Consider the following 70,441-nt stretch of genomic DNA (forward strand, 5'->3'; position numbering starts at 1 on the left):
TTTAAACAAGCTTTTCCTGAATGACCAGCTTTGTTTTGATACAAAATTGATTTTAAATATTCGTATTTATTTATGTTTTGATCCCCAACCCACTCCCGCCTTCAGTGTTCACCACTTGGGAAACATTTTTTAGAAGTAGAGTAGGTTATAAATTTTGTTAATATATTTATTTGAAGCATTTTTATCCCATGTCAAAGTAAAACAAAAAAAACCCTTTGGCGGCCCTTTTTTTGGTTGTTTACTTGTTCAGTCGCTTCCAACTCTTCGTGACTTCATGGACCAGCCCACGCTAGAGCTTCCTGTCGGCCATCGCCACCCCCAGCTCCCCCAAGGTCAAGTCTGTCACCTCCAGAATGTCATCCATCCATCTTGCCCTTGGTCGGCCCCTCTTCCTTTGGCCTTCCACTTCTCCTAGCATCAGCATCTTCTCCAGGGTGTCCCATCTTCTCATTATGTGGCCCAAGTACTTCAGTTTTGCCTTTTATATCATCCCCTCAAGCGAGCAGTCTTGCTGTATTTCCTGGAGTATGGGCTGGTTCCCCTTCATGGATCACTGCCTTGTTGTGGCGAAGGGGCTTGCATAACTCAGTGAAGCCATAAGCTATGCCATGCGGGGCCACCCAAGACGGACAGGTCATGGTGGAGAGTCCTGACAAAATGTGGTCCACTGGAGAAGGAAATGGCAACCCACTCCAGTATTCCTGCCAAGAAAAACCCATGGAACGTATCACAAGGCTAAAAGAGATGACGCCGGAAGATGAGCCCCTCAGGTCGGAAGGTGTCCAATATGCTACTGGGGAAGAGCAGAGGGAATTTCCAAGTAGCGCCAGAAAGAGTGAAGCGGCTGGGCCAAAGCCGAAAGGACACTCAGCTGTGGATGTGTCTGGCGGTGAAAAGAAAATCCGATGCTGTAAAGAACAATATTGTTTAGGAACCTGGAATGTCAGATCAATGAATCAAGGTAAGCTGGAGGTGGTCAAACATGAGATGGCAAGATTGAACATCGACATCTTGGGAATCAGCGAACTAAAATGGACAGGCATGGGCGAATTTAATTCAGGTGACCATCGTATCTACTATTGTGGGCAAGAGTCCCTTAGAAGAAATGGAGTAGCACTCGTAGTCAACAAAAGGGTGGGAAAAGCAGTACTGGGGCACAATCTCAAAAACGATAGAATGATCTCAGTACGAATCCAAGGCAAACCATTCAACATCACAGTAATTCAAGTCTATGCCCCAACCATTAAGGCTGCAATCCTATCCGCACTTAATAGGAGAAAGTTCTATTGAACTCAATGGGGCTTACTCCTGAGTAGACATGTATAGGATCACAATCCTAGTACTTTTGTTTATTAGATAACAGCATTTTTACCCAGCTCGTCAGCCAGAACGGCTCCCAGATGGCATACTCATGTATTTTACTTAAACTGCTTATACACCGCTTGATAGCATAAGGTCTCTAAGTGGTTAACATAAAAATTAAATAAAATACAATATGAAAATAATAAATACGTGAATAATAAGACAGTGCCTGCCCCGACGCTTACAATATTAGGGTGGAAGACAGGATAAGCCCTACTTAGAGTAGACCCATCGAAATGAATGGGGCTTAGTCAGGATTAGCGTAAGCCCCATTAATTTCGATGGGTCTACTGTAAGTAGGACTTACGTTGGGCTTTACCCTGAAAGACAGGATAAGCCCTACTTAGAGTAGACCCATCGAAATTAATGGGGCTTAGTCAGGATTAGCGCAAGCCCCATTAATTTCGATGGGTCTACTCTGAGTAGGACTTACGTTGGGCTTTACCCTGAAAGACAGGATAAGCCCTACTTAGAGTAGACCCATTGAAATGAATGGGGCTTAGTCAGGATTAGCGCAAGCCCCATTAATTTCGATGGGTCTACTCTGAGTAGGACTTACGTTGGGCTTTACCCTGAAAGACAGGATAAGCCCTACTTAGAGTAGACCCATTGAAATGAATGGGGCTTAGTCAGGATTAGCGTAAACCCCATTAATTTCGATGGGTCTACTCTGCGTAGGACTTACGTTGGGCTTTACCCTGAAAGGTCCTGGGGGGGGGGGGGGGGAAATAGGGAGAAGCAAAAGCCGGCGATGAAAATTAAATGACAGTAAAAATCTGAAGCAGAGGCGGGAGCTCAAATGACCTCGGAAGTGCGCTCCTTGTCGCTCCCTCTATTTTGGTTATACGTTTATGGACAGCTGCTGGTAACGAAAAGGAAATACCTGAAGGAGGGGGGACGGGGTCTAATGAACCCGGAAGTCTGCTTCCGTAGTTCTCTCTACAGGATGTACGTCTATGGCGAGGGGGAGCGGAGAGAGTCAGGCGTGGGCGTGGCCTGTTGCTGGGGCAGCGCGCGAGCCGGCCGGCCGGCCGGCGGCGTGTGCGTGCCGTGCGTCGCGGGTTTCCCGGCGTGCCCCGCGCGCCCCAGCCCCCTCCCTCTCCTACCCGGCCGCCCTGTGAAGACGCCAAGATGGCGGCCAGCAACTACTACGGGTTCGCCGCCGGGCCGCAATACAGGTACTGGGGGGGCGGAGTGGGGGGCGGAGCCGCCCTGTGGCGGTGCTGAGGGCAGGCGCCAGGCCCTCGTCGCCACGGCCCTGCCCGCGCCGGGGAAGCTCCCGCAGCCTTCCGGAGCCGCCCCTTCCTCGGCCGCCCTTCACAACAGCCCTGTCAGGTGGGCCGGTCTTGTCAACTGCTGGATGGAGCGGCTCTTTTTTTCTCTGGGGGCGGCTGCTGAGGGGATAGATCGGCCTCCCCCAGCGTGTTGCCCTCTTGCCGTGTCAGACTACAACTCCCAGCATCCCCCGGGGGGATGCTGGGAATTGTAGTCTGACACAGCTGGGGGACCCCGGGGTAGGTCAGCCGCTCTAGCCAATAGGGTGCCCTCCAAATGTAATGCAGTACAGGGCCTTTTATCCCCCAGGCAACTGTGCAGGTGCATTGGGCTAAAGCTATCACACTGGGTGGGGGATGCTGGGAGTTGTAGTCTGACACAGCTGGGGGACCCCGGGGTAGGTCAGCCGCTCTAGCCAATAGGGTGCCCTCCAAATGTAATGCAGTACAGGGCCTTTTATCCCCCAGGCAACTGTGCAGGTGCATTGGGCTAAAGCTATCACACTGGGTGGGGGATGCTGGGAGTTGTAGTCTGACACAGCTGGGGGACCCCGGGGTAGGTCAGCCGCTCTAGCCAATAGGGTGCCCTCCAAATGTAATGCAATACAGGGCCTTTTATCCCCCAGGCAACTGTGCAGGTGCATTGGGCTAAAGCTATCACACTGGGTGGGGGATGCTGGGAGTTGTAGTCTGACACAGCTGGGGGACCCCGGGGTAGGTCAGCCGCTCTAGCCAATAGGGTGCCCTCCAAATGTAATGCAGTACAGGGCCTTTTATCCCCCAGGCAACTGTGCAGGTGCATTGGGCTAAAGCTATCACACTGGGTGGGGGATGCTGGGAGTTGTAGTCTGACACAGCTGGGGGACCCCGGGGTAGGTCAGCCGCTCTAGCCAATAGGGTGCCCTCCAAATGTAATGCAGTACAGGGCCTTTTATCCCCCAGGCAACTCTGCAGGTGCATTGGGCTAAAGCTATCACACTGGGTGGGGGATGCTGGGAGTTGTAGTCTGACACAGCTAGGGGACCCCGGGGTAGGTCAGCCGCTCTAGCCAATAGGGTGCCCTCCAAATGTAATGCAGTACAGGGCCTTTTATCCCCCAGGCAACTGTGCAGGTGCATTGGGCTAAAGCTATCACACTGGGTGGGGGATGCTGAGAGTTGTAGTCTGACACAGCTGGGGGACCCCGGGGTAGGTCAGCCGCTCTAGCCAATAGGGTGCCCTCCAAATGTAATGCAGTACAGGGCCTTTTATCCCCCAGGCAACTGTGCAGGTGCATTGGGCTAAAGCTATCACACTGGGTGGGGGATGCTGGGAGTTGTAGTCTGACACAGCTGGGGGACCCCGGGGTAGGTCAGCCGCTCTAGCCAATAGGGTGCCCTCCAAATGTAATGCAGTACAGGGCCTTTTATCCCCCAGGCAACTGTGCAGGTGCATTGGGCTAAAGCTATCACACTGGGTGGGGGATGCTGGGAATTGTAGTCTGACACAGCTGGGGGACCCCGGGGTAGGTCAGCCGCTCTAGCCAATAGGGTGCCCTCCAAATGTAATGCAGTACAGGGCCTTTTATCCCCCAGGCAACTGTGCAGGTGCATTGGGCTAAAGCTATCACACTGGGTGGGGGATGCTGGGAGTTGTAGTCTGACACTCCTTGAGGGCCCCAGGATAGATCATTGGCTCAACCGATTGGGTGCCCTCCAAATGTGATGGACTACGGGTCTCATCATCTCTCAGTCAGCATGATGGGAGCTGTAGTCCAGTGCACCTGGAGAGCTGCCTGGTGGATGATGGAAGCTGTAGTCTGTTAGGTTTGAAGGGCACCCCATTGTCTAGAGCCGTTGCTCTAAACTGGGGCCCTGCAGGTGAGAGCTGGGCTAGCACTGGAAGAATTCAGCAAGCGTGTCCGCTTCAACCATTCTCACAACAGCCCTGCCAAGTAGGTTGGAGTTACGAATGTCATGTTATCCCATCCCTCCCTGTTTCCCTTCCCCAGACATGAGGAAGGGAGAGAGAGGACAAATAGTCATCTGTAGGCCATTTGCCTGTTTTATCTCAGTTCTCCTCACAACAGCCCTATGAGGTAGGCTGGGAATATAATTGTCAAGTGGAGAGCCAGCATGATGTAGCAGTTAGAGTGTTGGACTGGGTTCAAGTCCCCACTTGGCCATGAAACTCACTGGGTGACTTTGGACCAGGCACTGACTCAGCCTAACCTACCTCACAAGGTTGTTGTGAGGATAACACGGAGAGGAGAATCGTGTATGCCTCGTTGTGGGAAAAGGTGGGATATAAATGTAATAATAATAATAAAAATATTCTTCTGCCCCTCTCTGTCCTGAGTATGGCAGGTGCAGCAGGGGAAAGTGGGGCTGAGAGAACAAATAATCATCTCTATATCATTTCAAAATACTTGTGGCCTCAGCCCTCCTTTACCACAGTCCTGCCAGGCAGGCCAATTTTATAGTGATTATTTTTTCTCCGCTCCAGTATGACAGATAGGGAAGTTGCCGGGCCAGGGGTGGGGGTAGGGACACACAAACACTTGAATAGTCTGTTTCGGACTGCTTGACGTGTACTATTTCAGCTGTCTTTGCAACAACCCTGTGAGGTAGGCTGGTATCATAATGATAGTTCCCTCCCCGTATTGGAAGTGTGACCGACCAAATACTCATCTCTAGCCTATGTCAAGTGCTGAAAATGCTTTGTGATCGTTATTTCAGTGCTCCTAATAACAGCCCTGCCAGGTAGTCCAGCGTTATACTGATCATTCTCCCCTCTCCCCATATGGCAGGGGGCAGATGGATACTCGTCTGTAGCCCAGTTCAAGCATTCAGAGAGATTTGCACTCATTCTCGCAGCCATCCTTACAACTGTCTTGCCGGGTAGGACGGTAGTATAAATATCATCTCCCCCCCCCCCCCCGTTAACTGGAATTGTGAGGGGAGCTTAGAGAACAGGTAATCATCTGTAGCTCATTTAAAGTTTTTTAATTACTTGGCATACATTATTTCATCAATCTGTGCAGCAGCCTTGTGAGGTAGGCCAGTATTATAGTTAACACCCCCCTCCAATATGGCAGGATTGGAGGGGGGGAGCTCAGAGAATAAATTATGTTTGTTGTCTAGCCCATTTCATAATCCTTCATATTCATTATTTCAACAATCCTTACAGAAATCCTTCAAGATAAGGCAGTATTATAATTGCCCGCCAGATTGTATTTTATTTAAATTTTATTTTGCAACTTCTGCTCTGCTTTTCTTTATGAATACATTCCAAGTGGCTGGAAGTAGAAGGGAACTGTGCGTGTTGGAAACCTGGGCCTGAGAAAACAGAGAATCATATTTGTTTATTTCTTTTAATTTCATTTTGCCAAGCGCTCAAAGCATGTCACCATCTCAGCCCTCCTTCCAAATGCCCTGCGAGGCTGAGCTGTAATCCTTGTGCTAGTTAATGAATAATTATAATGATACGAAGAGAGGTCCCTGCCCGGAGGAGTTTACAATCTAGAAATCAGCACAAGAGAGATGACAGAGAAACAGGAGGGAAATGGAGGTGGAATAAATGGGGGAAGAATATGATATCCTTTCACTTGCGTGTAACGTTGCATTATTGCAGTTATTCCCTGCTTTGCCGATGGGGAGAGAGTGGATATTATACATAATGTATTTCAGGGGTTCGAAGGGCTTTGTATGTGTTACCTTATAATCCTTACTGTAATGCTTTGAGATAGGCCAGGAAAGGTGTCATAGCTCATTGGGAGAACCCTTGCTTGGCATGCAGACCATCCCAGGTTTGGTCCCTGACGTCTCTAGGCAGGACCGGGAAGGGCCCCTGTCTGAAACTCCAGGCAGCTGCTGTAAGTCAAGGCAGACAATTCTGAGCTAGATGGACAACTGGTCAGACTTGCTGTAAGGCAACTTCCTGGGTTCATAGTTAAAGCATTCTTATTCAAGACCAAGAGGGAGGGCTGTAGTTTTGTGGCAAAGCACCTGCTTTTCATGCTGAATGTCCGAGGTTCAATGTCCAGCATTTCCAGGTAGGGTTGGGAAAGACCCCATCTGATACCCTGGAGAGCAGGTGCAAGTCAGTGTAAGCAATACCAAGCCAGATGGACCAATGGTTACATTTGATAGAAGGCAGCTTCTGATGTTCATTTTTAATTTATTTGTGGGAGTTTGGGGCCAGCAGTTTCCCAGGTCACAGTCTTTATCACTACAGGAAAACTAATCATATATGGCATACTGCCAATTGCTTTGCCGACATTAAGCCAGCCCTGCTTACAATACCTCTGCAAGGTAGTCTGGGATTAGAATGGTTGTTGTCAGGGCGGAAACTGAGCCCATAGAGCCCCAGAGCAGTTCTGATTCCGAGGAGGAACAGCCATCCATGGGAGAGGGGCCAGCTCATCCCTCACGGGGACAGCAGCTGGCAGAGATTCCTCCTGCCGGCATTCCTGAGGTAGATAGTGATCCTAGCAGCGAGAAAGTGCGGGAACGAGGCTTGGCTTGCTAGATGCTCGACGCAGACGCAGGGAGCAACGAGCGATGGAGGGCGCGGAAAGGAGGCGTAGCGCCTGTTTGGTGCACAAGCAACGGCCGCCTCCCGTGGACCCAAGGGAAAGAGGGAGGATCTCTCCCTAGCCCATAAGTTTTGGGTCTTCAAGTGACTCTCTTTCAAACGGGGATCAACTGCCTATTCGAAGCTTAGGCCACTCTGCTGTACCTTGCTTTAGTCGCTGGTGATTAGCATCTGAAAGAGTCATTAAGTTGTAAAAGGATTAAAGCTTTGAAAAGAATCCTTTCTCTGTGTCTTGAGTTGGCTATTAGAGTTTACTGAAAGAGGCCGCCAGGGAGCTCCTTGACAGTTGTCCCCTATATTGGTTTCCAACCAGCCAGCCAGGCCCTATTCCAGGACACACCATTCCGGGTTTTCCCCATCAACAGAAAGCAAGATGTGGACTGAACATGCCCAGCCATGACTGCGCTGTTTTGGTAGCTTACTGTTGTTGCTCCCTCAGGTTTCCCCATCCCCTCCTCAAGTTTTTTGTACTTCTGCACACCTTGGAGTTTGCCTGAGCATGCAGATACTTCCTGCTTGTTCCTCAGTGGCCCCGTTTTGCATGCCATCTTGTCGACATGCACCACCGGAGTTCACTATTAGAGGGAATGCTAACAGCTTCAATGGGCAAGCTCTGTTTAGAAGAGGCCTTTCCCACTCCCTGTCTACCCAAAACAGAGATGCCTTCAATGGGGCTGCTTCTTATGCAGATGTACTTAATTAACACCTATGATTGCTTTAATTGGGTGGCAGCCTTATAAGGTGAGGTGCTGAGGCATAACACTTTGGTTTCTGGTGTGACACCCTTTCCCCTTAATCCTAGTTGTGTGAGGACTGTTGCCAGTGGAAATAAGCTTGACATAACAGCAGAAGAAACTTCCATCTTACTTGCATACTGTGTGCTAGGGCTGAAAACCAGTTCTGGGGCTACGTCCTGTCCATAATGAAGGCCAGCTTGTCTCCCTCCCTCATCTCTGCCTCTAGTTAATTGCATCCACTCTATCTGGGATGCGCTGTTCTTTACATCAAGCCCTTCTTCAGTTTCTAGTTTCAGAATATTTCTGACAGTCAGTACCAGTTCCAGGTTTTGGGGGGCTCTTGGGTGAGACACCCTTCATGGGCCCTCCGGTGTGTGTGCTTTTCAGACTTCTGTGGTGCAGTTTGCTAGACAACAACAGAAGCTGCTTTCAAAACTGCATCCAGTATTGAAGAAAATGTAGCAAAGAAAAGCGTAAAGCATTATTGGAGGAGAAACAGCTTGCAAACATTTGAGCACGTTAGGCAAATGTGTACAGAAATGCGTGTACTAGGAGAAATGCATATGGATTTTGGGGCAGAACGTGGGGTGGGGGCTTAAAGAAAAAAGTTGCAAAGTGAGGGAGAAATGAGATTGAACAAACTTAACACTGGAAGAAGGAGAAACTGGGAGAAATGGACAGATTCATCTCTCCTTAGAAATAACTGTGCACTTTCCTTTTGCAAGCGCTCCATGTTTTAGAGGACCCTTGGCAAGACACCCTCCGTGGGTGCTCTCCCTCAATGAGTCTCCCTTCTCACCGCCATTGTCATCAGCTGCTCTTGTTCCTCCTCTTTCTCATCAGGGCTACCTCTTGCTTGCTTGACAAGGAGAGAGTCAGGGAGCAAGCAGGCCGTGGTGTCTGCTGCTCCTTATCCTGCTGTAGATTGAGTCTTTGCTGTTTGTGAGCAAATACAGGGAGCAATGCAATAGAATGGTCAAGCTGGCAAGCAAAGGGTCAGGCACACAGGTTTCAGTCCAAGGAGGTTTAGGCTAAGGCAGGAGTGGTCACAATCCAGGCGGAGGTCAGGACACAGGCAGGCAACGAAATCAGGCAGCAGCAGGGGTAGTCGACGAGCAAGAGGTCAAACACAGTAAATCAGTTACATGGTCCCGAAGCAGGGTCGTTGGGCAGTCCAGAAGGTCAGCAAACAGAGCATCAGTCTCGGTGCGCTTCAGGGGGCACGGCGCATGGCAGAGGCTGGGTGGACCAATTGTTCCAACACTGGGTTTCCAGTGAAGGCTTTTAAGCCCAAAGCCAGCCAGAGCTCAGCTGCAGCAATCGGAGCTCCCTTGCCAGAGCCCACTGAGGAGGCCCTTTCTCCTGAGGAGACCTCTTCTGGAGGCGAGTGCCCCTTCGCACAGGAGCCCTGCCAGCCTGTCTCTTGAGGTGACAACACTCTTGGGGATCAGGATGGCTCTGCCATGGAGGCAGAGGCCCTTTCTCCTGTCGGGAATGACCCTGGGTCGGGAATGACCCTGTAGCCACCTCTCCCGAGGGCTCAGGCACCTGTGGATCTGGTGGCGGTCCCTGGTCTGGGGTGCCCTGCACTTCTGGGGGCCCCAGCTCCTCCTCTGAGGAGGACTCTTCAGTCAGGGAATGACACTCCTCTTCCTCACTACCATCTTTGCCTGGGCCAGAGGGAGAGAGACAGGTGAACAAGCAGGCCGCAATGGGGAAGAAGAGGTGCCAGCTCTAGAAGGGAGTCTCGTCAGTGAGCCCTGCTGGGGTGTGGGCCCTCAACAGGTGCTTGACCCTGCCTGCCTTTGACGCTGGCCTGCTGACAGTGTTACCTGCTGGAGTCTTATTGTTTCTGAATATCTTTTGGCCACCCTTAAAAAGAGTGTGGTGGTCTCCAGAGTAAGGCACACCATTCCATTGGTCATTTGCAGCCCTTGGTGGAGGTTATGTTTTTTCCGTGCCTATGGTAAAATAAACAGGACATTATTGCGGTGCAATTGTTGGGCTGTTATGTCCTCACCGTTCCCAGTGCATCTGTCCTCCTTCGTCCACGAAGGAGACCTGGCAGTGCACTGCCAAACCGAGGGCAGCCCGTTGTGCCAACATGAATTGGCTACTTTGTCCTCTGTTCTTCCCGGGCAAGAAAACACACACATGCGCGCACGCGCCTCTTGCCAAATTCAAATTAGCTTGTTTCTGAACAAAGGATGAACAATATTTGGGGTGGCTTCCCTTGCAGTTTTTAAGCTGGAAAACCTCCAACTCCAAGCCAGCCTGTCCATGTGCGATTTACTTTTATGTTGTTCCTGGTCATTTCAGCTCCTCATGGGAAAAAAAGAAGAAAAACTTAGGGTGCTTCCAGATGAGGCTTTTATCCAGCAATGGCCCTGCCTCATTCATTGGAATTTTATAGGACATTCAGAACAATCAGCCTGTTCTGGATAGGGTTGCACACTTCCTGAAGGAGGATGTTCATAGCTTGGGAGTTCTCCTGGAGCCACCATTCTCACTTGAGGCTCAGGTGGCCTCAGCATCACAGAATGCCTTCTACCAACTTCAGCTGATGGCCCAGCTACACCCCTTTCTGGACAGGAATAGCCTGGCTTTAGTAGTTTTTGGTGATCTTCAGGTAGGATTACTGCAATGCACTCCATGGGGGGGGGGGGTGCCCTTGAAGACTGCTTGGAAGCTGCGGCTTGTTCAAAATGCAGTGGTCAGATTAATCATGGGGACCAGAAGATCTGAGCATATAACACTGGTTCTGGCCCGCTTGCACTGGCTGCCTGTACATTTCTGGCCCAATTCAAGGTGCTGGTTTTGACCTATAAAGCCTTACAATGGCTGGGGACTAGAATACCTGACAGAGTGCCTCTCTGGGTATGAACTTACCCATACACTGTGAGGAACATCTGAGGGCCTCCTTCGAGGGAAGTTTGGAGGATGGCAGCGAGGGAGAGAGCTTTCTCAGTGGTCCCCCCCCTCCCAAAAAAAACTTACGGAATGCTCTCCCCAGTGAGCTCATCTTTGATGACTTTCCAGTGGCAAAGGCATATTTCTTCAGAGAGGCCTTTGGCCTGGTAAACCGGCTGTTGTGGCTGCTGTAAATATTGCAGTCTGGTCAACTGGCTCATTTTTTATTAGTTGCATTGACTTCACTGATGTTTGTTTTTATGTTTACTGTTTTGTATTTGACATTGTCTACTCCTTTTTCTTTTAATCCTTTTTCTATCTTCTTTTTCAGTGCCCAGCATGCTCCAGCTTACACCCACCCTCCCACAGCTGCAAGCTATGCTGTCCAGCAGACGCCAGGGGTGGACCATACTGTGGCACCCACCTATACTCCAGCTGTGCAGGCTGCCAGGCCGGTGGTTTCTGCAGCCTACGGTGGCTACCAGCCCCCCTCGACGCAAGACTATGGTTATGGGACACGGCAACCGGAGCCCGCCCCCCAACCTACTGTTGCTCAGAACTATCAGGTAGCTGACCGGGTTCCCTACATTGGTCACTTTTGTTTAAGGAAAGGTTGGGGATCCTCTTTAAGTCCGAGGGCTGAATTCAATTTCAGAGAAGCTCTTGGGGCCACATTCCAGTCTTAGGTGAGGAATTTCTTTGTATGTGCGTGTGTATTTAAAGATTTTTCGTTTTCTAAAGCAAGATTAAAGAAACCAACAGAAAGAAAATAATACTAATAATTTTTTAAAAGAAGCACATTGGATTTAAATCTACTTATTGACAGAGAGTAGTACATTTAACATATATGTATATTTTCCCCTTTTCCCCTACAAACCAAGATACAGGTGGAATCCATAGGCTGCTTGGAGTTTTTCTTTATAATTCTTCACCATAACAGATTAAATAGTCTGTTAAATCCACAGTCTGATGAAAGGCTTTGACAAATACTGCTGTGTATGTCCCTCATTAGCATATAGAATAAAATTGTGCCCTATTTTATAAAACTCACATGTTTTGACTTTGCCTTCAGTTAGTTACAGTTGGTATGTCAATTTTTCTGCTGTGGCTTGTTACCGCAGTTCCGTATACAAAAATTTCAATGTTAGAAGTTCTGCAGTTTCCCAGCTTTTAACTATGACTCTTCAGGCTACCATCAGCATGAACGTGATTAAGCCCTTAGATATCACTTGTGCATTTTGTTCTTCCTCTATTAATAGGGCCAACGCTGATGTGTGATGCTTGCCATTTCTGAGAATAGGATGTTCCAAAACTGTGACACAACAGGACATTTCCATCAGATATGGATATATAAACCTTGTGGATTACAGTTTCTTTAGGAGAGGAATGTCAACCTTTTAGAGAGCGTGTGTGCATGGGCAGGGGGAAACTACACAAATGCCTGGAAACCACCGAATGAACAGCAGTTGTGGGGAAAATATGGTGTAGCCATCTGAGGAACACAGGAGGGCCATATCCTTGAAGTTCCCCACCCTTGGTTTAGGGGCTCATGACCATAAGAGCTGTGCTGAATCAGAGCAAAGGCCTCTGTAGTCCAGCATTCTGGTTCCATAGTGGCCAACCGGATACCCCAATGGGAAGTTCACAAGCATGACATGAGTATAAATTACACCCCCTCTTATCCACCCCCACACCTCTTGTGTCCCCCAGCAACTGGTAGTGAGAGGCATACTGCCTCCAATACTGGAGGTAATACATCGCCATCATGAAGTAGTAGCCATTGATAGCTTTATTCTCCATGATTTTGTCTGATCCCCCGCTGTATTGATCTGGGGTCCTGATTCAGCCAGGTCCCAGTCAAATTAGATGCTTTTGGAGATGATGGAGATTCGTTTACCGAGATGAAACAAAACCACTTGTGCAAAAGGATGACAGTTTGTTGATAGAAAATAGATACAGAATAAATATGCAGAGAAAGCTCACAGCTCTCATCAGCCAATGAAGCCTTCCCAGCTGAAGTGTCTGTCTGGGCCCCCAAGACAGGCAAGAAGCTGCTCCCCCAGGACTGGCTAAAGTTCTCCAGGCTGTCAGCGCTGTTCCCCCTTTGAGCGAGACCAAAGAACAAAGCCTGCGGGTTGGATTTTATAGGTTTCTTCTCCCTCCAAGCTCAGGAGCTGATAGGGGGCTTCTCCTTCCCATGGGAAGCAAAACTTATCTCTTCATTCAGGAGCTGAAATCACCCAGCTGGGCAAAGCAGCTTCAAGGCGAAACTGTAAATTACTGGCCTGCATGAAAGGGCTTCTTAATTAACTTTAAAGCTGGTGGCTAGGCTAAACTACATAGGTCTCTAGGTAGCTACTAGCAGCATATAGGAATGCTCTGAAGTCCACCTTATTGCTCACCAACAAACTCACTACACCTTTTTAGAATCCTCCCAAGTTGGTGGCCATTAGTACATCTTGTAGCAGCGAGTTCCATAGTTTAGCTCTGTGCTGTGTATTTCCTTCTCTCTGTCCTGAATCTCCCACCAATCAGCTTCATGGGATGACCCTAGGTTCTCGTATTATGAGAGAAATATCACCTGTCTGCTTTCTCCAGGCTGCTGGAAATGCTTTTGAGGTCTTCATAGAGCAAGCAAAATTAGAACAGCATTTTTCTCTAGTTTTGACTCCTGAAATAGAAGTCAGGCATGCTAAATCAGGTTCCAGTCGATGTACAGCGATTAGGAAAATTTCCAGAAAACTGTAGCTATTGCCTTAACTGCCAGCACAAGCCTCTTTGGTCTGACAATGAAAACAAACCAGAGAGCTACAGATTCTGTGCAGACGTGTTCAAGGTCTCCTTCCTGTCCTCTGCTCATTCTGTGTTTTTGTTGCAGCAGGATGGCTACAGTTATGGCCGATCACCGACCACCAGCGGCTATGAAGCCAAACCGTATTACCAGGCAGTGGCCACGCCATCCCAGCATGTGGCCACGGAGTCGTACTACCACTCGAGTGAGTTATCGGGGAGTTCAAATGCGAAAGTAATTTATGGCATGTTCAGAGGCTGGCGGGAGCGTTTGGTAAGTGGAGTCACCAATAAAAGAGGAGGGGGGACGGGTTGAGGAAGGTTTGGGAACCTGAGCTGGCATGGTGATTGTTGTGTGTGTGTGCGTGTGCGTGTGTGAGTCTTGAATGAAGGGTGGGCAGAGGTTCAGGCTTGTAAGATGCCCTTTGGTTATTGCTGTAATCATGAGATCCACCAACCAGAGTCTGGGTCGAAAGACATACTCTTGAAATTAAAGAATTCCGAGACCAGGAGTTGGCTTTGAGTACCAGAACCAACGGAGCTCCTGGTTACACCAAGCTTTCTTCATTTCAACAGTATAATTTAGAGTGGTGGTGGTGAGGGCATTTTGTTGCTGCTATTATTGAAGAATTGGAAGTTGGAAATCCTGGTTGATACATTTTATTTACTCTTCCTCTTTACCGCTTGATACTTTAAGATCTCTAAGCTGTTTATATAAACAATATAAAAGCCAATGTAAAAATAATAAATACAAGAAAACATTTGAACAGGAAAAAGAGTAGAACAGAGCAGTCTCATAGTCTATTACAGTTCAGAGAAATCCTGGGTCAACACGTACACCTTCCGGAGGTGTTTAAAGCTCGCCACCATTTCTGCTTCTCAGACCACACGTAGGAGAGCGTTCCAGAAGGCAGGTGCCACTACCAAGAAGGCCTGCTCGTTGCCTGGCAATACACTGTTGGTCGTGGGACGAACAATAAAGCCTTAGAAGATTTCAGGGGTCGATTTGGTGTATAGAGGGAAAGACTGTCTTCTATGTATCCTGGTCCCAGTTTAGGGCTTTGAACATCAGCAGCAAAACCTTGAGCATGCTAGCTACTGCAGATCACTCAAATTTACCAGTAGTCACAGGTTTACCTTCTTCCCACCCCTGTGTTAAACTGCTGAGACCTCTCCTGTATACATATGTAGCAGCGGGACTTAGGTCTGGGTAGATCAGCCTTCCCCAGCCTCCCATAATTTCCAGCCAGGATGCTAACTGGGAATTATGGGAGTTGCAGTCCAAAACATCTGGAAGGCACCAGGTTGGGGTATGTAGAGGATTGCCCTGTAAGTCAGGAAAACAACTCCTGAGCCAGTGGACCTCAGCTGAAAGGCTTTTCAGCACCAAAGAATTACATTGCTTTTAAGTTGGTTCAAGTGTCAGAGACCCTCTCAAGAAAACTGCATAATTTTCTGAAACTGGCGAGAATTCTCCTAGAGGCCCTGCTCCAAACGGACTGGGCAGAGGTTCCTCGGTTTCAAGCCATAAGAATTAAAGTGTGTTTGACGCTGGTTTAGATATGCCATGACAGCCCCTCCTCTTGGGGCCGAGGACAGGTGAAGGCAGCCAAGCTGAGCTCTTCCTTTTAAGGAAAGGGTGCTGCAGGCACAACTTGCTAGGCTCCATTGAGCCTTGAGCAGCCCGCCTCCTGCCAGTGTTTACCAACGGTTCTCTGTCCTCTGTAGACTCCCAGAGCGGCTACAGCCAGCCTGCAGCAGCGTACAATCAGAGCCAGCCCCAGAGGCAAGTGACGCCTGTCAAGCCGGTGCAGGCCGTGAACGCTTCCTCGTCCAACTACAACACCTACCCAACCGCCACAACGGGCCAGCAGAATGTCCCAGCTCCTTCCATCCAGTCGTATGCCCCCTCCTCCTCCTATGCCGCTTCCTCGTACAACTCTTCTCCTGCTTCCTACTCTGGTAAGAGCTTCGTGGAGGCGTCTCTCCCCAGCCCCCTGCCTGCCTTTCCTTACTCCCTGTCCTGCTATGGCTGGTTCCAGCTCAGCTTAGGGCCAACTATGGGGCAGGTCTGATAGCAAGTCAGTGTATATGCAAAAGGATCAAACACCGTTTTATCAGTCCAGCAAGGGGGCAGTTCAGAGCAGGAGAAGGCAGCAAGCAGGCAAAGGTCAAGAGCAGAACATTACCAGTCAAACACGAATGCAGTCCAGAGTCTAGCAGGAGTCCAAGGTCAGCAGCACAGAGATCAGTCAGGAAGCAAGGCTTGAAGGCACTGGAGTTATTAGAAAGACATTGTTCCAGCAGCTAGCAAGTCCAGCTGAAAGCTCATTTAGCCAGAGCTTCCAAAGCCCCACCCAGGACTCTGCTGCATCACATCAGAGGCTTGTGTAAGAAGTCCTCCTCATGAGGAGTCAAGAGGAGTCTGTTAGTCACAAGGAGCCTTCCTTTGTAAACAGGCACTTCTCCTCACAGGGGTTCCTCTGGCCTACATCTGGAGATGCCACCACTCTTGGGGAGTTAGGGGGTCGCTCGGCCTCTGTCCCTGAGATGGAGTCCCCACCCCTCCCCCAAGGGCCAGGGCTCCTCCTGGTCTTCGGACATGGGCCATTCCGTGGTTGTCTCTGCGACGTCTGACTCCTCTTCTGAGGAGGATTCCTCTAGCGGGGGCATGATAGCCTGCTTTGCTCAGAAGAAAAATAGGATCAGTGGGAACGGCTTCCCTTTCTCTCTCTCCCTCTTCCCGCCTCCTGTCCCCAGGGTCAAACTATGCCAGCTACGATGCTGCTGTGTACACGGTGGCCAACGCTTCGTACTACCAGGCCCCTCAGCAGCCGCTCGTGCCCCAGCCGCCGCAGCTGCAGCCGCTGCCCCCCCAGCAGCAGCCGCCACAGCCCCCCCAGCAGCAGCCGAAGCCCATGGGGGGCTCCCTGTGGAGCGGCGGCAGGGCCAGCTCCATCATGGGCGGCGGCTACAACAAGAAGCCCCCGTTTCCCAGCAAGCCGCTGAAGCCCAAAGGCCCCCCGAAACAGCCCCAGCTTCACTATTGCGAGATCTGCAAGATCAGCTGCGCTGGTCCCCAGGTGAGCCTTTGCGCTTTATTTAATTGTTCGAAGCCATTATGCCCTGCTCTCCCTCCGGAAGGGCTCCCAGATCAGTTCAGAAACCAGTAAAAACAGGACGGTGCCTGCCCTCCAGCTTACGATCTAGAAAAGGCACAACACGAAAGGAAAAAGGGATGGAGAAGGCAAAGGAAAACAAAGATGATATAGAACTTATCATGAGTGACTGTAATGCAGATGTAATACTGTAATCTGGGAATGCTGGCTTTGAGTCTGTAAGGCCACAAAAGTTATCAACCGGCCAATATATACAGGAAGCTGACAAACTAAAAGACACAAAAAGATAAAGGGATTGGAGGGGGAAGCTGGGGGGAAATGGCCGGAAATCTTGGAAGGCCACTGCCAGTCAGTGTAGACCAGGTGTTGGACTGCAAGCCCCATCACTCTGACCATTGGCCATGCTGGCTGTGGCTGATGGGAACTGGAGTCCAACACCTGGAAGGCCACCAATTCCCCAGACACTACTGAGCTGGATGGACCAGTGGTCTCACTTGATATAAAGCAGCTTTCTGTGTTCCCACAGTGTCCCTTCCAAAGGCTGCTTTGCTAGATTTTCGGGTCCGAGTTCTCCCTGAGATGGTCAGCCTGGGCCATACCACTTCAGTCTGCAGGGTGTGGAGGCTTACAGGGTTCAAATGCTCCTCCACACAAACAAACAGAAATCCCCACAATCAGAAAACTAGCATCTCAGGGAGAAGGATTCTGACCTAACCTTTGTGAGATGCTAGTTTTCTACATTCAGGAGATTTTTCCCTACAGTGGAGCGAGCATTCTGCTCTGTGAGCTCCTGGTCCATGTGGTGGGATCGGTCTCCACTCTTACGTGCTCACACTTTAAGCCATGAAAGTATTCCAGGATTGATCCTGCCATCCCCCCCCCCCCCCCGCAGACTTACCGGGAGCACTTAGAAGGCCAAAAGCACAAGAAAAAGGAAGCCGCCCTGAAGACGGGGAGCCAGGCTGGCGGGAGCGGCCCTCGTGGGGTCCAGACCCAGCTGCACTGCGAGCTCTGCGATGTCTCTTGCACAGGGGCAGATGCCTATGTGGCCCACATCCGAGGAGCAAAGCACCAGAAGGTAGGGGATTACAGGGGGAGCCCAGAAAAAGCCATAGGGTCAGGCACCTGATTAGAGCATTGCTATAGAAACCAGCAGGCGGGAGTAGAACATGGAAGTCTGAAAGCGGTGGACCATGGCATCATTGTAGATGCTAATGAAAAAGCCCCAAGGCTTTGCCCCGCGAGCCCTGCCCGCACTACACCACCACTCCCAGTGGTCAGTCACCACCTCTCCGAAGGTTCAGAAGCCCCTGTTTTGGACACTGCCAAAAGAAATGGGGGCTTCAGAAATGGCAGATGCCTTCATCTTTTGCACATCCAGATCTGTTCCTGGGCCAAATCGCCGGGTCTGGCTGGCATCCAAGCACTTTCCTTCGGGGTGGCCCTGCCCTCCAGAGACTCCCGGATCCTGCCCCTCTTTAGCTGCCCCTCCTTTAGGGCCTGTCCCTGCTGCATCTTTCGCCCAAGGTGACTTTTCACATCTGTGTTCCAGGTTCTCAAGCTGCACACCAAGCTGGGCAAACCCATCCCGTCCGTCGAGCCCATGCTGGTCAGCGCCTCGTCAGGCCCTGCCAACGGCTCGGCCAGCAAGCAAGCACTCCATGCCTCGGCTGCGCCAGCCAAGCCGGCTGTCGGGGCAGCCAACAGCATCATTGGCACGAGCAAGGCGGCGCCTGCAAAGAAACCCCTTGCGGCAAAGCTCACCTTGGCAGGTACACCTTGCAGACCAAGGAGTGGGGGGAGGTTACAGCGGCTGGGATTGTTTAGCTTGGAAAATTGGCGAGGAAGGAGGGACGTGATAGAGGTGCACAAAACGATGCATGGCGTGGAGAAAGAGGAGAAGGACGAAAGTGGAGCATCTCTCCAATGAAGGAAGGTTATCACAGCTGGCTTTGTTTAGCTTGGAAAGAAGGAGGCTAAGGGGAGACTGGAGAAGAAAGAAAGGTTCCTCCTGTGCAAGCACCGAGTCATTGCTGACCCCTAGAGGGACGCCACTTGTGCTGGCGTTTTCATGGCAGACTATAACGGGGTGGTTTGCCATGGCCTTTCCCAGTCATGACTACCTTTCCCCCAGCAAGCTGGGTGCTCATTTTACCGACCTCGCAAGGATGGAAGGCTGAGTCAACCTGAGCCAGCTACCCGAGACGCGGCTTCCGCTGGGATCGAACTCAGGTCATGGGGAGAGGGGTACAAAATTATGCACGCTCTGGGGAATGTGGATAGGGAGACATTTTTCTCCCTCATAATTCTAGAACCCCAATGGGGCCATCCCATGAAGGAGATTGGTGGGAGACTCAGGACACATCAAAGGACTGTGTTCTTCACACAGCGCAGAGTTAAACTATGGAACTCGCTACCACAAGACGTAGCGATGGCCACCAATTTGGATGGCGTTAGAAGGGGGCTGGACAAATTCCTGGAGGATGAGGCTATCAATGGCTACAAGACCTGATGTCTCTATACTGCCTCCACTTTCCGAGGCAGTATGCCTATGTACACCAGTTTCTGGGAACGTGGGGAGGAGGGTGCTGTTGCACTCATGTCCTGCTTCCATGTGGGGAGCTGGTTGGCCACTGTATGAACAGAATGGTGTAAAAGATGGCCCTAGGTCTGATCCAGCAGGGCTCTTCTGATGTCCTTATGGCAAGCTGGCTCAGAGTCCTGGTGCCTGAAAGCCAGCTCAAACAGAGAGGTGTTCTGGTGCGGGTGGGTGAGGTGGTGGAGTCCAGAGAGGGGGCGAGTGGATGGACATAAATCTGGCTGCAGGTGGGAGACACCCTAGAATAGCCTTTCCTAACCTGGTGTCCTCCAGATGGTGTTGGACTACAGCATCCATCATCCCCAGCTATTATGGCCATGGATGGGGAAGGCTGCTATAGAATGTAGGGTTGGAGGGGAACTTGGAGGTCATCTAGTCAAACCTCCTGCTCACAGTCAGCATCTTCCAGCTGCAGCATCCCAGACAGATGGCCCTCTGGCCTCTGATTAAACACCTACAACACACCATCTGTAAAGGCCATTGGAATGCTTCTCTGGAGGTTTAGCTGAACTCTGCTTCCCTGCGTCGTCGTCGTCATCATCATCATTGCAAATATTTGCAATTTCCACCCATCCATTTGAGTCCTTCCCTCTAAAGCCACAAAGGCCAAATCTGTTCCATTTCTTAAATGCTCCCCCCCCATTAAAAAAAGAGACATTTCTGCAAGTCAAAATGATGAGGACAAAAGCAACCGCACATCAGGAAGAGAGGTTCTAGCCCACCTCTTTTCTAAGTGCTAATCTTCTGCTTGGGGAGTATGTTTGTTTAATACAGGAGGGCATTAAAAAAGCTGATTCCCCTGCCCATCTGTAGTGTGAAGTGGTACAGTCCTTTCTTAGCCCCTCATTCTGCTGCGGATGTGAGTGGGTGAGCCTCAGTCAGTGATGGGGGGCAGTGTTGACAACTCGTCCCTCTTCCCCTAGCCAATTGGTCACTAGCCAGGCAGACACTCCCTCCCCCTTGTGGCCAATCGAGAGCTAAAGCACATGAGCAGCGTGTCTCTTCCTGTTCAGGTGCAAACAAGCTTCAGGCGACGAGCACAAAACAGGACGAAGTGAAGGGGACGCAACCCCGAGTGGCGGCACAGGTGGAACCACTCCCACTCGACGGCTCCGGGGACGGCTTGGGAGATCTCCTGGACGTACAACCCGTGGGTCATGATTACGTGGAAGAGGTAAGGGAGGGGCCCCTTTGAAGGCTTTTGTGGGGTTACCTTTAAAATCCTGGGAGCGTCTTCTGTTAAGAAACCTTAGCGTGAACTTTGGGGAGCAGGATGCTGTCCTAATACGTTAGAACGAGTGGAACCGGCAACAGAACGTTGCAGCAGATGCATCTGTTCAGGGCTCCAGCCAGCCCTTCCTTCCAAGCAGACATTTCACTCTTCTCCCTCCACTTCTGTGTTTTCCAACAATCACTCTCTCCATTTTTTGTCTACTGAACATGCTCAGTCCTCATTGGGCTGTGTTTGCAGGGGGCAGAGCGGGGACAGTTTCCCCTTATCTTTTTAAATATATATTTTTTGTACTTCTCTAAACATCAGGGTTCCCCTAGGCATGCTGAAACCGCCGCCTTGTGTCTCAGTAGCTCCATTTTGGCTTCAGTGCTGTTGGCACTCACCACCTGAGTTCGCCATTAGAAGGAGCGTTTGGCACCAGGGTTTTGTCCTTACCTAACCCAAGGATAATTCTTCCCACGATCGCTACTGGTTGAATTGAATAGCAAAGCAATTTTTTAAAAGTATATGTAGAGGTTGTAGATGGCTCTTACACTGGTTCCTGGCTGGTGGTCATCCGATTCCCAAGCTAGCCAGTTTTGCAGTTAAGGGATTAAGATGTCTAAGTTAAAACTGATATGCCAAGAAATTGAGAACGGTCAGAATACTCTTGAGTGATCCATAGTATTTCTGAGACCTGGCAAACGGCACAGTTGTTCTGTCATTCTGGCTGGGCTCCGCAGGACCGCTGGCAGTATAAAGACAGACCAGTTAACGTGATGTGAGAAGTCCAGCCAAGCCCTCTGACAACCCCCCTTTTCCGGTTGGCAGCTGTCATTTTGTGCACCCCCACGTTCTGGAGCAGACAGATGAGACTTGGCAAGGCTGTGCCGGGGCCCCTTGGCACCCTTCCGCTTCCATGTCTGCCTCTTCCCCTGAGGGTCTGGCAAGATGGGGGGCTTGCAGTGCCTGGTTTCTTTCACATTGTGCTGGGGTGAGATGGCTGAGCTGATTTTTGGCCTAGCTGCGGTGGAGCTGTCCTGCTCTAGCCTGGATGAAAAGATGCTATTGGAGCAGGGGCTGTCGGTGATGCTTCCTCCTCCTCTCACCTCCCCAGGTTCACAACGACAAAGGCAAGATGGTTCGCTTCCACTGCAAGCTTTGCGAGTGCAGCTTCAACGACCCCAATGCCAAGGACATGCACCTTAAGGGACGCCGACACCGGCTGCAGTACAAGGTACAACCTCCAGGGGGCTTGGAGAGGCCGCCCTTTTTAGGTCAAGTCTGTTAAGGCGATGCTCCCAGCCAAACGCAGGCGACCACGCTGGGGTGGACAAACACCCGGCAGGCTGGCTACCTTTAGTTTCAGGCCTGTCATCGGCACCACCGCATCCTCTGGCAACTGTTGGGGTGTCAATGCCCCGTTTAATTCTCCTCCCCCAATGCTCCCATTAATGCTGGGCAACTTGCTCCAGAAGCAAATGATTGGCAGTCAGGGGCAAGGGGGCAGGGCCATCTGGTGAACACTGGAGGGCCAGATTTGGTCCGTGGGCTTGAGGTTCGACACCCCTGCTGTAAGGCACGGAGGGAAATTGAAAGGGCAGCTCCCAGACACCGCTGCTCTGCTCTGAACACAGTGCTGCCACTGCCCCCAAATAAGCCCATCAGGCCACCTGCGCGTAAGAGGCAGCCCACCAGAGAGGGCACTTTGCTGAGGGCCCCGCCTCAAACCTGGAGCCAGCCCTCTTTTGGCTCGGTAGGTTTCAACACCACAAGCCAAATTTTTTTGAAGCTCAGCCCATCTCCAAAGGGTGTGGCATGAAAGCTGGGAGAAGCTGGGTTTGGATGTGTGCTCGCTGTGGAGGGCCTTGGGCTCCGGCACTCCCTCAAGATTTCTGTTTCCCAGTGATCTGACTCGGTAGCTGACTCTCTATCCGTGGTTTCGGGCAGGGGGTCTTCCCCAGCCCTACTCAGACATGCCAGGGATTGAACCTGAGACCTTCTGTGTCCAAAGTGAAACTCTACCGCTGAGCTACAGCCCTTCGCCTGAAAAATTAAGATCCTCTTCGTTCTCAAGGGCTGATTTTAAAAAGGAACGTCAGAACCTGCCTTATATGTCACATCAGCTCTTTGGTCCATGGGGTTCCAAACTCTCTGCACTGACTGGCTGCGTTTCTCCAGGGTTTCAGACACAGGTCTTTCCCAGGTCTGCCTGGAGGCGCTGCCCTTTCCTATTATCTCATTTGGATTTTCCAATGTAGAAAAAGTCTACTTCATCGCGGTTGGATTCATCTCTTTGGTGAACAACTTGCGGGGTTCATGCTAACTTGTGTGTTACACTCCCTCTATAAAATTCTGTTGGTTAACCTTTAAAAAAATATTATGGGTTGTATCAACCTGTCGTCTTATGCTGGTTATATTTTTGTTTTTGTTTTTACACTGCCTGCTTTACACCCTTGCCCGAGTCAGTGTAGAGACGATCCTGAGTTTGACGGCACGGTGGTTTGACTCGGTGTAAGCTTGCTTGCTCTGTTCCTACTAGCCTAATGCCGACAAAAACTCTTGCAGAAGAAAGTCAACCCCGACCTCCCGGTCGAGATCAAGCCCAGCAACCGAGCTCGGAAGATGCATGAGGAAAAGCTGAAGAAGCAGCAGCTCCGGGCCCTGGTGAAGAGACGGCGGGAGGAAGAGCAGCGCTGGCACCTGGAAATGAGGCAAGTCCTCCTTCTCCTCCACCGTGCATCCCCCAGTGGAGGAATGCACAAATCTGGAATAGCCTGGGGTATTGCTGGATCCGTGCTTCTTTCTTTCTTTAAAATATTTCTTGGCCGCCTTTCAGGGCAGAAGCCCTCCCAAGGCAGTGTACAGCAATGAGGCACATAAAATCAATATGATATTAAGAGCGCTAAAAACATGATAAAAACAGTAAGAACACAATAAAAGCAGCAATGAAACCAGCAATAAAAACAACAACAACCCAGCAATAAAAACAAACAAATAAAAGCAAATCTGGAATAGCCTGGGGTATTGCTGGATCCGTGCTTCTTTCTTTGTTTAAAATATTTCTTGGCCACCTTTCAGGGCAGAAGCCCTCCCAAGGCAGCGTACAGCAATGAGGCACATAAAATCAATACGATATTAAGAGCGCTAAAAACATGATAAAAACAGTAAGAACACAATAAAAGCAGCAATGAAACCAGCAATAAAAACAACAACAAACCAGCAATAAAAACAAACAAATAAAAGCAAATCTGGAATAGCTTGGGGTATTGCTGGATCCGTGCTTCTTTCTTTCTTTAAAATATTTCTTGGCCGCCTTTCAGGGCAGAAGCCCTCCCAAGGCAGCGTACAGCAATGAGGCACATAAAATCAATACGATATTAAGAGCGCTAAAAACATGATAAAAACAGTAAGAACACAATAAAACCAGCAATGAAACCAGCAATAAAAAACAACAACAAAACCAGTACTAAAAACAGCAGTCATATCAGGAGAAGGCCAGAGCAATGTAATATGTTTTTAAGGTCTTCTCAAAAGCTTTCAGTGATGGACCATGGCGGACCCTTGATGGCAACTTATTCCAGAGGTGTGGGGCCACTGTAGAGAAGGCCCTCTCACCATCTAACAGCTGTCACAGGTGGGCAACTGAGAAAGGCCTCTCTTGCTGATCTTAAAAGTGCAAGCATGCTGCTACAGGTGAAGGCGGTCCTTCAAGTAATTTGGCCTCAAACAGTTTAAGGCTTTAAAGGGCAAAACCAGCACGTTAAATTGGGCTTGGAAACACACCCAGCCAACATTTCTCATTAGCAATATTTATATTTTATTTATTTGCAAGATTGATAATGCCGCTCTGCAGCCAATAAAATACTCAAGTGTGGGCAATGGCCTGGGATGATGGGAACTGTAGTCCCAACCTCTGGAGGCCTACTGGCGGTTCCCCATCCCTGAAACAGAGGATGCCTTCAGATAGGGCAGCTTTTGCCATGCTGGTTGGGGATGATGGGAGTGGGGAAGGCAGGAGTAGGCAGTGCTGAGCTAAATGGACAGACAGCTTCTGATGTTCCTAATTCCAACCTGCCCCACAGGGTTGTTGTGAGGATAAAATGGAGAGGAGGTGGACCATGTGAGCCACTTGGGGTTTCTTGCAAGAGGGGAAAAGGTGGGATATAAATGCAATGGTAGTAGTAATAATAGTAATAAATGTTGGTAAGGAAGACGGAGTCCACGCCCCGCTGAGTGGCAGTTTGCTCTCTTTGCCTCATGGTGGGACAGCCACCGGAGCAGTATCCGGCTTCTCATTTAAAACAAATCCTGAAGTGGTTTACCCTAAAATAAAAAAAAGCCAACAACAACTCCCCCTCGACACACAGACACGCACACCGTAGCATCCTGAGGTTGTTATAAAGATGGCTGAAGGCTGTAGGAAAGCCGAAGTCAAAGCGTACGTTTTCAGTAGATGCCTGAAACATGCCAGCATTAAGGGCTGGCGCACCTTAAAGGGGAGATCATTCCACAGGGCAAACGTCACTGCAGAGAAGGCTGCCAAACGGAAATCTGTAGGCCATGGCACGCGCAGTGGAGCGTCCCCTGAGCATCGCCGTGGCCTGGGAGGAGGGAGAGATTCCGTGAGGTAACCTGGTCCAGAGTTGAATAAGGCTGAACCCTCACTTGATGCAAACTGGCAGCCAGCCTAGATTCTTTAGCACAGGCGTAGTAAGTGGGCGGGAAGGCACTTCCGCCACGGCATTGTGCACTAGCTGCAGCTTCCAAACCAGTCTTAAGGGCGGCCCCACATAGAGCACGATACAGGGATCCAGTCTCAAGGAGATGTTGGGTTCTAACAGGTTGATGATTTCACAGTCTATGTCAGGAAGAAGATGGAGCGGGGAAATAAGAGGCCATTTGATGACTATTCATAATAAGCAATAAACATTATATGGCACTGTCAGTGCTCTAGAGTTGGGGGCAGCACAGACCAGTCCCGTGGAGCTTCCAGTCCAAAACAGCAGGAAGCGGGACGAAGCAAACTTGTCCAGTCACCAGTTCGGGAAATTTTTGCACAGTGGATTACTAATCCTAGTCAATGCTACCGCTAGGCCCTGCCTCTTGCTGCCTCTTTCCCAGTGAGAGGAGCAGTGGTGCACCTGCCGGGTCAGCACCATCCGCATTTGCTGTTTTTCTCACCTGCCCCATTCTTATCCAGGCGCTACGAAGAGGAGATGTACTGGCGGCGGGTAGAGGAAGAGCAGCTGTACTGGGAGGAGCAGCAGCGCCGGCATTTGGCAACAGACTGGCACCCTCCACCCCTCATGGGCAGGCCTGGGGTACCCGTCCCCCCTCTCTTGGTGAGTACCTGTTTCGGACTCCTTTCCTTCCAGCCCAGCTCCTGGTGCGGTCTGCTCCCTATGAAGCTAGCAAGCAAGATAACCGTGGGCTGGATTCAGATGTCATGCTGAACCGTGGTTTAGCACTACACAACCTCAGGCTTACACTTTTCTGACCTGAGTCTTACACTCTTCCCCTTCTTCCCCTGGCATGTCCACAAAGAGGTTGGAAGCACCCGCTCCCTAGTTTTAACCCTCATGCAGCAGTTGTCAAAAATATACACAAACATGTTTGTGGGGCCCTGGACTACCCTGAAGCCATTTCCAAATGTCTCATGGAGTGGTAAAACACACTCCCACGACCAGAAGGTCATGGTCTGTGTTCCTAGAAGAAGTATGTTATGAACTCAGAATACTAGAAAAGTATCATAAACTTTAGGTAACACTTCTGTTACTAAGAACTAACTTTTTGGGGTGTTGCGGGGTATTTTTTTACCCCCATTACAAATGTGTCTCTGGTGAGGTAAATGTTCCCCAATGAAATTCCATGTTTTGTGCTAACCTACTGACACCCAGAATACTTAGGCTGGCTTCCCTAGACCAGTTTTCTTTGGAAAACCCATGGGACATTTTTATGCCCACAGTTCTTCGCCTGGGTTTGGGGACATCCCAGTGGTAAAATCAATAGATTCTCGGGATATTTTCTGTTTCCCACTGGGGATTTTCTCCAGAAAGAGAACAGTAGGACTCTGAAATTGGAGACACTATGGAGGTGACAGAAAACAGGCATGTCATGGGAGGACTATGTTGTAGGTCTACTTCTGTGTATATTCTGCAGTGAAAAGTGTGTTTGGGGTACCCCTTTAAGCTACCCCATTTTAGCAGGGTTAAACTAACCACAGTTTGTTGTTATGTCCAAACTGGGAACTGGGGTTAGCTTAAATGACAGTTTATGATTTATTGTTTCCATAAACCACAATGTGACCCCAGGTTACAGAATCTCAGGCCCGGGATCCCAATCCGGCCTGCCTGGGGCCCCAATCCAGCCCTCCAGGGATCCCCGCATGGCTACCTGCCCCATCCCACACACACCCCTTTTCCCTGACCACTGATCATTTGGTGGTTTCCCAGCTTTTGCAGTTTTTTCCCCATCCTAAGGGTTAGTTACTGGCAGTAAGCGCTTCAAGCTAAAATACGCTGGTGGTTTTGGGGGACCTGCCTTTGGCCTGGCCCCCTTTTGCCTTTGTCCTTGCCTGCTGCTGGAATGTGGCCCCCAAGAGCTTCTCCAGAATGGAATGCAGCCCTTGGGCCAGAAGAGGTTCTGTACCCCCAGTTTAAACTAACCGCAGTTCCTGGTTCAGACAGCAAACTGTGGTTAGTCTAAACCAGGGAGTGGATTCTTCCAGTCTTCTTGCAGATGTGCCAGGAGGGGAGGGGGATGTGTGAGCCCAAGATTCATCCAGGCTTGTTCACATAGTGCTAAGCTATAGCCTGTTCACACATCACGGCAGCACCATCGGTGTTTTTGAAACCCCATGTCGATGTGGACGAGCCAGAGTGCTGGTTCCCACAGCTCAGTCGCTCCCGCTGTGAGCAGGAGCGGCTAAACAGCCCAGGGATGGAGAGTTGTTTAGCCCAACCTTCCCCAGCCTGGGGCCCTCCAGATGTGTTGGACTGCAACATGGCTGGCTGGGGGATGCTGGGAGTTGTAGTCCAACATGTGGAGGGCTTCCAGTGGGGGAAGGCTGGTTGAGCGTGATATCTGAACCCAGAACTCAGGGCTTGACTCTCCCCTGGCAAGCCAGAGTCGGAACCTAAGGCAGGTTCAGGCTGGCTTTCTGGCGAGGATGGAGAGTAGCCTCAGCACCCTCTGTCCTGCTCTACCCCTCTTTCTTGGGGTCTACCCTGCACCCCATATTATTTTTCACCCAGCTTGAAACGTTTTGGCATTTTGTACAGCTGTGCCTTTGTTAATAGTTATAGATCTAATTGCACAACATTTTCTCTTTCTTTTTTTCTCCTTCCAGATTGATAGTTAAAGTCTGTCCATTTTATCTCCCTCAGCCTGCCCGGCGACCAAACTCCTCTGACGACCGCCACATCATGTCAAAGCACTCCAGTATCTACCCGACGGAAGAGGAGCTCCAGGCCATTCAGAAAGTCGTGTCTCATTCCGAGCGTGCCCTGAGGCTCGTCTCGGATTGGCTGACGGAGCAGGAAACAGGGAAGGAGGAAGAGAGTAAAGAGAAAGGGTAACAGCTGATGCATTACCCTCAGAGCTGTTGAGTGGGGGCCTTGCAAGCTCCTCTTGCGGTGGTCCGATCCTTCCCTTTTTCTTCACTTGGTCATTCTGTGGTGGCATGTGCCTTTTGGCAGGCAGCCAGTAGCCCAGTCCCTTGTGGAAGTTCGTAAGCAGGGATAACCGGTGATAACCTCTCCTGGTGGTAATAACCTCTCCTGGTTGTCTGAGGCTGCCTCCTGGTGGAAGCCGCTATCTCAGCCACCACTGCAGGCACACATAGCTCTCCCTCGCCCATTAATAAGTAATAATAATGATAATATTAGTTGTTGTAGTTGTCCTACAAGATCTCCCAGTATCTCACCAGCTGGACTGTCTTCCCTGTGACTGTGAGGTAAATTAGGCTGAAAGAGGGCAACCGGCTCAAAATCATTGAGGGAGCTTCATGGGGAGTTGAACCCAGATCCTTCTGTGTTCCAGTCTGACGCTGTAACCATTAGGCCACCCTGGCTCTCTGTTAGTCCACCCCTTTTTAAACCCTCTTCTGCCACCTCTTATGACAGCATTCTGTCCACAGGCTGGCTGAAGGAATTCTTCCTTTGGCTGTGGACAGTCCTTTCTCATTACTAGAGGGGCAGCAGTGGCGGGTCATGTGTTGACACCCCAAACTTAGTTGGTGAGCTCAAGCAACACGGGAATTACTTGATCCCTTTGTTTTGGAGATCACAGAGGCAGTCTGCAAGTCCTTGCTCGGAACCCTCCTGCAGCTTTAAGTTGCCTGTGCCATGTAGCTAAGAAACTCAGAAGAACCCTGCTGGATCAGACCCAGGGTCCATCTAGTCCAGCATTCTGTTCAGACAGTGCCCAACCAGCTGTCAACCGGGAACCCACAAGCAGGACATGAGCGCAGCAGCACCATCCCATCCATGGTCCCCAGCAACTGGTATACACAGGCGTACTGCCTCTGTTACTGGAGGTAGCATATAAGCATCAGGACTAGTAGCCATTGATAGCCTTCTCCTCCAGGAGTTTGCCTGTATTTATTCCTGCCCTTCCCTTCAACAGGAAAACGGATGACACGCCCCGGATTCTGAAAGGAGTCATGAGAGTTGGCGTCCTAGCGAAAGGGCTGCTTCTCCGGGGAGACAGGAACGTCCGCCTGATCCTGCTGTCAGCCCAGAAGCCCACGCTGCCCCTCCTTCAGAGCATCGCTGAGGAGCTGCCCAAGCAATTGGGGGTACAGCCAGGCCTCTCATCATTCCATGCTGCCCATGTTGGCTTGGGTCACCTTTTTTGAGGGATGTCTGCATGTGCATGTTTATACGTGGCAATTTACAGAATTGCCCTTGTAAAGGCAGGTCCCTGTGAGCATTATGTTGTAAAATGGCTCATGAGGAAAACAGTGGAGAGTAGAAGAGTGGCTGGGTTCACACAACATGCCAAGCCAGAGTACAGGTTGAGTGTGGGTTTTCATTGAACCATGGGTTATTGTGTTGTGTGAACCCAGCCTTGCTAACAAACCATGGTTTGTTAACCACAAACAACCCACGAGGAGAGCCCATGCTTTGTTGTTGGGTTGTGAACGCTGGGTTGTTTGTGGTTAACATGCCATGGTTTATTAGCATGGCTGGGTTCTCACAACACAATAACCCACAGTTCAGTGGCAATCCATACTCATCCCATACTCTGGCTTGTCGTGTTGTGTGAACCAGGCATAAGCCAATGTGCATGCTTAAACCTTGGTTAGAGGTGGGGATGGAGATTAAGGAGCGAAGCATAAGGCATCACAAAAAAGGTGGATTTTGAGGAAGGGTTTGAAGGGAAAGGGAGTGTTCCCTAAGTGTTCTGAGAGGGAGTTCCAGGTATAGGGCAGCAAGGGGGAGTGGGCAGAGTCATAAGAACATAAGAAGAGCCCTGGTGGATCAGACCAAGGGTCCATCCAGTCCAGCATTCTGTTCACACAGCGGCCAACGAGCTGTTGACCAGGAACCCACAAGCAGGGCATGAACGCAACAGCACCCTCCCACCCATGTTCCCCAGCAGCTGGTGTACAGAGGCTCACTGTCTCTGGTGTTGGAGGTAGCACTTAGCCATCAAGACTAGTAGCCATTGATCGCCTCCTCCTCCAGGAATTTGTCTAGCCCCCTTTTAAAGTGATTCAGATTGCGGTAGCAATTCCATAGTTTGACTAAGCACTGTGTGAAGAAGCCCTTCCTTTTACCTGTCCTGAATCTCCTTATCAAGCAGCTTCATGGGACGACCCCACTGGGTTCTAGTATTTTGAGAGAGGGAGAAAAATGTCTCCCTATCCACATTCTCCACACCAGGCATAATTTTGTACCTCTCTCTCATGTCTCCCCTGACCCTCCTTTTTTCCAAGCTAAGCAAGCCAAGCTGTTGTAACCTTCCCTCACAGGGGAGATGCTCCAGCCCCTTGATCTTTTTTCTCTCTCTTCTGCACTTTTTCCAGTTCTACAATATCCCTTTTTAGGTGTGGTGACCAGAACGGGACACAGTCTTCCAAGTGTGGTCGCACCATATATTTGTATAGGGGCAGTATGATCTTGGCAGTTTTATTCTTAATCCCTTTCCTAATTATGCCTAACATGGAGTTTACCTTTTTTTACAGCAGCTGCAGAGTCGTTCAAAAGACTGAGGACGATAGAGTTGGGGAAGGGAAGTTCGGGGCCTGGGACGTCCAGGGAGATGAGGGCAGAAAGAAAGAGTAGGACCAGCCCGTGGAGGGCTTTGAAGGGGATGGAAAGCCAGTCTAGGGGTTTGAGCTCCAAGACAGGGAGAATTGATTGATTGATTGATTGATTGATTGCATTTATATCCCGCCTTTTTTCCTCTTGCAAGGAACCCAAGGTGGCTTACATTATCCTCCTCCTCTCCATTTTATCCTCACAACAACAACCCTGTGAGATGGGTTGGGCTGAGAGTCAGCGACTGGCCCAAAGTCACCCAGTGAGCTTCATGGCCGAGTGGGGACTAGAACCCGGATCTCCCAGCTCCTAGTCCAACACTCTTGCCACTACACCACACTGGCTCTCTGTGTGGCTCTTCTGTTCAGAAGAGAGAAGAGAGAACCGGCTTGCGACAGGGAGGTAGCGAGAAGGAGGGCAGTGCGAGATTTGAGGGAGGAGATAATCCGAGCAGAACCAGTCTGTGCGTGCAGACATGGAGCCAAAAACGGGTGCCCTGCAAGGCTTTCTGTGGAATAACACAGGAAGTGCTCAGAAGGGCCTGCCTCTGCTCTTGCAGTTTGGCCTGGCTGGGTCAGATTGGACGGTCTCCCTCAAGGGAGAGATTGGAAGGGGCTGGGGCCTGTGACTGGAAGCACAACGAGTTTTAGGCAGGGTTCCTGACCCCCGCGAATTGTGTGTGTGGGAGGTAAACAAACACCAAAATTCCAGAGTGGGGTTCCTACCCAGAGGCTGGCTGGGATGTGAGCCTGCTTCTCGTTTTTCTCCAGAAGGTGACGAGCGATGATTATGAAGTCACGTCCCGCTCCGAGGAAGCTAACATTGTGATTGCCTCCTGCAAAGAGCCCAAAATGCAGGTCACAGTTTCGCTCACATCCCCTTTAATGAGGGAAGAGGTTCCCGCAGACCCAGGTGAGTCTCCAAATATGGGTATGCTACTTTTTGCAGCATTGAATCTTTATTTTTAGTTTTTCTTCTGGGGAATGGCAGGAATATTGGCCCTTGGGCAGACCTGTGATCCACCTCACAGAGGTGGCATCCCAGAATAGAGTGCCAGGCTGCCTTGCTTCCTTCCTACCCCAGAAAACTAAGAATAAGTTTCTAGCCCTCATGGTTCAGAATAAAGAGTGGATTTAAATAACACAGGAAGCTGCTTTATGCCAGGTCAGACCATTGGCCCATTTAGCTCAGTCCTGCCTACACTGACTGGCAGCCGGAGAGTGAATCTGGGATCTTTCACCTGCAAACTGTTTGCTCTTCTGAAGTGACAAGCCATCATGGTTGCAGCCATTCTTCTGCTTTCAGAGATCTCTGCACTGTAAAAATGGGAGAGCTGTGTGGAAAGAAGGTGAATGCTAACAAGTGGCTCCAGGCAAAGCTTCCCTGTTGTATGTTTGGGAGCTCAAGCGATGGTTTATGCTCTGAATTGTGGATAGAGCAAACCATAAATTGCCATGGTGTCTAAACTGAGCCTCAGGATTCTGAAGTTTCTTTCAAATGCTCTAGTGTGTGGGATCCGCTTCTATAAATGCTCTAGTTATAGTACAGCTGTGGCCAGCACAATTGTGCATAAGCAGGAGCAAGGGTGAAGAAGGCAGAAGAAATCTCATGAATGCACATTTTTTTAATATTGTAAGCTGAGTCTGCTGGAGAAGACTCTTACGAGTCCCTTGGACTGCAAGGAGGTCAGATCAGTCCATCCTAAAGGAAACCAACCCTTAGTGCTCATTGGAAGGACAGATAATGAAGCTGAAGCTCAAATATTTTGGCCATGTAATGCGAAGAGAAAACTCCCTGGAAAAGACCCTGATGCTGGGAAAGACTGAAGGCAAAAGGAGAAGGGGGCGGCAGAGGATGAGATGGCTAGATAGCATCACGGATGCAATGAATATGAACTTGAGCACGCTGCGGGAGAGAGCGCAGGACAGGAAGGCCTGGCGTGCTATGGTCCACGGGGTCACGAAGAGTTGGACACGACTGAACGACTGAACAGCAACAACAAAAGCTGAGGGGCAGGAACTGCCTTGTGTTACGGATCTCTAAGCTGATCTGCGAGACTTTTAAGCTGAAGAGCAGGGTGAAAATACTTTAGATTAATAATAAATAAGCAGTAATAGCTAAACTCTCCTTTGGCTGGGGTTGCCCATTCAAACACACATGAAGGAAGTATCAGAATGGAACAGAACACACACACACATGACAGCACTGATTGTGTTTTGCAAGAGCCATTTCACAAGACATCTTGGGTAGACCCATGTTTAACCCATGTTTCCTGCAGTAAAATGGTTGTAATGCAGTAAACAGGGTTGCATTTTAAATCTCTGCATTGCTGCTAAGTTTTATTTTGCTTTTGATTTTATGCTGTAGTTTTAAACTTTTAAATTTTATATTATATTTTATGCTGTATTTTGTGGTTTTACTTGTTGTGAACTGCCCAGAGAGCTTCAGCTATTCAGCAGTATCTTTCTTTCCTTCTCTCTCTTCGCCTTTTAAGAAGCACCTTCAGAACCTCAGCTCAACTCCTCGGAGATCTTGAGCCAAGATAAATGTCTGGAGTCTCTGGCTGCTCTTCGCCATGCCAAGTGGTTCCAGGTACAAAATTCAAAGCTTCTCCGAGCAGGTCTGGATGCATGGTGCCAGCAAGGCAGTTAGATGAGGGAAGAGGGCGCAGCTTCCAGATCCACAGTCTTCCCATCTTTTTTTTCAACAGAGAGGAGCCCTGCTAAGGTAGGGCTGTCGCAGTGACCTTTCCTGCGCCATGCTTGCAAATCTCGCCCTATTTTCCCCGACCAGCGATGGCTTGGTGGTTCCCTGGCTTTTGTGCAGGCCGACCCCCATTCTAGAAGGTTGAGATGTCGCTCTTAAGGCTTCACTACAGGCAGGAAGAGCCTAAAGCTGGGATTTGGGGTATTCTTGCCTCACCTCTTCTACCTTCGACTCCGCCCACCACTGGAATGCAGCCCCTGAGAGTTTCTCTGAATTGGAATTCAGCCCAAAAGAGGTTCTGCACTCCTGGCTTGAATGATCCAATCATTCCTGAAGCAAGAGAGGCAGCAGAAGCAAGGGCTCTTGGGAGCGGGGAAACCCAGAACGGTGACTCATGCAGCTGCCTCTGAGTGATATATTTCAAGCTTACAGAAAGCCCGTATTTCATTTCTTGTGACCCACTCTTTAGGGCATGACTAGTCCAGGGTTTTTTTTTCCCTTGGGGGCTGTTTGCAGTGGTTTCATTTGGAACATTGATCCGAGACGAAGGTGTCCTGTTTTGTTTCGTTGTTTGTTTCTCTCCTTGCAAAGGCCCGAGCCAATGGCCTGCAGTCATGCGTGATCATCATCAGGGTTTTGCGGGACCTCTGCCAGCGTGTGCCGACATGGGGCGCTCTTCCAGATTGGGTAAGGAGTAGGGAAGGGAACCAGATCCCTGGGAGTGAGCATGCGCTGCTGCTGTGCTCCTTCTAAGTAGCGAACTCAAGTGGTTGAGTGTTGACAGGGAATAGAGCGGAATTTGGCTCGCCAGATAGGGGAAGCGTTGACATGCCTAGGGAACCCTGATGTTTGTTGTGTGAGTTGCCTTGGGAAGATTCTGTTATAGGGCGGCATGTAAATACCATAAATAATTACAGAGGTACCACATTAAGATTTTTTGGGGCGGGGGGATTAAGCATGCTCAGGAATGGTTGACTGTCCAGTGCAGAAAAGGGCAACTCAAATGATCCAGGGGCTGGAGCAAGTCCCCTGTGAGGGAAGGTTACAACAGCTGGGATTGTTGAGCTTGGAAAAAGGGAGGGTAAGTGGAGATATGACAGAGGTGTACAAAATTATGCATGGTGCAGAGAAAGTGGATACGGATACATTTTTCTCCCTCTCCCATAATACTAGAACCCAAAGGGGCCCTCCCGTGAAGCTGATTGGAGGGAGATTCAGGATAGAGAAGCAGGGCTTCTTAACATGGCACATAGTCAAAACTATGGAACTCGCTTCTACAAGTTGTAGTGATGGCCACCAATTTGGATGGCTTTAAAAGGAGATTGGACAAATTCCTGGACGAAAAAGCTCGGTTGCTACTAGTCTTGATGGCTATGTGCTCCCTCCAGTTTCAGAGGCAGTATGCCTATGTACACCAGTTGCTGGGGAACATGGGCAGGAGGGTGCTGTTGCACTCCTGTCCTGCTTGTGGACTTCCCGTGGGCAGCTGCTTGGCCACTGTGTGAACAGAATGCTGGACTAGATGGACGCTGGGTCTGATCCAGCAGGGCTCTTAGGTTCTTACTGGGCCCTTTTGAGATTAGGCGGGGACTTTTAGTGGTGGCCCACTGATTGTGGGACTCAGCTGGCACTGTCTACTCTTTTTTAAAAGCTTGAGTGATGCAAGCATACCCATTGGCTGTTCGCGCTACGGCTGGTTCAGTTGGATTTGCTTTGTTTTTCATTCACTGCTGTCTGTCATTCCCCTCCCCGCCCACAAATGTGTGTTTAAAAGTAATAAATTTCGTGGCAAGCTACCACAGATACATCAGGTTGGCTCCAGACCTCAGGCAGTGGTGTTTAGTTCTCCTTGAAACCCCTATGGCTTAAATCGTGTCTCCATTTGTCCCCCTGATTTTTCCCATTGTCAGCCAGGTTTAACTAACATAGCCTGGATCCGCTCTGTTGTGTGGAAAGATGGGAAATATGTTTAATAAATAAATTATCTGGGAATCTCTGTGTGTCCTTAAAGACATGCTTAATTTTCTTGCTTTCTCTAAGTGGCCTCAATCTCCTTTCTTCTCTCCCACCACCTTCTCCCGCCGGGCAGGCCATGGAGCTCCTAGTTGAAAGAGTTCTGACTAGCTGCACAGGCCCATTGGGTCCCGGAGAGGCGTTGCGGCGAGTCCTGGAATGCATTGCAACTGGAATGCTCTTGGCAGGTCAGTTTTGGGCTGGTGGATATGCAGAATTTCTCTGCACCAACATCAAACATGCACATACCCTGGGCTGGTCCTCATCTTGAATTGTGCTCAACCAATTTCCGCATCTTCTGAGACCCAAAATTGAGGCTCTGGATTCAGAGGCTAAAATCCACCATTTTGTATTTCGGTATCTGAAGTTTTCAGTCTGACACTCAAAAATGTGGCCCATTCAGATTGGAGGAACATTTGTTCACTGTTTCTCCTTTGCTGAGCAGCGCCCAGCCACCAGGGGGCAATGGCTTCATCATGGCCAAGCCTTAAGCTTTTTTTTCCCTAGGTAAGTCCAAGCGTTTCCCCTTCATGGATCACTGCCTTGTTGTGGCAAAGGGGCTTGCATAACTCAGTGAAGCCATAAGCTATGCCGTGCGGGGCCACCCAAGACGGACAGGTCATGGCGGAGAGTCCTGACAAAATGTGGTCCACTGGAGAAGGAAATGGCAACCCACTCCAGTATTCCTGCCAAGAAAAACCCATGGAACGTATCACAAGGCTAAAAGAGATGACGCCGGAAGATGAGACCCTCAGGTCGGAAGGTGTCCAATATACTACTGGGGAAGAGCAGAGGGAATTTCCAGGTAGCGCCAGAAAGAGTGAAGCGGCTGGGCCAAAGCCGAAAGGACACTCAGCTGTGGATATGTCTGGTGGTGAGAAGAAAGTCCGATGCTGTAAAGAACAATATTGTTTAGGAACCTGGAATGTCAGATCAATGAATCAAGGTAAGCTGGAGGTGGTCAAACATGAGATGGCAAGATTGAACATCCACATCTTGGGAATCAGCGAACTAAAATGGACAAGCATGGGCAAATTTAAGTCAGGTGACCATCGTATCTACTACTATGGGCAAGAATCCCTGAGAAGAAATGGAGTAGCACTCATAGTCAATAAAAGGGTGGGAAAAGCAGTACTGGGGTACAATCTCAAAAACGATAGAATGATCTCAGTACGAATCCAAGGCAAACCATTCAACATCACAGTAATTCAAGTCTGTGCCCCAACCATTGAGGCCGAAGAAGCTGAGGTTGATCGGTTCTATGAAGACCTACAACACCTTCTAGAACTAACACCAAAAAAAGATGTCCTCTTCATCATAGGGGATTAGAATGCTAAAGTAGGAAGTCAAGAAATCACTGGGATAACAGGCAAGCATGGCCTTGGTGTACAAAATCAAGCAGGACAAAGGCTAATAGAGTTTTGCCAAGAGAACACGCTGATCATAGCAAACACTCTTTTCCAACAGCACAAGAGGCGACTCTACACATGGACATCACCAGATGGTCAGTATCAAAATCAGATTGATTATGTCCTTTGCAGCCAAAGATGGAGAAACTCTATACAGTCAGTCAAAACAAGACCTGGAGCTGACTGTGGCTCAGATCATGAGCTTCTTGTTGCAAAATTTCAGCTTAAATTGAAGAACGTAGGGAAAACAACTAAACCATTCAGGTATGACCTAAATCATATCCCTGATGAATATACAGTGGAGGTGAGGAATAGATTTCAGGGATTAGACCTGATAGACAGAGTGCCTGAGAACTATGGACGGAGGTCCGTAACATTGTTCAGGAGGCAGCAACTCAATCCATCCCAAAGAAAAAGAAATGCAAGAAAGCCAAGTGGTTGTCCGATGAGGCTTTACAAGTAACTGAGGAAAGAAGGGAAGCAAAAAGCAAGGGAGAAAGGGGAAGATATATCCAACTGAATGCAGAGTTCCAGAGAATAGCAAGGAGAGGCAAGAAGGCCTTCTTAAATGAACAATGCAAAGACATCGAGGAAAACAATAGAATGGGAAAGACTAGAGATCTTTTCAAGAAAATCGGAGATCTCAAGGGAACGTTTTGTGCAAAGACGGGCATGATAAAGGACAAAGAAGGCAGGGACCTAACAGAAGCAGATGAGATTAAGAAGAGGTGGAAAGAATACACAGAAGAACTGTATAGGAAAGATCTTAATGTCCCTGATAGCCATGATAGTGCGGTCACTGAACTTGAGCCGGACATCCTAGAGAGTGAAGTCAAGTGGGCCTTAGGAAGCATTAGTAACAACAAAGCTAGCGGAGATGACAGTATTGCAGCTGAGCTCTTTAAAATCCTAAAAGGTGATGCTGTTAAAGTGCTGCACTCAATATGCCAACAAATTTGGAACACTCAACAGTGGCCACAAGACTGGAAAAGGTCAGTTTACATTCCAATTCCAAAGAAGGACAATGCCAAAGAGTGTTCAAACTACCATACAATTGTGCTCATTTCACATGCCAGCAAGGTGATGCTCAAACGCCTACAAGCTAGGCTTCAGCAGTATGTGAACCGAGAACTACCAAAAGTACAAGCTGGGTTTTGAAGAGGCCGAAGAACTAGAGATCAAATCGCCAACATTCGCTGCATCATGGAGAAAGCAAGAAAATTCCAGAAAAACGTCTATTTCTGCTTCATTGACTACGCTAAAGCCTTTGATTGTGTGGATCACAACAAACTGTGGCAAATCCTTAAAGAGATGGGAGTACCAGACCACCTTACCTGTCTCCTGAGAAACCTGTACGAGGGTCAAGAAGCAACAGTAAGAACCAGAGATGGAACAACCGATTGGTTCAAAATTGGGAAAGGAGTACGACAAGGCTGCATATTGTCACCCTGCTTATTTAACTTATATGCAGAGAACATCATGAGAAACGCCGGGTTGGATGAATCACAGGTCGGAATTAAGATTGCCGGGAGAATTATCAACAACCGCAGATACGCAGACGATACCACCCTAATGGCAGAAAGCGAAGAGGATCTAAAGAGCCTCTTGTTGAGGGTGAAAGAGGAGAGTGCAAAAGCTGGTTTGAAACTCCACATTAAAAAAACGAAGATCATGGCATCTGGCCCCATCACTTCCTGGCATATAGAAGGGGAAGAAATGGAAGCAGTGACAGATTTTATTATCTTGGGCTCCAAGATCACCGCAGACGGTGACTGTAGCCATGAAATTAAAAGACGCTTGCTCCTTGGGAGGAAAGCTATGGCAAACCTAGACAGCATAGTAAGAAGCAGAGACATCAACTTGCCAACAAAGGTCCGCATAATCAAAGCTATGGTTTTCCCAGTAGACACGTATGGCTGTGAGAGCTGGACTGTAAGGAAGGCTGAGCATTGAAGAATCGATGCTTTCGAACTGTGGTGCTGGAGAAGACTCTTACGAGTCCCCTGGACTGCAAGGAGGTCAAATCAGTCCATCCTAAAGGAAATCAACCCTGACTGCTCACTGGAAGGACAGAGACTGAAGCTGAAGCTCAAATATTTTGGCCACCTAATGCGAAGAGAAAAGACCCTGATGCTGGGAAAGATTGAAGGCAAAAGGAGAAGGGGACGGCAGAGGATGAGATGGTTAGATAGCATCGTCGATGCAATGGATATGGACTTGAGCACGCTCCAGGAGAAAGCGGAGGACAGGAAGGCCTGGCGTGCTATGGTCCATGGGGTCACGAAGAGTTGGACACGACTGAACAACAACAAAGTCCAAGCGTTTGCCGAACCCAATATCCTTTTTCGCAAATTTGCTCTAAATGTGCTTCTGAAAAAGGACTTCCCTGGTGCTGTAGCTTTGAAATCATAGATTTGTGCAGGGCTGTGTGGATTCCACTCCCTTGAGAATCTTTGCTTTCACCTTTCTTTCCTTAAGTTTCTAATCCTTATGAATCTGGAAAGAACTTGTGTGCAGCACCTGCTGAAATAACAGAAGTAGCATACTGGGGCAGGGTGGCTGATGTGTGAGTGAGTGAGAGAGACAGGGAGATGAGCAGACTACAGTGCTCAAATGTATTCACAGCTTAGTTTTTATTTCATTTATTTGTTTTATTTAGTACATTTCTGATCCACGCAATAGCCAATGTTCTCTCTGGGTGGATTACAGTCAGTTGAACTAAAATGCCGTTTTAAAACACAATTAAAAATATAGAATACAGTACAAATATTTAAAAGAATAAAATACAATATCATGCCTGTGCTGGTGATTGTTTTGCATTAATAAACAACTATAATAATATAGGACTACATCTCTGAAATGCCTGGAAGAAAAGAAATGTCTTTGCCTGGTGCTGAAAAGATAACAATGTAGGTGCCAGGCAAACTTCTTTGGGGAGTTTATTCCTGAAGTGGGGGGCCACCACTGAGAAAGCCCTCTCTCTTGTAGCCATCTGCCTTGCTTTCTTTGGTGGGGGCACCCGGAGGACGGCCTCTGGAGATGGCCCAAAGATCCAAGCAGGTATATGCAACAGGAGATGTGCCTTGGGATACTCTGGTCCCAAACTGTTTAGGGCTTTAAAGGAGGCGACCCCCCCTCCCCCGATTGTTCATAATTAATTGAGGCTCGCTCTTTGGGGTTCTTAAGCCCAAAGCAAGGGTGGGCAACGTAGGGGCCAGGTTCTAGGGCCATTTTCGCCCCTGAGCAGCACTCCTGCCTCTACTGCCACATGTTGCCCACCTCCGCCCTCAAGTTGTGTGTCTGTTCAAAATAAAGAAACGGAATAAGCCAGCTGCAGGAACACTGGTGTTCATTTGCTAAAGAGCGTTTGGGGAACATGCCCATTCTCCTCACCTGCCACGCGTAAACTGTTGTTGTGATCCCTCCTTCCCTTCAGATGGCCCGGGGCTTCAAGACCCCTGTGAGAAGGAACCTGTGGACGCCTTGCAGAGCATGGCCCGCCAGCAGCGGGAGGACGTCACAGCAAGCAGCCAGGTGGGTGCCCCCCCCCCCAACTGATGGGCAGAAATATGGGTCCTTCGTGTCCAACGCTAGAGAACAGCCTTCCCCAACACCAGCACCCTCCGGCCACATTGGGCAACCAGTCCCATCATCCCCAGCCACGCCTGGATGGGGGATGATGGGGATTGTGGTCCAGGTTGGGGAAGGCTGCTGAAGAACATCAACTGAGACATGTAGGAATGATGAAGGACTTTTCCTCGGCGCCCTGCTTGCGTTCAACCAGCACCAAAGAAGATTTCAGGTCATTCAAGCTCTTGGTCTTGGCATAATGTGTACCCACATCCTCTGTGCCAAGGGGGCAAAACCTCAGGCCCAGGGACCAAATTCTCTTCTCCTGGGTTCCCCAGAAGTCCGAAACACCTTCCCCTGCCCCCACGGGTCATTTCGTAGTTTCCTGGTTGAAATGCCTCTTTGAAGGCTGAGTTACTGGCGGGAAGAGCTTTGTGCTACAGTAGGCTGGTATCGTTTAGTATTTTGGCCCCACCCCTTTTGCCTTCGGCCCCACCCACAACTGGAATGTGGGCCCCGGGAGCTTCTCTGAAATGGAATTTGGCCCTCGGGCTGAAAGAGGTTCCCCGGCACTGTTCTATGCTGCGTGGTAGTTGCACCCTCCCAGGAATGATCCTGCCCTTGACTATGGAGCATTCATTTGAACGGCCCTCGTGCTTGGGGTCAGGTGCTTAGTGACTCTCAGCCAGGTGGTGTTCTATCCTTGTTTTGTCATGAGCGCACATTGGAAGGGGGCACTCCTTCTTGTTCCCTTGATGTTAATTGGGGCCAGCACCCAAAGAAATTTGAAACTTGTTCTGTCAGCCCAAGGGGACGTTAGGCCCGATGTTTTGTTGTTGCTGGTTAGGGGGTTTATTCCTTCGTTTGTTTTAACAGCAGCCCCCAACAGTTCATGACAGGTTTTGGAAAAGGGGGAGCGGGTTCAGCTGTTGAAAAGAAAAGAAAAAACAGAAAATAGTGCACACCCCTTGCATGAGTTGAAGCAGATCTTTCAGTACGAATCCTAACCCCAGGTCTCCTCCCCCAGCATGCCTTGCGGATGCTCGCTTTCCGCCAGATCCACAAAGTTCTTGGTATGGAGCCCTTACCATTGCTGAAAAACCGGCCTGGCACACACAGCCGGAAACGGCGATGGGACATGGATGAAGAGACAGAGGGTGAGGGGGAAGGGAAGAAAGACAAGAAGGAGGACGACGAAGACGAGGATGGGGCCTGACCACTGTTGCAGGATTGGCTGAGAGGATGTTCACATGACGTTACTTTTTTATATATATAAATATATATATTATGAGTTGCTGTTTAGTCTAAAATTTTGGTAATTTTAGTGTGTTCTTTTTTTCCTCCCCTTTAAAAAAAACATACTGTAGATTGTTTTAATACTGTGCTTCAGTCATTAAAGGGATTCCATCATTCCATAAGAGTAGCGTTGCGTCTGCAACCAGAGATGTGAGCAACTACCATTTCCCATCCAAAACTAATCCACTCTCTCAGCTTCACATTTCAGACAGCCAAACCTCCAAGTCTTGTGTTTTTCCTAAGCTTTCAAAAGATGTCTCACATAACGTTGAGAGAAGGGCAAGCTTCTTTGGTCTAGCATTTGGCAAAGCACCGTGGCGTTCGTTGCTCTGCTCCCAGGCCTGAGTTGGGCAGAATCCCTGGTCTGGCTTGGGACAGAACTGTGTGTAAGAAACACAGGGTGGCTTCCCCCAAAAAGAGCAGTTGCCCCATAATGTGTAGTGCAGGGGTTCTCAACATTTGGGGGAGCGGGACGCATTGGGAATTTTGAGAGAATGTTGTGGGTGGCCTCACAAAATGGCTGTTGTGGGGCAGGGCTTGCCTGTTCATAAAAAGGCTGCCACGCACAAGACATGGGCATGGCCAGGCCCAAGACATTCATTTCCCAGAAGGCAAACTGGGAAGACTAAAAGAAAATGCATCTGAGCTGCAAAATACGGGGGCGGGGGGAGAACTTTGCTTTGCAGCATGCTAGGCCCTCCCCCTTAAAATAATTTAAACATGTTAAGAAATAAAAGAGAAGTCAGAGTTGCCTGATGGGCACTAAAGGAGGAGTCTGCAGGGCACATTGGTGCCTGCCGTTGCCATGTTGGAGACCCCAGGTGTAGCGCAATGTGTCCTGATGCCATCGCGCCATGTGGCTTCCCTTCCTCCTTGCTCTTGCTCCAGCTTTGGGGTCCCCTGGGAAAAGTGCCTTCCGGTGGATCCCCTCCTACGTTGGTAGGCCCTCCCTTATGCAGTTACGGCAGGGAGCGGGGTGGCCAGCCAGCGGTTAGCAACCAGCTTCCGCATTTTGTGCCGACAGGCTTCCGGACACTTTGGGGGGTAGCCCTATGCAGAGGTCCACCCCACATGGAGTCTCAGGCAGCCTTGGGCAGTTTCTGATTAGGCTCCGCCTCTGCTCCATTAGGCTCCACCCCTTGTCATAAAGCTTTGCTCCTCGAACCTCAAGAGACCGGGCACCTACATCCCCAAGAGGATTAAAATCTCAGGGAGCAGGATGACAAGCAAAGCGTGGCACGCTGTTTTGCTTCTCGGCTCTGCTAGTGGGGGCTCGTTGCAATTGGCTCCACGCTTATGTCCGTCAAGCTCCATCTCTACAGGCCCTGCCCCTTATTTCCCAGGCCCTGCCCCCTCCTGAATTTCAGGGCGTGAGACTCAGGGTGACCATACATCTGCATGCGGCAGGCATTTTAATAAAAGGCGTCTCCTAAAAAGTAAAAGCAGGGCAGCCAGTGGCCAGAGACAAGTAACCAATAGGGACGACAGGATCTGGCCTGAAATTATTTCCTCCTGGACTGAAGCTCTGTCTCTCTCCCTTTAACAGGATTCATGGTTCAATAGCAGTTTATACCTCATGAATCCTTTCTCAACCTAAAAACGCATCTAGGTGTTAGGAACAGAGAAAGCTACCTTATGCACTTGGTCCATCTAGCCTGGTATTATTGACACGGACTGGCAGCAGTTCTCCAGGGGCTGAGGCAGGAGTTTTTCCCGCCCTACCTGGAGAACTGGGATTGAATCTGGAACCTCCTCTATGTAAAGTAGTGGCTCTACCACTGTGCAATAGCCCTCCCCCTAACAAAGTGAGGTTGTAGTCCCCATTGTTATAAATCAATGGCAGATTTAAATAAGAACTCAGTAAGCTGCCTTATGTCAAATCAGGCCTAGTATCTGTTTAGTTCGGGATCTGTGGTTTGCTGCCCCCAAAATCAAATTGTTTGGTGGGGAAAAACTGGCCATCAACCAGCATCCCTCGAACACTGTGGGGTCCTTCTCAGGTCGCAAGCCTGGATACGCCATGAGCATTACCCCAGGTAGAAGACGAGGCTAAACATCCTGGCCGACGATCCCTTGGTCACAGCCAAGCAAAGATTAGTAAACCAGCACAGGCGAGTGTGTGTATATATCTGTTGGGAGTGGTGACTCTGCCACAATCCCCAGCTTGTCTCCCGTCCAGATTTTCAGCCCTTGATTGAGTCTTTCGGCCTAATCTGCTTGTGTCTCTCTTCTGAGCTGGATTCTGGCACCTCCGTAGCCCCAAGATACTCTCACGACTGTTATTGCCACCAGCACACGTGGAGGGGAAAGGGAAGAGACGTACAAAGGAAAAGTCTTGAAGCTCAAATGCCCGAGCGTTGGGCCAGCTTGATGGCTAGGGGAGGGAGGGTGTCACCGCCTCCCCCCTCTTTTTTTTTTTTTGGCCCTTCGCAGGACAATTTTTCTTTTCCTTTATTTATTTCAATATTTGAATGCCACCGTTCAGGGCAAAAAAGAGTCCCTTCCATGCAACTCACATCTCTCGACATAAAAACCATGACAAAGTATCAAGCACCTAATAAAAGATTTGAAACTAAAGCAGTGGGGAGAAAAAGCACACAGCTAGCGATGTTAGAGAAATCTGCAATGGATTCAAATGTGGCTGGATTTCTCTGAACCTGACCTGCCAATTCCACAGCAGCCCAGCTTTTCCAAGTCACGTGGATTCTGTGGATTTGCGGACTGGCATTTCACTCTTGGGGGGCAGGGGGGAGTTGCGCAAGTTCGCATTAGTGTTAATTTGCATTAACTAATGCACATCAGCACAAGTGCACATTGGAGCTATTGCACATTCATGCAAGTATGCAAGCACACATCAGTGCTAATGCACACTTGCACTAATGCACATTAGTGGTAATGCGAATTAACAAAATTCTGGTTAAAAAAAATCCAATTTCCTCAATGAGCAGATGATAGAACAGAAGAGACTGACAATCCGCGAAACACAGATGCAATAGATTTAAGAAAATCCATTGATACCTACACACAATCCATATGGGTGTATCATGCCCGCTGCCATCAGCCCCAGTCAGCACAGCCCATGGTCAGGGATGATGGGAGCTGTAGTCCAAGTTATCTGGAGGGCACCAGGTTGCAGAAGGCACCATTTTAACATAGTCTTATCAGAAGCCAAAAAATGTAAAAAGAAAACGAAGCAGGCATGGTCAGTTAAAAGCAAATTGGAACAGAAAGGTCTCGAAGCCCCGTTTTAAAAAGAAGCTAATGACAGGGCCAAATGTACATCCTGCTGGAGAGAGTTCCACAAATACAGGGCCACCACTGAAAAAGCTATGTGTCGTGTGCCTGCAAACCTGACAGATCTTAATATTGGGCCCATGACCTGAATCACTGTGGCCAATCATCAGGTCCGGGCAGGATAGGGGTGCAAACGATACAGCCAACAACCTGGTCCCAAACCTTTTAGGGCAGCAGTGGGGGAACCACTTCCTGCCCGACAGCTGAATTCCATTTCAGAGAAGCTCTCAAAGCCTCATTCCAATGGTGGGCAGGGCCAAGGCAAAGGGAGTGGGGCCAAAAAGACCCAAATACCAGCATATTGTAGTTTAAAGCTCTTCCTTCCAGTAGCTAAGCCTCAAGAGAGGTATTTCAACCTTTTAGAATGGGGGACAACTGCACAAAAGCTGGGAAAGCACCAAATAATTGGTGGTTGGGAGAAAGGGGGTGGGGCCAGAGAAGGGGGCCAATTGGGCAATCCTAGAGGGCCGGATTTGCGCCCCCCCCCCCAGCCTGAGGTTATGTACCCCTGTTTTAGGCTTTAAAGGTAACCTCCAGCACTTTTAATCCGCCATGGAAACATGCCAGCAACGAGAGTATCTGGTACAGAAAAAGTGTTGTCTTCTCCAGTTGCATGGCTCCCACAACCCCTTCACCCCCTTGCAAGGCTCCTGTACCTTTAGTATCTGTGTAGAAGAGGGAAACTGGGGCAGATCTGGGTTTCTGAACCCACGTTTGGCACTAAATTAAGGGTGTTGGGAAAATCCCGCCCACCCCGCTTCTCCAGTTTGCAGCTGCTGCTTCTGAATACCACCTGCAGAACTACGGGGCTGAGAGGTCTTACAGCACACTGTTATGTGCTGGGGAATCAATGCCAAGCAGCCAGAACCTCAAATACGGGCTATCGGATCATCTGTCTGCGGTCCTTCCGTTGAGTCAAATATCCATAAAGTAACATTTTAATTTTATGACGGTCAACAGGGAAGGCCCAGGGCCTTTGCATCTGTCAGACAGAACACTGAAAGGCGGGAACACACAAGGCTACTTCGTGTTGGGCAATTGGGTCGAGTCCTGGCTCCGTGCTTTACCTTCCACCTCTGTAGGTCATGAGAACTAGAAACTTATTTTTGTTCAATTGCGACAAAATTAATGCAAGCTGAACATTCACAAAAAGGCATTTAGAACATCCCTTGACAGCAGCTCATGGGCCCCAGTGCAGATATGGCACTGGTCTTTTCTGTGAAGAGCAGGAGGCTGGACAATGTCTCCTTGACCTGTTTACTCTGCAGGTACCACAAAGCTTAAGGTAAGCGACGGCCGCAAGAGGTTGAAGGGTGCTCAGATGGCTAATGCCTGCCTATTTTAGAGAGGTCTAATCTTCCTGGATCTTCCCAGATCTTCTGTCGCCAGTGAGCTAAGCTGGTTGAACCCTTTTAAAATATACTGCAGGATTGGAGAATGGGACCAGGTGGGTGGAAAATGCTGTTTCGGTTCTCTCTCTTTCTGTGTGCGTGTGTAAGGTTCAGGTTTGCAATCTGACAAGTACAAAAGAAAAAAGGGGGGGGGAGATTAATTTTGGACAGATGAATGGATGCGAATAGGTCCATCTCTCCTCTTTGGTACCTCTGCACAAGGTTGGAGAGACTTGCAAACGGAAGCGTCCAAGACCGTCCAAAAGTCCAGGAAGCCAGGATCTCCAAACAGCAGGCCCTCTTTGGACAAAATCTCCCCCACCGCCCCACTCCCACCAGTTTGTGGCTTGCTCCTGTAAGCTGCAGTGCGTAACTCCCGCAAGCTACGGGGTGGATTAGCAAGGATCGGCATGTCCAGGGCGTAACCACGGTCGGGTCCTACCAGGGTAACAACCATACTGTTATCAGGAGTTACCAGGTACCACCTTCCTACCCCACCCCAGTACCATTACACTCCTCCCGTATTCTGCCAGGCTCCATCCTTTATCATTCAGCCTCCGCCCCTGAATCACAGTGTCTGAACCTAACCCTAGAACAGGGGTGGGGACCCTCTTTCAGCCACATTTAATTTTGGAGAAGCTGCCAGGGGCCACAATCCAGTGCTGCGCAGGGCCAAAGACAAGCGGGCAGCATATTGTACCGGCATACTGTTGCTTATAGCTTTTACTGCCAGCCATTCATCCTTGGGAGAAGCATTTCAACCTTTTAGAATGGGGGAAATTCTGCAGAAAAGCCAGGGAAAAGGCAAACGATCAGTGGCTGGGGGAAAGGGGGTGGGAGCATGGCTTTCTGGGAAATCCCAGCAGGCTGGATTGGTCCCTGGGCCTGAGGTTCCCTGCCATGCCCAGGACAAAAGACCTTTGTGGATGTACATAGAGGAGCAACTACCACAAGTTAAAGGGGATGTGACCACCTCAAGAGGTGGTTTGTCAGTGCCACGAAGGACTGGAAGAACAGGAGGCAGATGGATCTGCTCCACCATGGGGCGTGTCCAATCTCCTTGTCCGAGTGAGCTTTCCCACTCCTATTAAGGTTCTAGCCCTCATGATGACAAAATAAACACACCAGATATCTGCTTTCCCTCACCTTCTTCTGCCAAACATCACTAAAGATTAAAAACAGTGAAATGGGGTTAGGCAGATGTGTGTGCTTCAGCAGGCAGAGCGTGGGGGTTCCTAATTACCCGATTTTTTGTTCTGGTGTGGAACCAATACGTTAGGAAAGGGAGCTGGGGAGAAAAAGAGATTCAACACACATTTTGTGACATTGACCCAGTAATTTGAGAAGAAATTGTTTTGTGAAAAACCTAAGTCCCCACGCTCCCCCACCCCATGATTTTGGTTCTCTGAATCATCCCCCACCAACAGTCTGTCAGCATGCAGTAGTGACTGAGCATGTCAGATTTTATTGGGCAGTTTTGGGGAGTCCCCCACCCCTATTTTATGTTTTTGTATACTGGTTTTGTATTTCTGCCAACCTTGGGGTTCCCCCATGACTGCTGATCTGTTTTGTTTGTGGGTGGCACCATTTTGGCCACAAAAGGATTGGCACATGCAGCTTGAACATTGGAAATAGATGGCTGGTTGGTTTAAAATGACTAAAACCTGTGTTACTAAGAAACTTTCAGTAACCTTTAGGTTATGATATAACCTTTGGTATATAGATTGATACCTAAAGGAAGAAAAATCCTTCCTTGGCCAATAGGGGCAAATTACCTGAGAGAGATAAAAATTAAGGTGTGAAGATGCCAATGGACTCATTAGTAAAGGAACAATGTTATATACACCCATCTGCTAATCATTTGGGTAGCACATATAAGCCTCCATCTTGAAGTACAGGTCTATATTACAACATGTAAGGAATATTTGGACCATGACCGGTCCAATCAAAGTGCTGATTTTACTGGCATAATGATGGCTTTCTTCCTTCCCTTGGCACGCTCTAGAGGGACACTGCTATGTTTTGTTTTCCCTGAGATGTTTGATGCTCTGTTTTTAAGGTTGATCAGGCCCTAAGCTGGCTAGAAGGCCCTGAGGGTAACAGTGGAGTAGTGACTGCTGGGGTTACATCCCTTCCACTACAGGGGTGGTTGGCTAAATCAACCAGGCTGGTGTCTCCCATCAGTGGGAGCTCATGACAACAGGTGAAAGTCTCCTGATAGCTGGTGCTTTCTCTTGTTCGAATGAGACACCCATCAGAATTCAGAACTGATGGCACCTTCCAGTTGAGGAGATGGGGGTCAATCAGCCTTCCCCAACCTGGTGCCCTCTAGATGGTTTGGACCTCAACTCCCATCAGCCTCCACCAAGATGGCTGATGGCCAGGAATGCTGGGAGTTGTAGTCCAAAACATCTGGAAGGCATCAGGTTGGAGAAAGATGGGGTAGATAGCCAGTCAGTGTTGACAATACTGAACTAGATGGACCAGTGGGCTGACTGGGAATTTGAAGTTGAGAGAAAAAGGGAGAACGTGTCTTTTTAGCTGGAGTTAGAGAATTGGCTGTGCAGCCTTGCAGGGAGAGGGAGTGCCACACACCTTCCTCTTTGATACAGAATCAGTGGTTTTGCTGCTGGCTCTAGGAGTCTCTACTTGCTTCCATTATGCTCTCCGTATGTATTTTGAAGCAAAACACATCTATGAAAGACGTCAAAAGTGCTTTCCCTTCTCCGAAGTGAGCACTGCCTCCATACCATCCTGCCACCCGGAGAAACAGGACACTTGTGCCAACACCACGATGTACTATTACGTGAGGATGACAACGAACCTTGTGGAAAAAAGCTTCTTGGATATTCTTTCCGAGCCTCTCCACATGCAGTGTCAGTGGATCTCCTTCTGTTCTATTGTGCAGGTTTTGTGGCTTCAGACAGCAGACGGACATGTTCCGAGCCTTCTGGTTGTTGCTTTGCTGAGACTTGAACCAAGCTCCAAAGTAGCCTTGGGAAAGACGCCAGTGTGGCATGACCTTTGTGACCTCCTCTTCCCGGGCTCCTATAAACAGGCTGTCTTCCCCTGATGGTCCCAGCTGCTTCCTAACACAGCTCACCACATTTCCTGAAAACTGTTGCCAACACATCTGACTTTTAATTTTTTTTCCTGAGGAACAAGAGAAAGGCCTTCTCCTTTTTTTAAAAAAACCCATCATCAGTCCATTCCAAATCTCCCTCAGCCTCTCTCTCTCTCTCTCTCTCCTTTACCAAGGCCCCAAGATTAAGAATCGGTAATGAAACAATAAGCTAATTAATAAGACCTGATGGGATTGATTACTGAGAAGAATAACCGTTTTGTCCCAAGGCCCTAAAAGCACGTCAGCAACATATTAATTAATTGACTAAGCCAGGCTAACTAACTTCCTTGCTACATGACCATTGGGAGGGACTGCAAAGGTTTCAGATTGCGCCGGCCGTGGGGAGAAGACTTGCTGGGATGGATAGCCTGTGGCCACGATGTCGGAGCAGTCCTGGCACAGCAGCGCAGTGGCGCACGCCCCATTGCTTCAGCCGAGAGGGGTCAGACCCAACCTAGATTTCGCAGGGCATGTCCTTTTGGGGCCTCGGCCTGTGACCAGAGCGTGTGAAGCCTGGCGGTGCCAATCAAGCACGCCTGTTTGCTTCTGAGGATTATTTCAGCTAGCAACAGAACTCGGCAGATGTGTCAAGAGAGCGAGGGATCTTGGGAAGTAAGCTGGGTGTGTGTATGTGTGTGTGTGGGGGGGTGTTGAGGGTGGGGAAGAGAGTTTCCCTAATGCTGCATTGGGGGGGGGGCTAGATCCCAAACCCGCAACCTCTGCTCTGCACCTCTCCAAGGTACCTGAGAAAACAGCACCTTCAGACTCCTACAAGAATTCCACCAGGATGGGAAAGAAGGATAGATGTTTCACACCATCAGCTTAGCCACAGACACCACAAGGATGGGATTGTGGGGGCTGTAATTGAATTGATCTCCCCATGTGATCTCTTTGGGGGCTTGGGCATCCACAGGAAAACTGTGTGTATATCGTAAATGTGCAAATGTTGCTACCTACAGTGGGGTTCGGCTTACAGTACAGACACGATTTTCCGTGATGCAATTTGGCCAAGGTTAAAGCAACAAGACACACTCATGACAAGGCAGAGAGAGCAGTATGCCGTAACCGCAATCCCAGGCATGCTTCCTTGGGAACAAAGTTGCCGCAGTATGTTGGACGCTGTAGGGCAAAGCGTGGGGAGTAAGTGGAAGGGGAAGACAAGGACTCTTGCCTTTGTGCCGCCCTTGTAGGTTCCCTGAATCATCTGGCTGTCCACTGTTGGAAACAGGATGCTGGATTTGGGGAATCCTTCACCCAGTCTGACAGAATACCTCTTCCAGAGGAAAAGTCGATCAAGGGTCAGTAGGCATGACAGTTAAATGGCATCTCCGTTTGTTGTCTCCCTCTGTGGTTTAAGACATTTTTATTTCTTGAAAAGCTTAAGAAATGAAATAAAGAGGCAGGGAGTCCGGTGGGTGCCAAGAGAGGTGTCAGCGCCCATGGGTGCCCCATTGAAGACCATGGAGATATGATGATGGTGTTGGGGGAAGCTTCACCTGTTCGGGGAAATGTCCGCTGTTATATTGCTTGTTAGATGCCTACCAAAGAAGTGGTAGGGTAACTAGACACAATACATCAGCCTTCCTCGACCGCGTGGTCTCCAGATGTGTGGACTACAGCTCCCATTGCCCCCGGATGTGGTGATGTAAGTTGTAGTCCCACACATCTGGAGGGTGCCGGGTCAGACAAAGCTGCAAGAGATGTCAACAGGACATGGGAACTGTTGTTGTACGAGTCGTGCTGGATTAGACCAAGTCTCCACCAAAGGCGGCATCCTTGTTTCCGACGGGGGACAGCCCAATCACAAGTGAGCCATCTCCCATGTTTGCCCTCCAGCAGCTGCTTCTTCAGCCTCTGAAAATGGAAGGCCACTTATGGTAATTGCTGCAAATTGACAGCTGAATGAAGGTAGGGGTCCCTCTCGTCCAGCGGGTCGGTTTTTCTGGAAACTGGCAAGCAAGTCGTGACAGCAGCACCGTGCCAACCCCATTGCTTGCCTCTACCATCTGGTGTTCTGAGGTAGATTGCTCCTGCATGGAGAGGTTCCATTTAGCTCTCCTGGCTGAATGGTATCCTCCACAATTTAGTCTAACCCTTCCTGTTGCGGAGATTGTCTCCGGAGGCTGTTGTCTGGGAGCCACTGCCCACAACAGTGCGATAGGTGACTATTGGGAAAAGAACCTTCTCTGTCATGACCCCATTGTCTGTGGAATGCCCTTCCCAGGGAAATCCACCTGGCATCTTCAGCATATACGCTTAGATGCTACGTTAAGACCTTGCTCTTCCAGCAGGCATTGAACCTATAATCTGTTGCTCTGATTATTAATTGTACTGCTGGCTCATTAATGTTTCTAAAAATATTTTCTCACTGTTTGAGATTGTATTATTTTGATACTTTTTTATTATTGCATTTTCGGGGGTTAGTTATTTTGTTTGGGTTGGGTTGTTTTTAGGATTGTAAACTTTCCTGAGGGCATTTGCCACTTGGGTGGTATACAACTCTCACAAACGAACAAATTATAAAATTGGTAGCTACCCCTGTATCTTGGCGGTTGGGGAATTTCCACATGTTAATGGTGTGTTGCATGAAGACGGCTGTACTTTTGTCCCTTTGAAAGTAAGGCAGGAGAGGGAATTTGGGCAGGTTCCTCTCTCCTCACCTGCCCTCCCAATTCTAGGACAGCCTACACAGTCTCTCCCTGCATTTTGCATCTGCTCACCTTACCGACGCTTATCCCTGGAATCGCTTAGCTCTACATTGCAGTAATAGATGGATCACGTGCCTTCAGATAGGTGCAGAGTACTCTCCTAAACATGAATACGTATGCACAGACAGCTGTGGGGAAGAGATTCCAGGTGGCTTCAAGGCAGGCTTTCAGCATCGGAACATTTATAATACCAACCTCCCTTCTCTGAGTGCCAATCATTTTGTAGCTAAAACAGCACTACCCAACACACAGGAGGAAGGTATCAGCAGGAACCCTGGGGATTACAGAAGTACAAAGAAAAATTAATGAGGGGGAGGGGAAAGACCCCTGAAACATGACCTAGTGATAGCTGAGCATGTTCAGTGGACAGAGAGTACTGACTGATGGGGGGGGCGGGGCAAGGATGGAACAGAACATTGAGAAGGAGATGGAATGGAGTGCCCTAGAAATCAGCATGGCTGGCAGGAAATCTTCCCATACCAGTGCAGGTCCTTCTCTGTCTGATACCCTTTCTGCATATCTTTCGTGCCATTTCTAACTTCTCCAGTCCGTTGCCCCATCTGACAAAGTCCTCTTAATAAACTAAAAAAGTGATGTCTCCCTAAGAGCTGGTCACATAGCCACCTCCCCTCTGCCCCCCCCGTCACCCCAATCCAGTTCCTCCTGGCCTTAGTTCCCCCCCCTTCCTTTCCCAATCTTTTCCCCCATCCCGGTAAGCTGACACAGCGTCCCGAAGCGTTTATCAGCTTTGGTGTCTAATAGGCTTAGCCGAGTTTAAAACTGTCATTTGAGTGATCTAAAACCGCTTGATACCCCCGTCTTGTACCTCTTTAGCCAATTTGCCTTCAATTAGGGTAATTGGGAAACTAGCAAAGGAGTGTAGCATTAATATTTTAAAGTGATGAAGCGATTACTGGACCCAGCCTAGGAAGGAAATCAATTTGCTATCTTGCGCCTCGAAAGGCAATTATCATAATTTGTGCAATAATCGCCCTCGCCTCCCTCCTCCTTCGTGCAATGCCCTTGTTGACAACACCTTAAGGAGGTTAGACAAGGGAAGCCAAGAGAGGAAGAGGATAAGGAGGTGGAAAAATGGGATCCTCACACCACCAAAGACTGAAAAGAAACGGCATCCAAAAAGAAATTCAAAGGAGAAGAAATTTTCGGACACATTCTCATGGGCTGGGTTTGGGGTTCTTGTGTTTACCTTACTTAGGAGGTAGCCGAAGACTCTCCTGTCGTTCGTTGTACAATCATCTCTCTGGCAGCTGGCAGCCTCCTTGGCTTCCCACACTTCAATTAATTTTATATGGGGACTGCCTTCCCTCTCTTCCCCCACAATGCCCTGGAACAATGGTAGGTATGGGACATTGTAGAGGATGTAAAATGGGGGCTGGGCCGCCAACACAGTTGCTGCTGTTGTGCTTGCAGTAGCAGCACAACTCTGTCTCACACACATACACACACACAACACACACACAAAACTCTTTGGAAAGGAGAAATAAGTGGTGCTACAACCCCTGCCCATGGTGAGCCCTTCCTGTGAGAAACTGTTGGAGAATTTCTCCTCCCCCTGGAGAAATGTAATGAAATTGTCTCTCCTAATTTCTCTTTCCATGAATAGAGTGGAGAATTTTGAGAGGCCATTTGCTCACAACTCTAATATCAGCCTGTCAAGGTTCCCTTTATGACCTGGATCCCCTGAGCAACTCTTTAAGGATCTTTTGCTTCCTTAAGATTCCCACCTTCCTTCTTTTAAACTTTTCCTTCGCAGTAATGCGGGGTTTAGGCTGTAGACATGGGGCGACTGACACTCCAGACACAGGGTTTAACCACAATAGTTTACTAGTAGAATTAAAGGAAACAAATTACAACTAAAGGTATTTACACAATAGAGCTGAGTGATACAAAAGGCATGAAAAGAAAACACAAGTTACAAAACACAAGTTCCTTTACTCTGGCTGTCCTTAGACTTTTCTAGGCTGCTTCTTCCTGCTCATTCTTCAGACTCTGTTCTCACTTCATGATCTGGCTGTCTCTGCTCTCACTGGCTGTCTCCCTCTCTTTATATACCCTCCTCCCTCAAAACTGAACGTACTGCTTCAGACTTGAAGATATGAAACTTAAGGGGAGAAATAACACTTAACCAGAGAAATGAAACTACTTCTCTCAGGGTTACCCCCTCCCAGCAGAAAACTCCAGACTTCTAAGCTGTTTTTCCCTTTGCCTCTGTAGGCCTCAAACCTTCACACAGATACTGGCAATGGGTTATTGGTACTACCTGTCTTCGGTAAATTGTTCTCCTTATTTGGCTCCAAGGGGTGGGGACAGGGAGAAACCGTCGCCGACGGGCACCATCACAGCCTGGGGCACCAAGCCTTGGCATGACAGGGCACCTGCCAAGGTTTGCCCTCCCACACACAGTAGGAGGTCCACTGCTGATCCCAGACACATCCTGTCCCTGCTTCTACTTCCCTCGGCTGTTGCTTCCCCCTCTTGAGTGAGCAAAGAGAGAGTAGGCCGTAGGGTGTCCAAAACAAAGAGCCGAGAAGGAATCGGATTTGCGTGAAATCTGCACACCATCATTTATGTGCACAGATGCATATTTAGACATCATTGCTAGAGCTTCAACAGAACTACGTCTCACCCCAGTGCAGAAAAGTGCGATCCAGTGACCTGAGTGGCTGGTCATTTGCAGTTCAGGTGTTGCTACCTGTTCTCAGGTTCTTGCTCTACCTTCATGAGGTTCTCGATCTTTAAATTGGACTTGGACCAGGTGGTTGTTCACACAGAGCAGGGGTGTGGAATCTCTTTCAGCCAGAGAGCTGAAGTATGTTTCAGAGAAGCTGAAAAATACTCACATATTGTGGCTTCAAGCTCTTCCTGTCAGTATCTAAGCCCCAGGAGATGAGGAGCTGGAATCTTTTAGAATGGGGGGAAACTGCACAAAAGCTAGGTTGAAGAAAGTAATAAAATGCAAATTATCGTGCAGATTTTCCCCCTTCCCCCCCAAAAGCGGTAGGTCAATACCGAAACGGGATGGAACAGACTTACGAATGGACACACGTGAAAGGGACAAGGACCAGAAATAGACTGCTCTGTTCATCCCTGGATACAGCTCCATTGGGCGGGAAAAGGCAAGCAGTGAACTAAGAAAGCGCATGCCGTTCACAAGCAAGGCTTTTTTAAAGGAAGATTTCGAAGGGCAATATGTGCTTGGGGGCTGTCACAGTAACATACTCAACACAGGAGAGGATTTCATTCAGTCCGAAATTTATATGCAAACTACAGCGCACTTATCCTCTGGCACGTGCACTTTTCAGAATGCTGCGATGCAGTTCTCTGAACAACAACAAATGCTTACAAAAATGTGTCCAGTATTGAAGAAACCGTAGCCCCTCCCCCCTCAGCCCGCTCCAAAAGCATTATATGAGGGGAAACGGCTTGCCAACTTTTGAGCACATTAGGCAAACGTGCGTACAGAAATGCAATAAGGGCTGTAATTAGATTTCACATATTTTTCTCACTGATGGAGACCACCAAGGTCGAAATGCATTTGGGAGAGGGGCATTGTGTGTTTATATAGCCCTTTGCAGAAACCAGTTATGAAACTGGGAATGCAGGAGAAACTATAGGTCTGCTAATCTGTTGTTTTAAATTTTGTATGTAATATTCTATTAAAATGTGTTATATACTTGGAATATTTTTGTATATATGATTTTCCTAAAACCTATTTTGTTTCGTGGTTTACGAGTGGTCTAGGTTAGAACCATTCTTTTGGTGATAAGCTGTGTCACGCACACCAGTGTGGATGGAACATAGCGTGAACGTGCACACCTCAGAAAAGCGCAAATACCCACCAAAGTGTGGAAAGTCAATTGCAATTCTGCTTGTAGCTTGCAACTGCTGGTAGTGCTAGGAGCCTCCCATTTGGAAGACCCTTCTCTTAAAATCAGCCTCCGAGTGTTAACAAATGAACAAACAAAAAAAATGGATGTCACTGAAGAGGAACAAGAGGGAGAACATTATTGATGCCATTTTGATCCTGGACTTCTTCCAAAGAGCATTACTCCTTATCTTCACTGGGGCCCTGCGAGGTTGGCCAGGGTGCCTGAACGAAGATCACCGAATGTGCTTTCTGGTTAAGCAGAGATCTGAAATAAAGTCTTGTGGGTTTAAGGCCAGCACGTGACTCCTTACATTGTACACACTCTATTCCAGGATATAGGGTTGATCTGTTGAGCCCAGGAGAGGGCAGGACTTGGTGAAGGAGAAAATCTGCATCACACAGGGATGGGGAAGCTATTTCACCCACAGGGCCAAATTCCAGTTCGAAGAAGCTCTTGAGGGCCGCATTCCAGTGCTAGGAGCGGCCAAAGGCAGAAGGGGTTGAACCAAAATACAACATTAATAATAATACCAGCATGTTGCAGCTTAAAGTTCTTACTGCCTGTAGCTAAGCCTTTCAGCCTTTCAGAACAGGAAGAAAACTGCACAGAAGCCAGGAAACTATCAAATGGTCAGAAGATGCATTCTATAAATCTTGAAGTAAAAGGTCTGGTTTCGTAAAAAAATCAACATTAAGCCGTATTTATTTTTAAACGAGCTTTGATCTTAAAACATTTCACACCTGGGCGATTGTCACCAGTGGGGAATAAACTGTCCATGTTCTCTCTTTCCCCCAGCTTTGCGGGTGGGCGGCTTATTACGCCTAAACAGTTAATTTAATTGAAATGTAATTTAATTAATTAAATGAATTTAAAAGGAGCCCAGCCCTCCTCAGGACAGATGGCGGAAGCTTTGGGGTGGTGAAATCGTGACACAATTGCCTTCTGGATGATGTGTGTGTGTGTGTTTGGAATCCTTCACGTCCCCAGAGACATCATTTTCTCTAGACTAGACTTCAAGAGCAACGTTTGAAGGCCCCAGAAAGAATATGGTATGGGAGGAAGAGATGCTGTGGTTGGTGTTTCAACAACAACAACATTTGCACAAATTTATAACATTTTAAATCTGAACTGGCCATTTAAAAAAATAATCATCGTTATTATTATTGCATTTACAGAGAGCCTTTTGAAAATCTAAATTAAGCTTTGAAATATATTTTTTGAAGCAGTCATGTTAAAAAGTATTCCTAGGCCAGATTTCTATACTTTGTTTCCGCCCTTGTTGCTCTAGAACGCCAAAACCCATCATGGTTCTGATTTGATATGGTAAAAAATGAGTAAATAAAAGCAGATATTTGGGTGTGTGTGTGTGTGTGTGTGTGTGAGTGTATTCAAGTCAAGAGAAATTGCCTCCGAATCTTGATTCTCACCTTGATTTCACCTTCAATTAAATTGAGACCTATCAATTAAACGCCAGGAATTGAACCTGGGATCTTTTGTGTTCAAATTATGTGGTCTACTACTGGGCTATGGTGTATTCCCTGAAAGTGAAGATTCCAGTTCCAGGCTATGGTCTATCCACTGAAAATAGAGTAAGTTTCCGGTCCTTATGGTTCTGACTAAAGAGGTTATTTAAATTGGGACATAGGAAGGTGTCTTATACCCAGTCAGAACCTTTGGGACACTTAGCTCGGAGGTTTGGACAACAAACCCATCAGCCCCAGCCAACATGCCCAGTGACCAGGAATGATGGGATCTGTAGTTCCCTCAACCCTGGAAGGCACCAGGTCACTTAACTGTGGTCTCCACTGTTGGGCAGTGGCTCTCCAGGGGTTTCAGACCGGGTTTTCCCAGCCCTGCCTGCAGACACTGGTGATTGAACCTGGGACTTTCTGCTCTGCCATTGGGCTGCAGCCCTGTCCCGAAAAATAAAGTAAGGTTTCAATCCTCATGGTTCTGAATCAAAATCTGCTTTATCTAGGAACACAGGAAACTGCCTTGTTCCGAGCCAGATCATCTGCCCGTCTAGTTCAGGATTGCACGGCAGGAAAGCTCTTTCAGCCTGAGAGCCTCATTCAAATCCAAAAGTTCACCCGTAGGAGAGGCATTCCTGCCTTTCAGGACAGGGGGAAAGCTGGGAAGCCTCCAGACAATCTGTAGTTGGGGGAAAGGGAGTGGGGCCACGGGAAAGGGTTTGGCCATCAGGCCTGAGGTTCTCCACAGCTGGTCTACATCGCCAGGTCAGCCTGGGAAAACCCCAGTGTCACACCACAGTTTCAGGCAGCGTTTTCCCCCCAGCTCTAGCTGGAGTTGCCGGAAATCGAACCTGGGACCTCCTGCATACAAAACATTTGTTCTTCCACTGAGCCAGGGGGCGACCATCTAAAACCTGCCAATAATACCTGCTGACCTTTGCCTTCAGGGCATAGGAAGCTCGTGAGATGTCTACTTCTGAGTCGGATCGCTGGTTCAGCTGGCTTGGTACTCTCTGCTCAGACAGGTCCAAGGTGTCAGGCAGAGAGAGTCTGACCTCAGGCCTGCTGTGTGCACGGTGCCATGAAACGACACCCGTGGAGGGCAGGCCAACTATATATACTCACAGCGAACTCACTCTCCAAGATTGGAAGGGCGTATGGCCAAAATGGCAGCACCTTTGCACAAGAAGGAGGTATATTAGCAGGTATGGGAGGATCCCAAGGTTTGCGGAAATACAACGAAACACTTTAGGGGTGAAAACAAAAACCTAAGGAGGGGGAACCACAAATGCCCATTGAGAACTGAGCATGCTCATCAGCCACCAAATGCTGTCGGCTGGAAAATGGAATGCAACATCATGGAACAGGGCATGGCTGGCAGGATGCAATCGGAGCACTTCAGATCAGAACATTTTGCTGCAGGGGTCACTTGTCTATAGCTACTAGCTCCAGCAGCTAAATGAAACCTGGCCATCTGGGGAATCCCAGACAGCTGGATTTGGACCTCAGGCCTAAGATTCCCGACCCTCAGACTAGATGGACTCTGCTCTCTGATCCAGCAGGACTCTTCGTATGTTCCTTATTTTGAAGGTGTGAATATTGCAGGAGGGGGTGGGGATGAGATCACATTTGACATGGTCGCCATCGAAACACAAAAAATGGGCTTTCCAGATTGTAGAGAAACGTCAGTGCCTGTGCGTGTTTGTACGGATGGCCTTTGACAGGACATGCCATTAACTCTTGCGGCATTCACTTCTGACGACGCCAGACACCATGAGGCGCTGGGCAAGGTGCTCAGCTTGCTGGTGTGATGAAAGGGCGCCTGTCTGGACAGCCTGAGTGGTTGCAGTTTGGAGGCCAAGTGAGGATGGAATGACTGGTGGTGGACCATGATTTAGCAGGTCTTCCCCCTGCTCGAGGCTGCTCCCTGGGGCGTTCTGCTCTGGCATGATGCCCATACATTTTGACAGGGCTCGTGTAGAAAAACGTCCTGCTGGATTACACTCAGGTTAACTAGTTGGGGTATATTCTGGTTCCAGGTTTGGGGGGCCTTAGGGCAAGACACCCTGAATGGCCTCCTCCCTGAGTGAGTCTCCCTTCTCTTTGTCATTGTCACCAGTTGGTGAAGAGGAGGAGCAACTCCAGGGGGCTCTTGTGAGCAGGCCCCTGCTAGGGTGTGGGCCCTTGGCAAATGCCCAATCATGCCTACTTTTGGCACCAGCCCTGATTCCAGTCATCTGGATTCTCTGTCTCTCACTCCAAAGCATCCTTAGATACAAACCTTGTGGCCTGTACTGTGGAACGGCCCAGACACACGTGCCACAGAGTCAGGATCAGTGTAAGCTCTCCCGGAGCCCACAAACGCCCCCTCCCTCTTTCGGCCTTCTGCCCAAAGACAAAAGCAATTGTTTCAGCCTTGAGGAAGGGGGGCAGTTGCTCCTGCCACGCCATGGTGCCCCCATCTTTTCTTCTCCTGTCTTCTCTCTTGTTTCTTATTCTTCCCCTCTCCTGTAATGAGGGGATTACAAGGAAAAGACTCCAGCGGGATGCTTTTGTGTGGGAGACAATCAAAGTGTGTGTGTGGGGGGCCCTCGCTTGAGGCATCATTAGAGTCCTTCTATCCCCCTTTTCCCAACCCAGCCCTTCTGCCGGATGAACCCAATGCACACTTAGAGCAATTACTTATCCAGAATGTAACTGTCAATCACTCTTAAAGGGGAAGGCCCACCAATTAATAACCCCATCTTAATCCTTTGGACTCATTTCCAATCTGCAGCGTCCAGTGACATCTGCAAGACTAAATAAAGATCTCTCTCTTTCTCTCTCCCTTTCTCGGGGCTTTGCGCGAGGTGGGTTCCGGGACAATTAAGGCGTCTACCGCGAATTTTGGCTGCCAAGCAAGAAGATTGGCGAACGGGTGAGACTCTTGTGGGCTTCTCCTGCGAAGGCACCGTCAAAGTTAAATACTTTCCACGCAACCCCAAGCAAGGCCTAAACAGGTAACGGAGGTTTGGTTCTTTTGATTTGGTCTCACTCCCCCGCCCCACGATTTTAACCGCCATCAGTTGACCTGCCACATTGATCAATTTGGTTGGCCAAAGGGTCGTGCGATCCTATACCAAATGAAGATGTATTTCCCCTTAATTTCAGCGAGTGTGGGGGTTAATCCCCACAGGGCCCTGAAAAGATGAATGATGATGGTGATTGCCAATTTATAAATAAATCAGGAGGAAGGAATGTTCAAAGGATAGAAGTGATAGCATATAGCACAGGGCCTGGATATACGATTATTCTCTGGCCTCCAACACTTGGGGGGGGGGGGGCTTTTTTTTTGCAAGGGGAAACAGGGACTGTTCCCTTTGCAGTCCCCCCCCCCAATTATGCAATCCCAATAGAAATGCAAGTGATCCAAGTTCAAGTCGTTTTGCATTCAGCAGTTGAAACCAGTCGGGTGAAGGCTGAATATAACACCCACTCTTGGCTTCTGATTGAACCACTTCCTACTTAAGGAAAAGCAGACCTCTCCCCCTGAATGGTTGTCTTTCACAGCTCGGAAATGTATTACTCTTCTCTCAAATATTAAGGCATGTGCGTGAGTGGAATAGATCCCCCCAACACTCAGACCTGCCCCATCCGTTGCCTTGGACGGGCCCACAACCTTTTGTCTCCATTCCTAGCAACGTAATGTTTCTTTAAGGAAAGCCAAAGGGTGTATTTCAGAAGAAACTGAGATCGCAGGCAAATAAATCCCTGAGAGCTTGTACATCTTGCGATGTCTTTCTTTCCAGTCTTGAGTTTAAGAACTTAAGGCCAAAACAGGGGAAAGAAATGCTGGAGAGATGACAGAGGCGATGGTTGAAAAACGGAAAGGAAAAAGGAAAGAAAAAGAAGAGCAAATAAACACACACACAAACCAGGATCGGCCATAAGAGGTATGGCTAGTGGGAAATGGAAAGTAAAGTGGCTCCTTTGACCGCACCAATTCAGTTAAGGCCCTGTGGCCTGTGTTAGAGGACTGAGGAGATTCCTTTGCCCAATTTTGGGGGATTCCCCCCCACACACTACAACTTGCCCCATTTGGCAGGGTCTCTTGACTCTCTTGGTAGCATTTTTGCGGGGCTGGAGAGATTGCCGTGGTTGGAAAGCGAGGCGAGAAAGCGCACTTCTGCCAGCACAGCTGACCCGGCATAAATCTGGATCCAGCCCAGATTTTTAATACTAGTCATCATCATTGTCATCTTAACAACAACAAAAAGAATAGCAATAAATACTAATAATATCAACATCAACTAAACTAATTGCATTAACTAACAATAATGGTAATAATATTCACAACAGAAAGATTAGCAATAAATACTAATAATATTAACATCTACAACGATAATTGCATTAACTAATAATAATAGTAAAAATATTAACACCAAAAAATAATAGCGATAACTAATTAACAACAACAACAATCCAGCACTTATGTTGAATTGTCCCCGCCTTCTTAGTACTATGTTTTTACTCTGGAGAAGGGGCTAAGAAGCTGGCCTGTGAAAGAATTGGGTGTTTGAGGGGAAGTGTTGAAGGTGGCTTATTGATCAGGGAATTTGCTGCAGCCGATTTTCTCCCTGGGGCACGAATCCCACCACCCCTAGAGGAATGTTGGGGGCTGCATGGTGTGTTCGTCAAGAGAGGCAGGGAAGGCAATGCAACATTTGTGGAACAGAAGCAGGGTAAAGAGAGCAACACACCTTAAAGGCAAACAGGTTTCATTCGGCCGCAATGTTTCATGTGCCCCAAGCCAGAGGTAGCCTGACCACGAGGCCCGGTTTTAAGGTTTGACACCTCAGTCGGAGGCGCCGTTAAGGGCAGCAGAATGGGACCTGACCCATGGTGGCCCAATCTGACCCATGCTAATTAGTGGGAGGGGGCTGTCATCCACATTTTCCAGCTCAGGGACCTGCAAGGCCTGGGGGAGGGGCAGGTGGGGCAGGTGTCGCTGGAGTCCACAGAAGCGACTGGTGCAATAACCACGCATGAGGCCAGGATCCCCAAAAAGAGGCTTGTGGGGGGAGATGCAGTTTCACAGATAGCTGGAGGGGATTTCTCAGATGCACCCCACCTCCCACCAAGCCCTCCTCTCCCCATAGTGTTTCTCAAGCTGCTTTGGGAAAGTCTGTCAGTTTCAGAAGTGGTTTGCCCCATGGTCTGTGGGAGTTAGTGGCATGGTGTGGGAGAAGCACATGGTCAAAGTCACATCATGTGCAGCTGTACAGTTTTTTTTAAATTCTAGTCTTTCCTTCCTCCCTCCCTCCCTCCCTCCCTTTCTTTCTTTCTTTCTTTCTTTCTTTCTTTCTTTCTTTCTTTCTTCTCTGCCTCATTTTCCCTCCAGTTGGTTGCTATTCCTTCCTCCTGGTTCTTTCTGCCCCCCCCCCGTTTCCCTCCAGACATTTCTCCTTCTTGCCTTCTGATTCTTTCTTCCCATTCTTTTCCTTCCTTCCTTCCCTCCCCCTGGCTCAGTTTCCCTCCAGGTACTTTTCCTTCTTTCCTTCTGGTTCTTTCTTTGTGTTCTTAATTTCTCTTTCTCTCTCCCTTCCCTTCTTCCATCTGGATCTTTCTCCCCCGCCCCACCCTGCCCCACGTGTCTCCCTCCCTTCTCTTTTTCTCTCCCTTCCTCCCAAAGCATATATGCCTCTTTTCTATTGAAATAGCCAAGGTGGCTTAATCACAGTCCATAACTCCCCCCCCCGCCCCCAATAAAGCAACATATCTCAGGGCTTCATTCAAAAACTCGTTGTTTAAAAAAGAACTCGGTGAGAATGCTGGAAACAGCAGCTTCCAAAAAAGCCTGCTGGAATACAGTCATCTTTGCTGCCTGCTGAAAGGTGAGCGGCAATTTGAAGAGATGGGGGTGGGGGGAAAGAGTCAGGCACACCTCACTTGGGTGGTGATTCTAGATTCTAGGGGCCAACACAGAAAAGACCCTTCCTGTGGTATGTAGCTGCCAGCCTTCTGGTGGGGGGTGTGGGGGGGAAGGGAGGCAGGGGTGACTCAGAGCCATGCCTCAGAAATAGATTGTGGTTCTTGGGCAGGTTAAATTGGGAGGAGGTGATTCTTGAGGTTAACTAATATTCCTTTCTGGAATTTGCCCATCTCTCTCTCTCTCTCTCTCTCTCTCTCTCTCATATATATATATATATATATATATATATATATATAGACACATACACATAGTTCAAATCCAGTTTCACAAACTGGATCAAATAATACGGAATTTCAAAATCTGGTGTGGTGGTGTGGCTTCAGAGAAAGAGTTTTAGCAGGGCCTCTATCTCCTGTGCGTGATTGAAGTCTGACACTTCTTAGAAATTAAGCTCCCGGCCGTGGTCTCCTGTGTCCATCCCATATAGTGTTTCACCCTTGCTCAGTCACCCGTGCCAAACATCCAACAGTCTCCCTTTTCCCATCCCCTCCTTCTTTATGTCTTTGCTCATATGCCCCCACCCCTCTCTCACCATTTTATATCATCAGTCCTTCTAAAAGCAAACTAGGGTGGTGAGTGCCGAGAGGACTGGAGCCAAAATGGGGCCATGGAGAAACAAAAGGAAGATATCAGCATGCTCTGGCGAACCCCAAGGTTTTCAAAAGGACCAAACTCCTGTTAGGGATTAATCCCCCCTCCAAACAGCAATTCCAATGGCCATGGAATGCTGCAAAAGAAAAATGGGAAATGCAAGTGGGGAGGATGGAATGGAATAGACTGAAAGGGTCTGAAAGAGAGCATGGCTGGCTAAAGTGGAGTTTGGTGGCTCTGATTTTGGTGGGGTTGTGAATCCATCTGGGTTTCAGCCAGAACCAACCAGAACTCTAACGGAGCTATCCAAGGTGTTGAACCCTATCCCCAAAATAGGAATGTTATTTACATTCATATGCATATTTGGGGGTGCGCCAACTTTTTTTGGGAAGGGAATGGAGAGTTCTGTTGCAACCCTTGGAGAAGTGGGAATTTCAAAGAATAATGGAATTTCAATTCACATATTGGAGGGGTGCAGAAGAATTATTTCTGAAAGCAAAAGAAAACTTATTTTCCTACTTGTGTAGTTGTGCTATTCTGCTATAGCACAGCACCACCTAGAGGTTATGGAGTGGGGAAGCAGGAAAGGAATCACTCTGTGTAGAGCTCAGTTCTCAATGCTGCGACCAAACCAAAAGTAAATACAGCGGATTAACGTCCTCATGTAGAAAAGCTTGTAGAATCAAAACAATGGTTCATTACAGGACAATATTAAGGATTCTGCTCTGAAACATGGCCTTACAAATACCATCACCGTAATTAATTAATTAATTAATTAATTAATTAATATAGTGCTATCTTAACCAGCCCTGCCCTGCCCCGTAGCCAAGATCTCCTTGTACTTCGCAGTAACTCCCACTGAATCTACAACACTTACCCCAGAATAAAATGGGTTCTTCTTTAAGGTGCCCCAAGATTCTTCATTGTTGTTTTGCGGCAACAGACTAACACGGATGCTTCCCCCCTGGAAACTCAGATTCTATTGAGGTGCCCCAATCCAGTTCCAGTCACAAGTAATTTGTTGTGTGTTTAAGAATATAAGAACATAACAAGAGCCCTGCTGGATCAGACCAAGGGTCCATCCAGTCCAGTATTCTGTTCAAACGGGCCTACCAGCTGCCCATGGGAAACCCACAAGCGGGATGTGAATGCAACTGCACCCTCCTGCCCACGTTCCCCAGCAACTGGTGTACATAGGCTCACTGCCTCTGTTCCTGGAGGTAGCACAGAGCCATCAGGACTAGTAGCCATGGATAGCCTTTTCCTCCAGGAATTTGTCCAACCCCCTTTTAAAGCCATCCACGTTGGGGGCCATCACTACACCCTGTGGTAGTGAATCCCATAGTTTAACTATATGCTGTGTGAAGACGTCCTTCCTTTGATCTGTCCTGGATCTCCCATCAATCAGCTTCAGGGGATGACCCCGGGTTCTAGTATTTTGAGACAGGGAGAAAAATGTCTCCCCTTCCATATTCTCCACACCATGCATAACTTTGTAGACCTCTCTCATGTCTCCCCTTACCCCCCTTTTTTCCAAGCTAAGCAATCCCAGCTGTTGCATCCTTCCCCCATAGGGGAGATGCTCCAGCCCCTTGATCATTTTAGTTGCCCTTTTCAGCCCTTTTTCTGGCTCTACAATATCTTTTTTTAGGTGCTGTGACCAGAACTGCACACAGTATTCCAAGTATGGCCACACCATAGATTGGTATAGGGGCAGTACGATATTGGCAATTTGATTCTGAATTCCTTTTCTAAGAGCCGATGGGCCCAGATGGAAGTTATAGTCCAACATAACTCAGGGGCACAAGGTTGGGGAAGTCTGTCTTATTGTGTCAAAGAAAATGAAGGATCATATGTAGTCCAGGATGGCTCAAAGGGCATCTTCATTGCAGGCTAACAGATTTTGCAGCCACGACCCACCTCCCCATCCTTGCTCTGTTCCCCCACCCCCACCCAGCTTCCTCCCAGGACAGTCATTATGTCACCAAAGCAAATTGATCACTTTTCTTATTGCACAGATTCCCCAAGGATTTTGTGTTTTTGCTGTCTTTTTTTATTTAAAACGTTCCTGCTAGATCCTTGCAGTTTATTTTTTTAAAAAATTAACTAATCCTGGTCAAGCACTGCAGTGGAAAGATTTCAGAAACGTGGGATAAAAGGCTTAGCAAGAGAATGTCCCACGGTTTGAAAAATGCTTATCAAGGCCAAATTGTGCAGCATCACGATGGAGAAACACAAGACACACACAAACTGTGTTTGACACACATACACATACTGTATGAGAGGGCAAAGTTTCTGTGGATGCTTTAGAAGTGGAGCCCAAGGGGCATTTGAACATAAGCCCTGCGGGATTGCACTGATGTAGGCCAACATCCTGTATGCAACAGTGGCTAATCAGATGCTCTCAGGGAGACCACCGGAAGGGCATTGGAGGTCCTTCCTTCTCAGGAAGGACCACCGGAAGCTACAGCCCTGCCCCAGCAGAGGTAGACTTCCGTTGAACATGGAGGCTCCATTCCTCTACAATGGCTAATAGGCTTTGACAACTGGGACATGAAACAGGTCCCAGTTGTCAAATTTCTGTGAACCACCCAGAGAGCTCCAGCTATTGGGTGGTTTAGAAATGTAATAAATAAATACAAGTCCAGATTTCTCCTCTGATTTTGTTTTGTTTTTCTTCCTCACAAGTCACGGTGGTCATTGAACATCTCAGTGGACCACTTTGATTTTTTCGCCCCTCTCAGGGTGTCTTTCATTATTATTATTATTATTATTATTATTAGCTTCAGCTATTGGGAGGTATAGAAATGTAATAAATAAATAAATAAATAAAATCTTTGCTGTCACTGTCGTAATAATAATAATAATAATAATAATAGAACAGCCATTGGGAGGCATAGAAGTGTAATAAATAAATTAATCGAACATCTCTGTTGTGAGTGCCGTCAAAGTGTTGTGTCTTTTTCTTTGCGTTCCTTCATTTGTTAGGTATTCTTTGAATGTGTAATTAGAAAAGAATTAAATGGGGAAAATGGGGAAAAAATGGTAAGGCTGAGGGATGGAAGACCGCGTGGAGACAATTTCATTGCAGAACAGTATCTTTTCCTTAGCGCAGAGGTGGGGAACCTCTTTTCGCCCTGGGGGCTGAATTCTATTTTGGAGAAGCTGGGGGGGGAGCTGCATTCCAGTGGTGGGCGTGGCCAAAGGCAAAAGGGTGTGGCCCAAACTACCAGCCTCTTTCAGCTGGAAGCGCTTTCCGCCTGTTACTCAGCCTTAGGAGAGGCATTTCAACATTTTAGAATTGGGAGCGGGGTGGGGTGGGGTGGGGTGGGGGCTGCACAAAAGCTGAGAACCACCAAATGATTGGTGGTTGGAGAAAAGGGGGTGGGGCCAGGGCCAGGGCGTGGCCATCAGAGAAACCCCACCCCTGCCTTAAGGATTGCAAGGAAAAATACCGTGTCGAAACTGCCAATGTTTCCTAGTATTGTAATTATGTTTCTTATTCCTGTCTGGCTTGTTTTCTGTCTCTGATTTCTTTTGTAACTGTGATAATCAACATCTTGTTTGTCTTTAAAAAAACAAGCAACAAAGAAAGATCAGGATTCCTTTCAGCTCATTGACCCTTTCCTCTTGTGCATACATGGTGCTGTTTTCGATACGCACTCAAGAGCATTTTAGTATTACGATATAGGACGATGCGATCTGCAACAAGTGTCTCCTAATGTCCAGCTGAAATCTACCCTCCTGCAACGTAAGCCCATTAGATCTAGCCCTGCTGCACTCTGTGGCAGTGGCGTAGAACAGGCCTTTGCCGCATTCTGTATGAAAGCCCTTCAGGGATTTGAAGAGGGCTGTCATGTCCACCCTCAGCCGTCTTTTATGCAAGTTAAACTTACCCAGACTCTTAGCCTTCCCTGGTAGGAATTGTTTTCCATACCCCTAGACAATCTGTCTATGTCCTTCTTAAAATGCGGCACCCAGAGCTGAACATGATACTTCAGATGAGGTCCAGCTAGTGCAGAATAAAGTTGAACGATTACTTCCCACATATCTCTACTGTTGTTGCAGCCTAAAATTGTGTGTGCCTTTTTTGCTGCAGCATCATACTGCTGACTTGTTTTCTAACCATTTTCGTTGCCCTCCTCTGAACCCATTCTAATTTTTCTACCTTCTCCTTCAAGGGCAGTTGCCCCAAACACTCTGAATGTTGCCCCTTTTATGATCCACAGACCCCCCAACATGTTCCTCAATAAATGCGAGGGGGAACTAAACGAGCTGCGGAAGAGTGCAGAGAGTGAGGGCACCACGCCGGAAAACTTGGATGAGGAGCAGCCCAAGAAGAAGCATCGCCGCAACCGTACCACGTTCACCACCTACCAGCTGCACGAGCTGGAAAGAGCCTTCGAGAAGTCTCACTACCCAGATGTCTACAGCCGTGAGGAGTTGGCCATGAAAGTCAATCTGCCGGAGGTCAGAGTTCAGGTGAGCGAAACCCGGGAGCTCTTACGACCCTTTCGTATCAAGAACTGATCCACATAGGTCCACATGGAGAACTATCACGAGTTGATGCCTGCTGGCTGAGGTGCTAGATTTCTACATGCACGGTAATTGGGTTTTCTTGTTTGTTTTCACGGGGGAGCTATCCAAACACGAAATACTTCCCTTGCAGTCTGAGTAGCAAAATTAAAGACATCCTTCCCCAACCTGCTGCTCCCCAGATGTGTTGGACCACAGCTCCCATCAGCTCCAGCCATGCAGGCTGGGGATGATAGGGGCTGTAGTCCAATGCATCTGGAGGTGGGAGCACCACATTAGGAAAGCCTGAGTTAAAGCCCTGGGCTAGGCCAGTCTCCCCCCACCCAGTGCCCTCCAGATGTGTTGGACTACAAATCCCATAATCCCCATCATATCTGGAGGGCACCAGGTTGGGGGAGGATGTCTTGCATTGTGCTACTTAAACTGAAGGGGAAGGATTTTATATTTGGATAGCTCCCCTGTGAAAACAAACATACAAACCAATCAACCTGCATGTAGAAATCCAGCATGTCAGGCAGCAGGAATAGACTTGTGACACTTCTCCAGGTGGCCCTTGCTGTCAGCCATCCAGGGTCTTTTTATGTCCTTATGAGAAATCCCCCATCACTCCCCTATGGTCTACAGTGGTACAGTCCAGGGCACATCTGCGGCTGAACCAGGTGGTAGAACCCCGAGGTGGCAAAATGGCGGATCACATGTGAATGCTCTACTGCAAAAAACAAAAATACACCTCCCTGCAGGAAGAAAGCCAGGGAAGAAGGAAGTTTCTAGCTCTGCTGGTTCCCTGTTGTGCTAGATTTCTACTTGTAGGGGATTGTTTATGAGGGGAATCCCCCACATGGTTAACCCTACTTGGTTGGTTTGCCTGTGGAGTTTTCTTCTGAGCTAACCAATGGCAAAGTCCTTAGCTCATGAGGTCACCCTGATTGGTTGCTGGACCAAGCCATTCTAGGTACATAGACTGGCGCCACCTGTTGGGCAATAATTGCATATAGAGGTATTTAATATCCAGTATTTCTCTGCTTTCCCTTCTCAGGACTAGAAGCTGTTTTGAACACATGGGCTGCTCAGCTCCTGGGAACATATGAAAACATAATAAAGACCAGGGTGCTTCTGAGCATGTTAGGCGTGCACACTCTCTCCCCTCTTTACTGCTTACTAATTGCATTATGATACTTTTGACTGTCCTTTCTCCTGTGTTTTGCTCTGTCCTGCTATCCATTGGGAGGCTCTCAGCGTGAGGTTTATCCAGACCGAATATGGATAAAAACACCACAGAAAAAGCATCCTGATGCTATTGAACAAATGTCCACATCAAGACTGCCTTTTCTGCAGTGTTTTATCAATGCACACATGAGCTGCGCACACACAGTGAGCTGTGCCAAATCCAGAAATAAAAGCGGATGATCCCTGTTCCATCCGTTCCCCTTCAGAAATGAGACCCCGATGATAACGTGGCTCACAGAGATGCGTATAACCATTTCAGCTCTTATTTTTGAGGTCCGCAGCTCCCTTCAGCATTTCTATTAAGAAACTCAACATTTGTAGTCTGTATTCATTTTTACATTTGTAGCCTCAATGGTGTGGGCTGCATTCGATGTCTTCAATTTATCTTTCTCAAAT

The 70,441-nt window shown here is 48.6% G+C and overlaps 2 protein-coding genes across 5 annotated transcripts in view; both read left to right on the forward strand.

Moving 5' to 3' along the window:
- Positions 1 to 2,348: 2,348 nt before the first annotated feature.
- Positions 2,349 to 46,721, forward strand: ZFR2 (zinc finger RNA binding protein 2). 3 transcript variants are annotated; one of them, XM_084826154.1, is made up of 20 exons: positions 2,430 to 2,540; positions 11,190 to 11,424; positions 13,737 to 13,854; positions 15,377 to 15,610; positions 16,409 to 16,731; positions 17,660 to 17,845; positions 18,320 to 18,539; positions 20,380 to 20,540; positions 21,697 to 21,816; positions 23,148 to 23,293; positions 25,783 to 25,924; positions 27,968 to 28,155; positions 29,208 to 29,379; positions 31,618 to 31,759; positions 33,342 to 33,439; positions 34,145 to 34,240; positions 35,643 to 35,754; positions 40,412 to 40,509; positions 46,404 to 46,420; positions 46,510 to 46,721. In XM_084826154.1, the coding sequence occupies exons 1-20, from the start codon at positions 2,494 to 2,496 to the stop codon at positions 46,631 to 46,633; spliced, it is 2,979 nt and encodes a 992-aa protein (XP_084682280.1). In that variant the 5' UTR covers positions 2,430 to 2,493; the 3' UTR covers positions 46,634 to 46,721. The 3 variants fall into 3 exon arrangements, with proteins under 3 accessions (XP_084682281.1, XP_084682280.1, XP_084682279.1); XM_084826155.1 differs by lacking the exons at positions 46,404 to 46,420; positions 46,510 to 46,721 and adding an exon at positions 41,573 to 41,961 and having other exon boundaries at positions 2,349 to 2,540; XM_084826153.1 differs by lacking the exons at positions 46,404 to 46,420; positions 46,510 to 46,721 and adding an exon at positions 41,573 to 41,961 and having other exon boundaries at positions 2,431 to 2,540; positions 13,740 to 13,854.
- A 12,156-nt stretch (positions 46,722 to 58,877) lies between these two features.
- The window catches only part of LOC146333556 (retinal homeobox protein Rx1), a 14,248-nt gene continuing 2,684 nt past the window's right edge, over positions 58,878 to 70,441 (forward strand). Inside the window, exons 1-2 of one of the 2 annotated variants that reach the window (XM_084826157.1) lie at positions 58,878 to 60,719; positions 68,512 to 68,764. In XM_084826157.1, coding sequence (XP_084682283.1) covers positions 68,522 to 68,764 — 243 coding nt within the window. In that variant the 5' untranslated portion in view covers positions 58,878 to 60,719; positions 68,512 to 68,521. Of the gene's footprint in view, positions 60,720 to 61,448; positions 61,653 to 68,511; positions 68,765 to 70,441 lie in introns of those variants that run through there. The other variant, XM_084826156.1, reaches the window with a different exon arrangement.

Source organism: Heloderma suspectum, chromosome Z (genome assembly GCF_057233095.1).
Source record: "Heloderma suspectum isolate Gila_16-S chromosome Z, 16-S_ref, whole genome shotgun sequence".
Lineage (NCBI taxonomy): Eukaryota > Metazoa > Chordata > Lepidosauria > Squamata > Helodermatidae > Heloderma > Heloderma suspectum.

Coding starts and splice junctions, on each gene's coding strand:
- ZFR2 (XM_084826155.1), top strand. CDS start 2,494: ATGGCGGCCAGCAACTACTACGGGTTCGCCGCCGGGCCGCAATACAG. Junction 28,156..29,207: donor GAAGAGAGTAAAGAGAAAGG/GTAACAGCTGAT, acceptor TCCCTTCAACAG/GAAAACGGATGACACGCCCC. Junction 33,440..34,144: donor GCCATGCCAAGTGGTTCCAG/GTACAAAATTCA, acceptor CTCCTTGCAAAG/GCCCGAGCCAATGGCCTGCA.